Raw genomic sequence first — 72089 nt, 5'->3', positions numbered from 1 at the left:
TAGAATAAATATTATTAAAATAAAAATAAATAAAGGAATTTATATAATCTCAAATATTATAAAAGAATATGAAGATATTGTTCTATAGAATATAGAGATTATTAGTAATATTGAATCAAATAAGATCATTTTAGATATCTTTTTAAATAAAATTAAAAAGAATTTAGAAATTTATTTATTATAATATAAACAATTCAATTATTTTAATTTAGAGAAATTATAAAATTTTTATAAAATTATAATATTAGAAAAACTAATTAAAGTTCTATCTAAAATCTTTGTATATAAAGTATATATATTTATTAAAATAAAAAATCTAATTCCGAAATAATTCAGTTTTTATAAAATAAGAAGATTAGAGTTTATTTATTTTGATATTATTAATCTATTCTCAAAATCCTTATAAGAAAATCATTATTTTTTATCAATTATAAATAGTTAAATAAAAGTGAATTAGATTTTGATTTTAAAAATAAAAATAAAGTTATATTAAAATTAAAGAAATAAAAAACTAAATTAGAATTTGATATTAATAATAAAATAATAGCTATTTGAATTTATAATATATTAAAATTAATTCAAATTATTAAAGAATAGAACTCTAGAATCCAATTAGAATTAATTATTGTAATATTATTTTATTAAAATGAAATTGCTAAAAGAAATATTAATATTATTAAAGCTAATATGAGAGCTATATTAAAAAAGATTGAATTATTATTGGAATTCTAAAATAAAGTTATTAAATATAATATATATTGTAGAAATAGAATAAATATTGGACTAATTATTAATAATAGTATTATCAATTTAATCAAAATATTTATAAAATTAATTCTGGATATTAGTTATTATAGAATATAGGAAAACGGGTGTTATATATATATTAATTTAAAGATAATTCTAAAGAATTAATAATATAATAAATTATAAAATATAATTTAAATAAATACTTTTATAGAATATTTATATATAATTAATAAATATATTAGAATATATTTATTAAAGTTAGATTATATTATATAAACAAATTAAGTGATTATAGATAAATCCAAAAAAAAGGGAGATTTAGATTTGAAAATAAGAAATTCTGTATTAGAATTTTAAGATATAAAGAATATTATTTCTAATAAAAAACTTAGAAATAGATTTTATAAGATATAAAAAGTATAAGAATTTTTATCTGAATCTCTATAAAATATTGCTATCTTTGAATCCCTAAAGTTATAATCCTTAGTATATTCAAAATCAATAATATTCAAAAATTCAATAAAAACAATAAAAGGAATATTATAGAGATTAATTCACCTATAAAACCAATCCTATTTTTAAAAATAAAAGAAATAAAAATACTAAATATAATATCTGAAATCAATAAATCTTCAATAGAAATTTTAATTATATTTATAAATATAAATCCCTTTGAAAAATATTTTTTTTGAAAATACAAATAAGATAATTATAAATCAAATAAGTATATTCAAAAACTAATAAAAGTAATAATAATAATATTCTTAATAAATCTAAATAGAAATATTATTAAATATATTATAATCTTTATATTCTTTATATTAAAAATCAATCCAAATATTAAAATAAAAGTATTCAAAAGTCTTTAAATAATTTTAAAAAGCTTTATAAATAAAAATATAGCTTTTCTTATAAAATAAATCCTAGGAATCCCTATTTCTATTATATATAATTAAATAATCTCGAATTCTAAATATAATGAAAAATAAAAGCAAATTGTTTAAAAAGAAATTAGTTTATTAATCAAAAATAATATTTAAAAAAAATATATTTTATTAAAAGAAAGAAATTTTATTTTAATAAAATAAATATTTATAATAAAAATAAAAAATAACAAAATTAAAAGATTTAAAGTATAATTAATAATAAAAGATTTTAATTAAATTTTTAAAAAAGATTATAATGAAATCTTTATTTTTATAATATAATTTAATATACTTTGTTTATTCTTAATAATTATTATAAAAAAAAACTTGAAATACTAATATTTCAATATAAAAAATATTTTTATAGAATTTTATCTCAAAAAGAAAATATACTTTATATTATTTTAGAAAGTTGATATATTAGATAAATATGTTTTATATATATTATAAAATTTATATAATTTTAAATAAATTGGATAAAATTGGAATTAATTTTTAAAATCCGAATTAATTAATTAAAGTTTTATTTAAAATCTTGTTAATTTATATTTATATATTTATATTATTTAATAATTTAATTTATTAGTTTATATTAATAATATAATTGTTTTTTTAATTTTAAAAGATTAATTTAATTAATTTTTTATAATATTATTCTTATATTTCAATATTAAAAATCTAAAGGAAATTAATAAGATTCTAGATATTAGAATTATAAAAGATTGAATAAATAAATTATTTATATTAAATCAAAAAGAATATTTAGAAATTATATTTATAAAATTCGAAATTTTATATACTTAATATTATATTAAAAAGATATTTGCTATTAATTACTTATATCTATAATTAATTATAAAAAACAATAAATTAATTAATATTACTAAATATTAATAAATTATAAATAGTTTTATTTATTTAATAATATATATAAAACCAAATATTTCCTTTATGCTAAACTAATTATTATAATATATAACAAAATTAATAAAATATTATAAAATAGGAATAAAGAATTTAATATAATATCTAAGGGTTATAATTATTTAAAAACTTAAATACAAATTTGAAAAAATATAATATCAAATTATAAAAGAATATAATCTATTAATAAATATTATAAAAGTTTTTATTAATATAAACTAAACAAATAATTAATATAATTAAAAAGTATTTCTAGGAGAATTATTATATTCTATAAAGAATTAATATTATAAACTAATAAAAAACAGAATTCAATAATAATATTAAATATTAAATTTGAATATATAAATAATAATATTTATTAAATAAAGGAAATAATTAATTTAAATATTCAAAGATTTTAGAAAAATAGAATATATATTTATATACAAAAATATTATTCAATTATTAAATAATAATTAAGAAGTAATAATTCTAATTAAGAACTTATATTTATATAAGCAATTAAAGTATATTAATATATATTATTATTTTATTAAAGATTTTATTGAAAAGGAAAAAATAATAACCAATTATATTAATATATTAAATATAATAGCAAATAGAATAATTAAATTTCTAATAAAAGTAGTATTCAAAAGATTCAAGAATATATTAGGATTGAAATTATAGAAATATAAAAGATCAAGGAAATTAAAAATAGTAACTTTTATAAGGAAATATTAAAAGAAATAGAAGTTATTAATACTAAGTATATATAGTAATTAATAATACAATTATCTAAATGAGCTAGATTAAACGAATTATAGATAAGTATATTAATCCTCTTATATAATACTATAAGAGGATCAATATACTTACCCGCATAGCTAAATAGTTAATACAAAGGCCTCTTCCACCCAATCTTTTAATAAATTATTTATCAAATATAAAAGAGTTATAAGAATATATTAATATTAAAACTCTATAATATAGTTTTAGACTTTGATATTAATATAATAATTAAAGATATTATTAACAAATTTTCGTAAATTATAAAATTCTATTAATTATATATATTAACTTTAAGTTATTTTATAAAACTTAGAACTATTAATAGAAAGAAACTAATAATTAATATAATAATAATCCAGAAGATATATAAAAAACAAAAGATTATAAAGATTAAATAAATTAATAGAAAATCTAATTTAATTAATATAATAATTAAATCAAAATTATATTAAGCTCTTAGAGATTTAATTAATAATAATATTATAAAAATTGAGATTATAAAATAAATTAAAAAAGATTAGAAAAATAGATAATTATATAAATAAAAAGATATTAATTAAAAGAATATAATTTAATGATTTCAAAGAATCACTAATATTAGAATAAAAATTATATAATTATATTAGTATTTTTATTAATATTTTACTACTTAAGTATAGATATATTATAGCCCTAGCTTCTAGAATCTCAAGTAATATTATAATAGTATAAACCATAGTACTATATTGTCTTCATCATCCCTATGATGATATTAACAATTACTAATATCTCTTTTAATATATATTTAATATTTAGTAACTCGGCTTTAATTATAAAAATAATAATTATATTTTATTTTAAGGTTTTTTATATTACTAATTATTTAAATAAAGAGATTACGAATCCTTAAATGATTTTTCTGATTTCTTGTTATTAGTAAATAAAGTGTTTAAGAAAAACAAAAGCTATGAGATTTGTTTTTTATAGTATTTAATTATATAATATTTTAAATTCTAAAGACATTTTATATAATAATTAATTACTTTTATATAATTCAAAAATAGATTAGTTAGAAAATAACTAAATTATAATATTATCAAAACTATATCTATTCTAATTATAATAATTATACATAATACTAATTCCATTTTTTTTTAATATATTCATATAAATATAATAATTACTTATTCATTAAATTTTATAAATTTATGATTAATAATAGAATATATATATTCCTATTATTAAGATTGAATTTTTAATAATCTTTTTAAAATATATATTATATAATAATCATAATTTTCCTAAAGTCTAATTATAAATAATTCAAATATTCAAAAATTATTTTATATTATTTAGAATTCTTAATTCATAAATAGTTTTAATTTTAGAAATATATTATTAGTTATAAATATATTTTTGTAATAATATATAATTTATATATTATTAATAAAGAATAATATTAGAATAATCTAATTTGGGTTATTAAAAAGATAGAGTTTTTTCTTATATTAGTTTAGATTTAGATTCTTAAATTATATAATCAAGTATTATATATTTATTTAATTTTTTGAATTCATTTGATAAATAATAGATTATAGGTATGTTTAATAAATCTTCATAAATATTAATAAATATATTTATAATATCAAATTGTTTTATCTTCAAATTATATTTTGTTATCAAATCTATTAGAATTTTTAATAATCATTTTAAATATAATTGGATATATTAATTTAATCAGATCTGTAATTTATAAATTATTATAACACTATCCATTTAATTCTATATTTTATAAAAAAGACGTTGATTTATTTCTATTTATGTATAAGTATTTATTATATAAAATAAAAATAATTAATTTATTTTTAGATTATTTATATAAATCTTGTAATTTTTAGATTATTTCTTAATCTTATATTTAAATTTAAATTATGTTTTTTAGAAAATAATGCTTAAAATAATAATAATATCATAATAATTTAAATAATTCTAAAAAATACAATCTTAATAGTTTTTCTAAATAATTCTTTTTTAAATTATTAAAAAGATTGATTTTGCTTTATATAATAAAATTGATTATATTATATATCATAATAAATAATATTATTTCTCCTATTTATTTATATTTAAATGATTAAATTAAAAGATAATATAAAAGTTTTTAATATAAGAATTCCCTTTTTGTAATAAATATATAATAAATATATTAATAAATATTTGATTATATAATAATAAATTATTCTTTAATCTCTTCTATTATTAAATATAATTTAAATAATATATATATATTAATATTATAAATTATTTAATTAAAATTAAAAAACTAATATTCTAATGAATTGAGAATTAAATAAAGGATTTCGATTTTTATTATTCTTTATTTTTTATATATTTGATTAAAAAGAAATAAAATTTAATTATTTTTAAATTAATTAATTATATATATTAAAAAAGATAATCTTTTTAATAATATTATTTTCTTAGTTATATATAAATTTGTAATATTAATAAAATAAATATTTAGATTATTTTTATATTTTTTATATATAATTTAAATAATATTATTAATATATTTATATTCTATACTATCTAATTAATTATTATAATTACTTTATATTATTAGAATAAAATATATATACTCTTTTATTTAATTAATATATTCTTGAATGAAAATTTAGTCTTTTATTTTAAAACTTTTTTATAATATAGAATCTTATATATATTATTATTTTTAAGATCTATTAATATTCTTTTATTTTTTAAATATCCCCTCCAATACTACTCTTTTTAAAGTATATTTATAATATATATAATAATACTATTAATCTTAATAATAATATATTATAAAATCATTGTATTATTCTTTCAATTAATAATAATCCTATTAATATTAATAATTTACTAAATATTAAAAACTAATATAAATTATTATAGTTTTTGATTTATATAAATATTAATAATTTTATTGAAAATATTTATTTTGTAAATTCTTTTTTTAAAGAAAATAATGTTTTGAATAATAATAATTTATTTAAATTTAGGAATCTAAATAGAATAAATATATTATATATTTATAATAATAAATTTTATTTAGCCTTAAATATAAATTAATAATTAAATAATTTATAATTAAAGAAATAAATAATCGAAAATATTTATAAAATCAAATATTTAATATTTTATTTAATAATTGAAATAATAATTTAAATAATTAGATTTTAAAAGAATTAATATTATTTAAATAAATTATAGTTTATTTTACTTTTATTTATAATAAATCCAATATTCCTAAGAATATCCATATTTTGATTTATTTAGTAATTATTTCTTATCTCATTTATTCTGATTTATTATTTTGATTTAAATATATTAAATAATTATAATTTTGATTCTATACCTTCAGCTTTAATTTATTTCTTAAATATAATATTTCCTATAATTCTAATAATTAAAATATTATTATTTTATTTAATATAGATTATTAAAAAACTCTATTTTCGAAAAATCTTTATAAAATTTTCTTAATTATTTGAATATTTTATTTAATAATTTGAAATCTTATAATTCCAGTTTTAATATAATCAGAAAATAATAAAAATAATTATTCTTTTCTATTGAAAAAATCAATGTTATTAATTAGATATATAGTATTATTATTATTAAATATAATATTATTAAAGAATAAATAAAAATAATTTTATAAAAATACTATATATTTTATATTAGATTAATGTTAAATAATATAAAATTACCATTTTTAATTCTAGATTTCTAAAATTAAAGAATTAAGAAATTCTATTTTTTAAATTAATCTATTCTTTTATTTCTAGATTTTTTGAAGATTTAATTATTGATTATTTTCAATTCTTTCTTATATATTATTATATTCCTTTTTGATCAATAAAAATAAATTTGTAGAATTATTTGTTTTAATAAATATAAATTTATTAATCAATAAATTTTAAAATAATATCTAGAATTAGCTTTCGGTTTTCTAATTAATTTTAATTTATAAAAACAATAATATTGATTATTATTTTTCTAAAGAATCTTTCTCAGATTTTCTTTTTGATGTTTCCATTAAATTATTTAGAATTAATTTAGATTAAGAATTTATTATTAAGAAATTTTTCTTAATATTAAAAAGTGTTGATAAGTAAATTATCAAATATATTTCTAAATTGTTTTCAGGAATAATTAGGAATTCTAAATAAATTATTAATTTCAATTTAAATAAGTATAATATTAGTTTATAAAGAGAGTATTTATATACTCATAATTTATAGAAAATTAATAATTATTACATTATTTTTGATTTTGATATAATCTAATATTATATTTATATAAATTTTAATTTATTTATTATATTATTTAATATGATTAATTTGATTTAGAATTACTTATTAAAAAACATTTCAATATTTTAATATAATAATTAATTTTGCTATAATAATTATTAATATAAATTTATTCTAAAGTTTTTAAATAATCATTTTGAATAATAATACTTTAGAATCTTTATATTTAATAATAATTTCTATACAATAAAATAAATTTATTATTTTATTAATTTAGTTATAAATATTCTAATATAATTTATATATAATATTATATTTCTTTCTTTGATTATAATATTCTTTTTATAAAACTAAACACTTTATTAATATACTTTGAAAAATATATAATATAGATTTAATTAATTTTATAATTAATATTTTTAAAGATATGAAAGATATTAGAATATTTCCTTATAAGTTTTTCTATAAAAATTCTAATAAATAATAAAATCATTAATATATTTTATATTATTATTCAAATTATATTTTCTTATAAAATCTATAATTTCAATAAATTTAAATAAATCTTTAATAAACTAATTTTTCTTATAGATTAAAATTATTTAATAAAATTTTTTATTATCTTTTAAGATTCTTTAAAATCAATTAAAATAATCAAAATAATTTTATTATCAAATAATTTAATATTCTTTTCAATATTTTTTAATATATAAAAATATTATATATATGAAAACTAGTTTAATCAATATCTATAAATAATAAAACAAATAGTTTTTAAAGAATTGAATTTAAATATAACAAGTTTTGTAAATTAAATATAAAAAAATATAAATAATTTAAAATAATTAAAAAACTTATATAAATATATATATATATATAGCTTAAATACTAATCGAGTTTATAACTATTATAAAGAAATAGTTATATTAATTAATTAGTTTGATTATATAATAGATACATATAATAATAATAAACTAGAATTATTTGAAATATAATTATAAGAATTATATTTACTTTATATATTCTAATCAAATAATAGAATTACTTATATCAATATTATAAGGTTTATGTATTGATTAAATAAAAGACTATTTAATAATTATAGAAATAGACGTTTTAGAAAAACGCTATACTCAATCACGTGTTATTGATATCACCATGGGAATGATGAAGATAATATAGTACTATGATTCATACTATTATAATATTACTTAAAATTCTAAAAGCTAGGGCTACAATATATTTATATTTAAATGCCAAGATAATAACGCAAGTATTAATGTAATTACATAATTCCTGTTTCAATATTAACAATTTTCTAAAATTATTAAATTATATTCTTTTAGTTAATACCTTTTTGTTTATATAATTATTCATCTTTTTAATCTTTTTCAACCCATTCTATAATCTTAATCTTTATAATATTATTATTAATCAGATTTCTAAGTATTTAATGTAATTATGATTTAATTATTATATTAATTAGGTTAGATTCTCTATTAATTTATTTAATCTTTATAATCTCTTGTTTTTCATATATCTTCCGAATTATTATTATATTAATTATTAGGCTCTTTTCATTAATAATTTCGAATTTTATAAAATAATTATAAAATAATTTAGAATTGATATATATAATTAATAAAATTTTATAGTTTAGGAAAATCTTATTAATAATATCTTTGATTATTATACTAATATAAAAGTCTAAAATTATAATATAAAATTCTAATACTAATATATTTCTTATAATTCTTTTATATTTAATAAATAATTAATAAATAATATTAGCTTTATTATATTTATTTATTAGAATAATAATATATTTAATCTAAAAGAATAAATTTTTACTATTAATAAAGAATATATTAAGTGAAACAAATTGTAATCCTTTTTTTGAATTATTGATCTGCTATTGAATATATTTATTAAAAAAATTAGTATTTTTTTTTTTTAGATTGATAATTTATATAATATAAGATAAATCGAAAGCTATCTTTAATTAATATATGATTATAATATATACTCTTCGAATATATTATATAATATATTGGTTTTTTATTATTATTAACTTTTTTAGTTTTTTATATATATTATACATATTGAATAATTCTGATTTCATTAAATATAAGTCTTTATATTACTTCTTTTAATTGAGATAAATCCTATTATTATTTTATTAAATAATTAAACCGCTATTAAACTTAAATAATATATTGAATATAAATATTTTGTGCTTTTTCATTATTAATTTAGTATTATAAAATTTATTATTAATAATTATAAGTATATTATCTATTTATAATACAATAATACTAAATATTATATTATTCTTAATTATATAAAAAAGATATAAGTTATAAATTAATTATTTTATTTTAAGAATATTAATATAATACTTATAATAAATACTAAACCAATGATTATTTGCTTTTAGGATATTATATAATAATTATATTATTTATAGAATAAAACCTTCTGAAATATTCATTTCTATTAAAATCATATATAGAACTTTTGAATTAAATTCGATATTGATTGTATATATACTTATATAATATTACAAATACTTATAGTTATCTTGTTTTTAAAGAGTATAATTATTATTAATAATATAATATATTAACTAATATATTATATTATAAATGATTATATTAAGATAATACTCTTTCCTTAACTTTTCTAGACTTATATTACTAATCGAGATTTCAGAAATATCTTATTAATTTCTTTGTTTTTAATTTTATTAATAAAATATGAATTGAATATTTTGATATCTATAAATATGTCTTTAAGTTTTATAAATTAAAAGATATTATTTTCTATTAGTTTATTAACTTTTTTTCATTTTGATTTAATAAAGATTATTAATACTTATATATTAATAGATATTATATAATATTTAATATATAAAGTATTATTATATTCATTTTTATCTAAAAGATATATTATTAAATTGAGTAATATTACAAATATTAAGAGATATATATTTATTTTTTTATTCAAAAATAAATCTGGGATATAAAAATTATAATTTAGGAGAATAAGTATTATTAATATTATAAATTCTTAAATATATTTAAAAGTATTTTTTCAAGATTTTTACTATAAATAATAATTATAAAAAGCATAGATTCAATTTATTAGTTTTTAATAAAATTATTTTATTTATATTTTATAATATATTTTGTATTATTAATTTACTATTTATATAAGTATAATGATTTTTTATTATATTAATTCTATTATTTATATAGATTATACAAATAATATTAATTATACTAACTTAATAGATTATTGATTTGAAATTAATTCTGAAAATTGATTTTGATTTTTTTCTATATAATTTGACTTAGATAATACGAAATTTCATTAGATTATTTATTAAATATATAATATAAGTTTTATCTTTTATACCCAATAGATAATATGGATTTATTCAATCTTTATATTTTCTTTATATTTAAATCTTCAAATTAATAAGTAAGTTATATAAAATCATCATGGATAATTCATTATATTAATTTAAAATATTAGAAACTTATTTTATTATTTATAATTTATGGATCTTAGTTATTATTTTTTTGATTACCATTTATTATTATAGAATTATAAATATAGATAGATTAAATTCAGATACTCATAGGTATACTTTAAAAACTAAAAGTATTAGAATTAATTTATTTAATTTTATAATATTATTTATTACTTTTATAATTATTTATAATATTATATTCTTTATTATTAAGTTTTCTAATTTATTTATAATAATAATATATATTTTCTCAATAATTACATAATAATATTCAACTATAATAATTGATTAATAAGCTTTAACTAAAATATTCTTTGTTTTTATTAATATAATTATTATATATTATATAAATTTCTTATTAATAAAATTCTTTCTAATATTATATATAATATAATTTAAAGGGTTAATATAAATATTCATTTAACGTGATTTATCGTCGAATGGACTATATCATCGAGTGAACCACTTTCACCTCAATAAACACAACCAATTTCAATATGTGATTTATTAACCATTTATTATACAATTTAATAATAAAGAAGCACACTTGCTTTTAGCTATCAAAGCTATCGAAAACAATAAAAAACTAAGTTTTCGAAAAACTTTCTAATTATATAATATTCCTTATATAATCCTTATTCATAGAATAAATAATTTAACTCTATATATCAAAACTCAAGTAAATTGATATAAACTTATAGAATTAGAAAAAGAGATTATTATTTAATATATTTTTAATATAAATTCAAAAGATTTCCTATTTAAATATAAAAGGGTAGAAGATATAGCGAATTATATTGTTAAATCAAGAAGTGCAAAGTATATTAGAAAACTTTAAACATATCAATTTATAAAACATTAAATCAAATTAAAAATATATTTTAATTATATTTATAACTTTCCAAGAATTTTTTTTATAAAAATCCTAAGCTTATTAAAAAGTGATTTTAATTAATTATAAATATACAAACAAAATATAGCATTTCGAATAAAGATTTTTTTAATTTTAATAAAATAGGTTTTATAATAAGAATTATATATATAATAATAATTATTACTAATATTAAGGAATATAATAAAAGTAAATCAATATAGCCAAACAATTAAGAATAAACTATAGCAATAATATATAGAAATAAAAAAAAAATTATTTCTTTATTTCTAATAATTCAGGATTAGATTTATTTCTTTAATTAATATATCAAAATCAATCTTTCTATAAAATAAACTATTAAATCTATATTGAATAAATAAATAAATAATAAAACGGGTTTAGAATAATTAAAATATTTCAATAAGTATATTAAAAATCAAAAAGAAAGCAAATATTAAATATTAATATTAAATAAATATAAAAGCTATAAATCAATAATTTCTCAAATATATTATAAAGAGAATAATATTATATATTTATATTTATTATTGTATTTAAATTATTTAATTCAATTATTTAATATTAATTATTTTAATATTTTGAAATGTTTATATAATAATTAAATCAATAGATTTATTAAAATATATATTAATTATATTTCAAAGATTAAATTCTTTATAGTTGTCAAAATTATATGTAAAAAATCAATTACTTTTCAGAATATAAAATCAGAATTTCAAGGAATGAATTTAATATTATTTAATTCTAAAACTATATTCTTAAAATTAGATATTCGAATTTGTATATCTACCCCCTCCTCTTTTAATCTAAAATAATAAATCTTTTAAATATTTTACAATCTAATTAAAGCTCTTTTTTAATCAATATTAATTAAATCTTGAATAACTTATTATCAAATATGCTTTTTTATACTTATATTCAAAATTATATTAGCTTTAGTTAAAAGTATAAAAAGATTAGTTTATAAAAATATACTCTTAAGTATAGAAAATTATATATTTCGAAAAACAAATAAAATATTAAATAAATATTGATATATAAAAAAAACTCAATTATAATATAGAGAAGTATTTATTAAATAAGAAACGTTTAATATATTATTTTAATAAAAAATTGATATTCAAATTCAATATAACAAATATCAAAAAGAAAGGAATTCTAATATTATAGTATTTTCTAGTAAATATTATAATAAATATGAAAAGATAGAATATAATGTAAGAACTTATTTAAACAATATAATAAATCCTAGATTATTAGATTCTTGATAGTTTTAATTAATTGATTTAATTGTTATCGAATAATATGGGTTTGAAAGTGGTTCACTCGATGATAAATCACGTTAGTATTTTCAAAATATATTAAAAATATATTTTATAATAATATTATCTAATTATTGTATTACTTGAAATTATATGTTTTTATTAATAATATATAGAATAGGATTAATATTGATATATATTATATTCACTATAATTATATAATTGAAATCAATATTATTTCATAGATTAAATTTAAATCAATTTAATGATTTTCTATACTTTTGATAATATTAATAAAACTTAATAAATTTATTAGTTTCAATTTACAAAATATTATTATAACCAAATTGTTATAGTATTTATAAAAGTCTATAAGCGAAAAAATAATCAAAATAATGATATAGATATTATAGTTTTATAGTGGTAAGATAGCACTTGTTATTATTAATAATTTGCTATATAAATTATTATATATTTATATATTAGAAAAATACTATATACTTATTTTAATAAATACATAAATGATTTACTCCTATATATTATATAATAATTAAATTGATAATATTATTATAATATATATTGAGTTTATCCATATTATTTAATAGTAATAGAAATAATATTTTTATATTTATAATATAAAATTCAATAATTTCTAATAATAATTTGAACTTGATTGATTTAATTAATTCAGCTTTTCCAATTCCGAATATTATATTTGTAATTCCTATTTAATTTATATTTAGTAATAAATCTTTGATAATTATTTTATATTTTATATATTATTTATAACCTATTATAAATTATTATACTATAATTATATTAATAATAATTCCTTAGAATTCTCTTATATTATATCTATTAATATATATTATATTATAGATTTTGTATATTAAAGTATATATAAAAGATTTATTAATTAATTAGAATATAATCTCTTTGCTATTAATAGATTTATTTTGAGTAAAGAAGTTTAAATATAGTTTTTATATAAATAAATCCTAAAGTTTGAATTATATAAAGTAAACTATAGCTTTACTATTTATATTAGAATTAGAATCTTTAATGGATTTTTTATATTCAATAAGAAATTGCTTCGAAGAAGTTATATATAGTATTTGTAATTGTTTCTGTAGATTAAAACCTGAAACCCTAGCTATTATAATATTCAATATTAATTATATTTGATATAAAATAAATAGGCTTTTCATTTAGAATATTTTAGAATTTCTTTTTAATATAATTAATCTTCTATTTACAATTCTATTTTATATATTCTTTAATTGAAATATAAAACTTTTTTTTTTAAGAATATTTATAATCTTTTGATTTAATTATTTTTTAAATAATAAGCGAATTACATTAACTAATATATTATAAATTGATTATATTATATAATTGGAATATTTTGCTATGAATAATCCGTACATATAGAGTTCATATTTTAACTTATATAGTAAACACATACTCATAGCTTAAAAGTGTTTTAATATAAATTCTTAAAAGGCTTAGAAATAGTTTACTCATAATTTTATATTATAGAAAATACTATATTAATATTTATATAATTTAAACTTACAGAATTCTTTAATATCTCTTATTATTACTTTTTGAATATTGAAAGGATCATTTTTTATCTATTAATTATTTATTAAAAATATCAATTCTGGTTTTTAATAGAATTTCTGATTTAATAATAGATTTATTATTATTATGTTTTTTTGGAATAATAGAGAATCTATATAGAATCTTGTTATATCGATGGATAATAAGTAGATAATAGAGTGAGTAAGATATTAAAATATAATTTTATTAAAATTTGATAAAATTATATTTATTTAAAGAAAGTAATATCAAGCTCAAACTAAGTATTATTGATTTTTATTTTTCAAAATATATTATTTTGAAGAATAGAATATAGACTAAAGTTAATATAAAAACTATTATTATATTATTAATAATTTTTATTTACATAAAGGCCGGTATCAATTTATATTGAATTAATATAAGAATTTATATTTTTTTGAAGAAGTATTAATCTTAGTTCAAGATATATATTTTTTTTGAATAAGATACTAGGCTTTTAATCTATAATATTACTAATTAATATTAATATTATTATGGGAATAGTGAAAACAATATAGTATTATAATTCATATTATTATAATATTGCTTGAGGTTTTAAAAGCTAGGGTTATAATACATCTATACTTAAGTGCCGAGGCACTAGCGCTTGCGCTAGTGCGGTCACATGATCCCTGTCCCGACACGTATTGTTGTACAAGACGGTGAATTCCGTAACAAAAAATTATTTCCAATCAAAAATATATAATTTTTAATAAGAAAATAATAAGAAGATACTTTATAAACTAATTAGAATATCAATTGAAGCAATCTAATTTAAGTCAAACTTCTATTAATTATATATAAATTAGAATTATATTATATAAATTCAAATTAATAGTAAAAAATACTGTATATAATTATTATTAAATATTAATTTTAACATTAAGAAATATATAATAAATAATAATTTTGTCTTTTATATCATTATAACTTATGATTTTAATAATAATATTAAATAACAAGATATAAGATTTAAATATAGAAAATAATATTATAAGGAATATTTTATTGATAAAAATTTAATTATTTACTTTAGAGTTTATAAGAGATTGAATTTTATGTATATTTATTTTTTGAAAGTATATAGAATATATTTATAAAATTAACTTCTATTATCTTTATCAAATCAAGGAATCTTATATCCCAAGTTATATTTAAATAAAGACTTTAGTCTAAATATTTTAATTTAGATATCTATTTTTAATATCATAAATAATATTAATAACTTTTATTTGAACCTTTCGATTTTAATTCTTTTTGATTCTTTTTTTGATAGTACAAAAATCTTTATTTTTTATAATTTATTGAATTTTCATAATAATATTAAAATCATAATTTACTTCTAAAATAAAAAATGTATTATTATAATTGAAATTGATTTTTAAAGGATAAAAATATTTGATTTCAAGATTTCTATAAGATTAATAAAAATACAGAAAATGAATCAAAAATGAATCTAAATAAATAGATTTAAATTACTCAATATATAAAAAGTGTTTTTAAAAATAATTAATAAATTAATATTATTAAATAACTTTTTAAAAAATATTTCTTTAGTCATTTAATGATAATTATACTCCTAAGATGAAATCTTAAATTCATTAATTTTCATGAATTTTTCAATTAGATTTTCAACGATATGATATTTTTAATATAAAAACTAATAATTTATTAAAGAAATTCAAATATTTTTCTTTTTAGATTATCAAAGAAAATCTTCAATTAATATTTTCTATTCAAATAATTAATAATCTAAATCTATAATACTATAACGTAGTTTATTAGTAAATCAGCTATATCAGTGGATTGGCCACTTTTACCTTGAATTGTCACTCCAAAACTATATTATTTAATAATAATTAAATCATTTAATTAAAATTATTAAGAATTTAATAATCTAGAATCTATTATATTATTTTAATAAATTCTTACATTATAATCTATCATTTTATATTTACTATAATATTGATTAGAAAATACTTTTTTATTAGAATTTTTTTTTTTTTGATATTTATTGTAACCGATTTCCCTACTACGTGCACGTCCCTGCTATATGCACGATCTCGATCATCCATTTTGAATAACTTTAAAAATTATTAAAAATTCCAATTTATAAGATAAAGAACTAGCAATTTAATTGATAAATGATAAGATATAATATTATCTAAAAATAAAATAAAATCTTTAGATTTTAAATTTCAATGGAATTTGTAATACTTGCTTTTTATTAGATTACAATATAATCTTCTTTTTCTTTTTTTTTTCGAATTATTAATTTTTATAATATTAAAAAGCTTCATAATTTTTATTAATGTTAGATTTATAATAAAAAAAGCTTTAAAGAACTTTTTATTTTTTTTGATTAAAGATTTTGTTAATTTTAAAATCTTTTTAATTTTCTTTTTTGTATTATATATAATTTAATAATCAATCTGTTTTGGTAATATTCTTTTTTTTATTTCAATCTTCTTTTATTCCTTTTTAATTTTCTTTTTAGTTTTTATTTAAAATTTAGCTTTTTTCTCTTATTTTTTTTTAAATACTTTATTTTTTTAATATATTCTAGTTTTAATAATAGTAAAAACTAACTATAAAAATGTATTATTCTTTTTTTTCTAATAAAATTTAAATACTTTGAATAAGTTTTTTTCCTTTTTTCAAACTTTAAAGCTTTTTTTAAATCTTTAGATTTATATTTCTATATAAAAGTTTTAGTTTTTAATATAATTATAATCTTAAAAAACTTTAAATTGATTTTATGGATGGGAGTATAACAAAGTTCTAATTTTATTTTATATATCATTTTTGATATATACAATATAGTAAAAGTATTTTTATAAATTTTAAATAATATAAATAATATAAAAAGAACTTTTGGAGTAATATAATTAATTATAAGACTTCTATCTATAGAATATATACTTAATTTCTTTAAAAATTATAAGATATTATACTTTATATAAGTGAGCTTTTAAATCTTTTTAAATATACTTTAAAATATATGTTTTATTATATCAATAATCCCTTTGTTATTATATATCAAATTATTTAATAATATATTATAATTTATTAAAAAGATATTAAAGATTTTAATATCGAAAAGTTATAGTTAATATATAAAATGAGGGGGGAGAATTAAGGTAATAATCTTTAATTTATTATATTTTGAAAAAAATTCTATATTAATATAATTAAAATAATTATTAATAATAAGTAAACAATATCTTCCACCTACTTTTTGACATATAATAAAATTGAATATATTTATAAGTTAATATAGACCAAAAGTATTTAATAATTATTTATTACTTAAAACTCCAAAATAAACTTTATCTTTTTTCTTTATATTCTAAACTCATATATTTTATAGATCCTTTGAGTTTTTTTATAAATAAGAGTGGGAGGGAAAACTATCCTATTAGTGTATATAACTACTAATAAAATAATAAACTCTCTTAATTCATTTTATTTAACTTTTATTACTTTGTTTTATTATAAATACTAATATTTATTATCCTCTTTATAATCCTTCCTATATTAATTATAAAGTTTTTCTTATTTTAATTATATATATCTCTTGGTTATATATTATATTTTATAATTACTTTTATTGATTAAATTAAAAAAAGAGGAACATTAATAAAAGCGTTTTATATAATAAAAATTAATAATAATAAAAAATAACTTAAACCAAATTATAAAAATAATCAAATATAATAATATTATTAGCTTTCATATATAAATTATTAATATAACAAAAATATCAATTTTTAAGATATATTAAATGCTTTTTAACAAAATTATTAGTTTAATTTTTTCCTATCTTTTTATTTAGAATTTCTTTTATAAGGTTTTTAATTATATAATTTATAAAAAGAATAGATCTTTGTGTTAACTTATTTAATTAATTAAAATCTTTTTCTAATTATTAACAAATATTTGTTTTATATTAAAAAGAAATTGTTTCTTTGAAATAATTTTATCTTTATATTACTAAAAGAGTATAAATCAATTAATTTTGAAGAAATTAATTATTTAAATATATTTAAAAGCTTAAACCCTTTTTAAATAATTTAATATAAGCTTTATATAAGTCTTTAAAGATATGTTATTAATATTTAAAGCTATAATATTAATATTTTCAAAGTTGTATACATAGTAGGGACGTGCATATAGTGGGGAAATCGGTTATTGAATCTGAATATTAATCTTTTATTGAAATAATATATTAAAAGTCTTTTATTCAATGAGTACTTTTTTTTAATATAATTGAGTTTTTTCTGTATATCGATATTTGCTTGATATTTTATTTACTATTCGAAATATACAATTCTTTATATTTGAAAATGTATTTTTATAAGCTAATCTTTTTATATTTTAGCTAAAATTAATATAATCTTAAATATAGATATAGAAAAGCTTGATTGATAATAAGTTATTCAAAATTTAATTAATATTGATTGAAAAAAAGGTTTTATTAAATTACAAAATATTTAAAGAATTTATTAATTTAAATTGAAAAAGGAAAGAATAAATATACAAATTTGAATATTTAATTTCGAAAATATAATTTCATAATTAAATGAAATTAAATCTATTTCTTAGAATTCTGATTTGATATTCTAAAAAATGATTAATTTCTATATATAATTTAAAAGTTATAAGAATTCAATTTTTGGAAATATAATTAATATATACTTTAATAAATCTATTAATTTAATATATTATATAAATATTTTAGATTACTAAAACAGCTAATATTAAATATTAATTAAATAATAATTTAAATATAATAATAATTATAAATATATAATATCATTCTCTTTATAATATATTTTAAAAATTATTGATTTATAACTTTTATATCTATCTAATATTAATATTCGATATTTGCTTTTTTTTCATTTTTAATATATTTATTAAAAATATTTCAATTATTCTAAATCTATTTCATTATTTGTTTATTTATTAGATATAGATTAATAATTTATTTCATAGGAAGATTGATTTTAATATATCAATTAAAAAATAAATCTATCCCTAGATTATTAGAAATAAAGGAATAATTTTATTCTCTTTATTTCCATATATTATTACTATAATCTATTCTTGATTATTTAATTATATAGATTTATTTCTATTGTATTTTTTAATACTAATAATAATTATTATTATATATATAATTCCTATTATAAAACCTATTTCATTAAAATTATAGAAATCTTTATTCAAAATACTATACTTTGCTTATATATTTACAATTAATTAAAACTATTTTTAATAAATTTAGAATCCTTATAAAGAATTCTTTAAAAATTATAAATATAATTAAAATATATTTTTAATTCGATTTGATATTTTAAAAATTGATATATCTAGAACTTTTTAATATATATTGTATTCTTCAATTCAAGAATATAATTTATTATATTTTCTATATTCTTAAATTTAAATGGAAAATCCCTCAAATCTATATCAAGAATATATTGAATAAATACCTCTTCTTCTAATTTAATTAAATTATAACTTTTTGATTGATTTTTAGCTATATTAGATTTACTTCGAATTGTATTATCTAATATAATTCGAGATATATAATAAAGCTGAGCTACTTTTTGAATTGATAATTTTTTATCTAATTCAATAACTTGGATAACTAAAATTATATATACTTTTTTAAAATGAATTTTTATAATTAATTATAAAGAAAACATATATTGAATATAAAATAATAATTTGAGGTAAAAGTAACCGATCTATTGATATAGCCAATCCACTAATAAACTATGTTATTAGAAACAATTTATATTAAATATTATTAAATATAACCTATATTTATATTTAATTTATATATAATCAGCTTTAATTAGGTTTTTATGAATAATTATAAACTAATTAATTAATCACTATTCTATTAAATAGAATATTTTAATATATAATAAGAATATATATTCTTATATTTTTTCTTTTGTTTAATTCATTATATAACATTATTAATATACTTCTAAAATAAACAAATCTTTATAAAATTTAAATTAATTAATAGTTAATAACTATTATAAACTTGTTTTTACCTTTATATTATCTTTAAGTTTGAATAAAAAAGTAATAGATTTTGAAATATATAAATACTTTACTATAACGATAAATAAGAGAAAATAAAATATTCAACAAATTTATAAATTGTAAAGAATTATAACTAATAATGAGTAAAGCTTATTAACAGTATTAAAAAAAATTGTTATAAAGATTAATTTTTTAAATGTAAGATTTTCTTATTTTTCTTTTTTTCAATAATAAAAGATATTCTTGTAATAAAATTAATAAAAATATTACAAATTTAGATTTTACAATCCACAAGGAAATTTATATAATAATAATAATATTATTATTTTGAAAACTAAAATAGATAAATAATATTAAAACTATATTATAGTAATTTGTTTTTAAGTTTTATAATTTTATTTTATAACTTTTTTATTATTAGTATTTATTTTTTTGATCTAAAAAAATAAGTTTGAACTTGTTACCTTCAAAAATTTAATATTTCTATTAAGAGATTGTTTTTGTACTTTTTACCCTTTTTATATTTATTTATATCTTTTTTAAAATTGTAAAAACTATTATTATTACTTTGTTAGAATTAATTATTATTAGATATAGAAGTTTAATTGATAAATAAATAATATAAGTCTTTTGAAATGAATAGATTACAATTTAAATTAAATAATATAGTGTTACAATGGATTAGTAACAGGCTGTAGAATCACTAATCTATAGACTATAATGATATTATAGGTCTCAGTGATTCAACTGTGGTATATCGGGGGATACTAAGTATTTAAGAAAAGTCTTAGGTATATATATAATATTAGTTATAAAAAACCCTAAAAATCTAGAATATAATTCTTAAAATAATAGATTCTAAAAAAAACAAAATATAATAAACAAAAAGGTTTTATTAGAATTAATAATATTCTAAGGGATTAGCTCCAGAATAAAAAAAAAATTAAAATATCAAGAATCACAAAATTAATATTTTATAATAAATAATTTAGGAATAATAGTATTACAAAAACAATTAACTATCCTAATTATCTAAATAGAATAAAGATTTATATAAAAAAATTAATTTTATTACAATATAAAACTTTATATTTAAAAACAATTATTAATTTTATTGCTATAATTACAAGAATTACAATTAATTACAATCTTATTGAATTTCTATTTAAAATTTAATTTAAACTATTTTAAGAGATTTCTAGATACTTCTATATGATTCTAGAGGTAGCTCCCATAACATATAGAGAATATAATAATAATATTTATAATTCTATATATTCAAAGGAATATTTTTATTAAGTTTTGATTAAAATAGATTTTTTTTATTTAAATAATATCGAATTATATAATTTATTTAAATAGATATTAAATTATAAAATATTATTTGGATAATTATCAAATAGTTATATAATTATATAATAAGTTATAAATAATATAATATTTTATTTTAAAAGAATTATAAGAATAGAATATAATGTATTCTTAGAATCTATAATTATAGAATTAGAAGTAAAATGTTTATAAAGTATATCTATATATTAGCTATATTAGCTATATATATATAATTGTATATATATATAAACGCGCATGTAAGCGATTACAACTACGATTGAGTACGATCCGTGACAGAATATACAGTAAAACCTCTCTATAAGAAGCCCTCCTATAAGTGTAACCTCTATTATTCTTGTTTTTTTAGGTCTCAAATTTTTTTAGGCCTAAAAATAACCTATATTTGTAATGAACTTAATAAGTATTTAGAGATCAATATTAGAATTAAAAGCTATAGAGTTAAAGAGAGTATACTACAAAGCTATATATATAATCGGCTCGAAGCTTAATATTATACTTGGCTCGATCGGACGCGATTATATATATATTGTAATAATATCCTTAAAACCCCTCTATTAGGATATTCTTATATCCTTCGATTCTATAATCACGTATATCCTTATTGAGCTAATAGAGTTATTAGGATTAGTTATTATATAATCGATACATTGAAATTTTAGTCAATTTTTATGAAAGTGGAAAATTATCACGAAATATAATCCGATCGGGACTAATCGGAAGCGGAATACTACTATGTCGGGATTAGTCGGATACCTCTATACAAGGATACCTCTATATATCCTTAAAAAAGTTTACAAAAACCGGTATCCTTATAGATAGGTTTTGCTGTAATGAAAATATCTTTTTTCAGATTTTTGTAAAACTCTGAATTGAAGCCAGAAAGAATGATGGTCAAATAAGACCTTTTTAATGAGATCACAACCCCCCCCCCCGCCCCCCCACTGAAATGCGTCACCACTGGTAGCGACCACCATAAAAGACCTAGAAATAATTCTTAGGGACTCCGTCTTTGTAATTCAATCCGCCATCTGCTAGAAGATCCATGCTCTTCTCCTACTTTATAGTTCTTTAGCGACGCTCATAACATTCCCTCGAACACGAAGCCGCTTTCCTCGTAAAGTTCTTTCAATGCGTATATTCTTGTGGATTAGCAGCCGCTAAATCTTGCCTGTGCTATGTCAGCACAATTAGATAAACAGCCAAAGACATGTAACGTGGTTTATTATCGAGTGGCCTATATCATCGAATAGCCCACTTTCATCTCAATTTATACTTTCAAATCTATATTATTCAATAACAATTGAATCAATTGATTAAAATTATTAGTAATCTAATAACCTAGGATTTATTATATTATTTTGATAAATTCTTATATTATATTCTATCTTTCCATATTTATTATAATATTAATTAGAAAATACTTTTCTATTAAAATTCCTTCTTTTTTGATATTTATTGTATTGAATCTAAATATCATTTTCCTATTGAAATAATATATTAAAAGTTTTTCATTTAATAAATACTTTTTCTTAATATAATTAGATTTTTTTTTTATATATTAATACTTACTTAATATTTTATTTACTATTCGAAATATATAAATCTTTATATTTAAAAATATATTTTTATAAACTAATTTCTTTATATTTCTAATTAAAATTAATATAATCTCGAATATAAATATAAAAAAGTTTATTTAATAACAAATTATTCGAAATTTAATTAATATTAATTGAGAAAAGATTTTAATTGAATTATAAAGGATTTAAAAGATTTATTAATTTATATTGAAAAAGGGGGGGATAGATATATAAACTTGAATATTTAATTTCGAAAATATAGTTTCAAAATTAAATAGAATTAAATCTATTCTTTGAAATTCTGATTTTATATTCTAAAAAACAATTGATTTTTTATATATAGTTTTAAAAACTATAAAGAATTCAATTTTCGAAATATAATTAATATATATTTTAATAAATTTATTAATTTAATTATTATATAAATATTTTAGATTACTAAAACAGCTAATATTGAATAATTAAATTAAATAATTTAAATATAATAATAATTATAAATATATAATATCATTTTTTATATAATATATCTAAAAAGCTATTAATTTATAGTCTTTATATTTATTTAGTATTAATATTCAATATTTATTCTTTTTTCGATTAATATATTTATTAAAGTATTTCAATTATTCTAAATCTGTTTTATTATTTGTTTATTTATTAAATATAGATTTAATAATCTATTCTATGAAAAGATTTATTTTAGTATATTAATTGAAAAGATAAATTTATTCTTGAATTATTAAAAATAAAGAAATAGTTTTATTCTTTTTATTTCTATATATTATTACTATAATTCATTCTTGATTATCTAATTATACGATTTTATTTCTACCATTTTGTTTAGTATTAATTATTATTATTACTATATATATAATCCTTATTATAAAATCTATTTTATTAAAATTATAAAAATTTCTATCCAAAATGCTATATTTTACTTATATATTTATAATTAATTGAAAGCATTTTTTAAAAAACTTAGAATTTTTGTAAAGAATTTTTTGAAAATTATAAATATAATTAAAATATATCTTTAATTCAATTTGATATTTTATAAATCAATATATTCAAAACTTTTCAATTTATTTTATATTTTTCAATTTGAAAATATTATTTATTATATTTATTATATTTTTTAATTTAAATAGAAATCCTTTTAAATCTATATTGAATATATATTAAATAATTTTTTTTTTCTAATTTTATGATTTTATAATAATTTGCTCAAGTTCTTATATAAAAAAATAAACCTTTTATTTTATATCGAAAAATTATATGAGAAATGTTATAAAATATAATAGTTTTTCAAATACTTAATTTTTTATTTTCATAAATAATTTTGATAATAAGAAGTATATAAGCTTCTTGATTATTTGAATTTATTATAGATTATTAATAAAATACTTATTGAAAAAGATAGATATAAATTGAAATGAAAATAAGCTATTTAATAATATAGGCTACTCGATGATAAACCATGTTATAACGTTTTAATGCAAGCAGTATGAAAATTTCTATAATATGTCCACAGACGTGGTGATGAGAAGTGAAGAATTAAATGTATTGTATGTTCTAGGAAGGATGTGTATCAGCGCAAGTGTCTTTCCGCTATCTAGGCCACCCGACCCTCGAAGACTAGCAGTCCAGTATAAATAACACCGGGTGCCGAGCCAGCATAAATACAATTAATTTCGTAGTCACGTTATTGTTAGTCTTAGAAGTGTTAAAGATTGTTGAAGCGTATTTAATATCTTTAATCTCAACCCTGATTCCTGTAATACGCTGAAGGGGAGAGGAGTTGTTCATGGTTAGCATCGATAAGGTTCAGATATTTGGTAAAATAATATGTCTGTAAGGGAACGCCAGGTTCTAGCTTGTTCCAAGAATTACGACCAGCTCTATGTGTCTTTTTTCAGCCGGAGCTCGTGCCAAATAATAGATTTGAGGGGACATATTGCCCCATCAAATAAGCATTACTCGAAACGGTACGATCATAATGTCTACTTCTCACCATCATTATATCTATTTTTTAAGGTATCTTTCTAGCTTGTACTCATTTCGTGTTTATTTAGGATAACGACACCTGCCGTAAGATGAGTCCTATAAGTTCGCTTCAAACCAAATTATCTCCAAGCCCTTCTTCTGGAAAATACTCTTCCATTGAGTCGGAAGAAGACCCGACATCGCCAACAAAGTCACAGTTCTATGGACTGAGAGGGAAGATAGTTTCTCTCTCCGCAATACTGAGCCCTGTCTTCCTGCTTCTTCTTGTCTTGAACCTACGCATTTCTTCACATTTAGAGAATGATTATACGACCCGCACCATTTTTGGTGACAGTATGACCTCTTCCTTCGTCCTTATCCTCTCTCAATGTAAATTCGTCAACTTACTTTCTCTAGTTCCATGGACCAGACAGACTTTCGGTGGAAATGATAATTTTCTTCATGCTGATCCGTACGATGGCCAGGCTTGGACTCTCTACAAAAATCAAAACTTTGATCCTGAACGTCAGTCTACAGTTTGGGACGATATTTATCCAAGCAATTTCATTGCGGTCGAAAATCCACAGCAGTTTGGGTTCCAGGGTGGAGTGGAATTAAGTGCTGAAGCACAGAATTCGACCGATTTTGTGGCTGGAAGTCAGGGATTTGGGTTGGCTTTTTTGCATCAGATACACTGTGTTGTGCGCAGAAATTTACCTCAAGTATTGCTTTCGTAATGGCCTGGCTAACAATTCTTTGTAGGGTGTCCTAAAACACTATTTGTCCTACGTGAATCGTAGTGAAATGACGGCACAGCAGACCGTTCACACGGATCACTGCATAGAAGTTTTAAGACAGGCGCGTTCGATTTTTTTCAGTTCTTTAAGGAATCAAAGTGTGAAAAAGTACTGACTTTTATCTGAAGCTTATCTTGTGTAAAGCAGACTTGAGCGTGCAGCGTCCCAAGGGGCTTCCCTCTTCTACGAGGTGGCCTTCACAGCAACAGCATATTTGTCGTGATGAAAGAGTTTTGATGGATGCGATATGGAGTCGTGCGATTGTTAAAGCGGATGGTGGGTGGATACGGCGACGTAAATAGCGTGTTTTACATATGGGAAATTACAACTGTCTGCTTCTTCCCACTCTTGTATCCATCGGTTTTGTAGTTCCCATCCCACCATATTGTGCCAATTTATCTACTCTTTTTTTATTCGAATGTTACTAGATACAAAACCAGAATTACGCAACAGTACTTAAGCATTTTCTGATTTATGAACACTCGCTCCGCGCCATTGATCAATATCTCAGGAGACATGAACGCTATACAGATAGCGCAACCACTAGCATTTATTCGTTTGACATTGCCATGTGTAAGAGCGTCGTAGAACAATGTATCAGCACCGAGGTACGGTCAAGATGCCTTCAGGACGCATGCTTTCATGTATTCATTCTTTAGCAGACCAAGCAAAATTGAGCCGCAATATATCGCATAAGGGAGATACTCATTTTTCATATTTGTCGGGCTGATGCTCGATGTGCTTCGTACTTATATATGTGAGAACCCGAAACATGAACACCGTGCCGTAACAGTCGTATGACCAGCAAGGCCTTCTATCATCTATGCCTTCCAATATCCAGGTATGCATCAAAGTTCCAAAGTACTAACTGGCACCGCTTAAAATTGAAAATCAGAGCGGCCCACATAAAATTTCAATCTGTGTCGTCGAGATGAAGACAAAGAAATACGCTGGATATTTTCAAATACAAGATCCTACGCTTGGACCAAGTACCACGAGATTATTATCTGACTAGCGTGTCCAAACACTCACTGTTTAGAGAATGAACGGAAGTTTCATAGGCAGTAAAATCTGGGAAGAGCTCGTGGAAGAAATCAAGATCATGTTGTATCTCAGAGCCAGAAGTCTCTATTGTATCAAGCATTGTCTCCAAATCCCCTCCCAAAAAAGCCTGGTCAAGCTCCAGAGTCGTCGTTTCGATATTACCGAAGTCGTCGCTGCCAAGGACTGATTCTGGATCTTCCTCGGAGGTCGTTGGCATTGACATCGTCTGATTCCCCTCTTCTAGAAGCAGATCTAGGTCTGAAAGCATAGAAGGGAATTCATTCTGTCTCATTACACCATCCCAGATTTCTGATACTGGTGTTGCGAGAGACGTTATATTGGAATTCTCTTCTACTGTTTTTCCAGGACATTGGTCGTTTAAATTGGCATAGCGTTGTAATTCGTCAAACAGCGAACTTTTTGTTTCACGAATCTCCGTGCTGGTCCAACCATATGCGATAAAACCATTTAGGAGTGCTTGTACAGCAGCTTGATCGTATGACTTAATCTCGTCATACAACTCGATGGCATAGGACTTGATAAATTCTATAATAAGAATGATATCGCTGACGCTAAGCTTTCTTTCCCATCTGAATAAATTCTTTAGCATCTAAAGCATTGACCATAGAAAAATGAAACTTACATAGTCGATACATTGCTACCCATGCGAAGCACGAAACCAGGTCCGCCTTCCATCAAAAGTCGAATATATCCTCGACCGGCCTTGCGTTCAGCTCGAAGAGCGTCCATGGTGACGGAGATGTTCTTCGCCTGTAGCTGAAAGGCAGCCGTCACTTTTCCTCTACCTTGAGACAACACAAGTTTTTGAGATTGAATTATCTGCTCCAAATCATGTTCCAAATAGATATAACAGAATCGAGCTGCAGCGAGATACTCCTCCCCACCTCTTTTAATCTTTCGATGGCCCTCATAGAGACTTCGGAAGCGAGCTGTGGAGCCTGTAACTTCTGGTTTAGAAAAGATGGCTGATTTCTTGTTCCACATCTCCTTTGCGAAATCGCACGGGAGCTGAGGTGCCTCAAGAAACCCCTGGACGGCGCGAACAAGATATTTAGCGCGGTTCGCACGCTTAGTAAGCATCGTCTCAAAGAACTCCCTCGCCTTGACAAGGATGTTGGGAATAGCGGGATTGCGGGATGGGACATAAGATGCAGTTCGCAGCGATTGTACACGGTCCAGTGTCAAGGCATAATCTCCTCCATCTTTATCGATGTGAATTTGAACATGGCCATCCTCTGGGTCTTTGTCAATTTCTTGAGAGTAGGACGTAGTTGAAGGGACTATCTTATTAGAGGGGGAGTGTGCAGTGGCATTTGATGAACTAGAGGCCGCCCTTGAGGGTTGAACTCTCCGCTTGCGAGTAGAGCCATTTAGAGGACTGGATTGCTGCAACAGACCGTCCAGGCGCCGCTTCTTACAGTTTTCAGATGTGACATCAGATGTGTAGGTAGTACTGTTGTCAAATTCTAGGGACGGCGATTGAATGAGATGAAGATCATGTGACAATGAAGTTTGAGTGGAAAGCTTCTGCGCTTCCATAAGAAGTTGGCGTCGCTGTAGAATGGTTCCACGTCGCAAAAATTTCCTGAAGCTATGTAGAGCATCCTAATATTTAGGGTTAGTTAGCATTCTAACACACAAAAAGCATCATCCGCATTAGAATCATGAGACCAGAGCTGACCGGTGATTGAACTACATCCCCCAGAGACACGTTCTCTAATGCCAGTTGAAACTCCGTGACCGGTTCTAGTAGCTGCCTTCGAATCATGTTGCTTGCCAGCGCTTGAATATTCAAAATTCAGTTCGCCAAGCGGCCAAGCGGCCAAGCTATCCAAGACCCGGGTCTTTATAAACAAAATGATGTCCTACCATGAGTACCATCGTGCCATCGAGTTTATTTCCAACACTGCATCAGATTAAAGTTCATAAAGAGATTGTGACAGGCTGACGATCGCACTTGAGAACCTTGGGAGGGTTGTCAACAAGTGCTGCTGTCCAGAGAAAGCTTATCGCATAAAGAAATAAGAAGACCGAAACCTTAAGTTGAGATAGCATTTTCCCTATCATGTTTTGAATTCAGAAGGTCATCCTATAAGGGCTTTTATCAAGTACTATTACCTATTCGAACGACCTGAATGGGTGAGAAGTTCTAAAAGCTTTACTTGAACTAACCTGGAAGATTATAACGAAAGGTTCTGTCAAGCATTATTATCGAGATAAGTGTATTGTACCGGTACAGGCCCCTTTCGAAGAACGAGTTTGAAACTCTCGGATTTTTCCGAATTGCCGACCAAGCAAACGTTGTTCAAAAAGGTGTCAAGGTGTTATCGAAAAAAAGCGGGGTGTAAGTCGGATACCCCACCTTCAGGCTACCCCTCTTTTAAACCATCTCAAAAACTTATATTATATAATATTAAAATATTAATTATTCAATAATCATTTAGTATTATAATAAATACTTGGAGATATATTTTCATTATTATTATTAGAATACCCTATATCAATTTTACAATCTTTTATTCTGATTTATACCTTTTTAATATCTTTGATTTTAAATTAGTTTTTATTTTATATTTTTTCAAATATAAATTATTCTAATTAATATTCTATTTGCTTTATTCAATACTTAGATTATATGAATTTAAAATCTTTAATATCAAATCCTTTAATAATTTTTCTTAAAGCTATATTACGAGCATCGATATAGAATCAGCATCAGGCCGATATTATTCCACTACTAAAGAATTTTCATACATATATAACTTCAGAAAAAGATTTTAAAAGAATCAATGAAAAGTTTTATTCTAAACTTATATTTATATTTTATACTAATTATTATCTTACATCTATTCTAATAATTCTTTTCATTCAATCTTTTTAGAATAAATCAGCGATTAGTTTTCAGGAATAGTTTCAAAAGCTTTGAAGATAATCCTTTCGAAGATTTTATTTCAATTAGATTATAATATGTTTACAATATGTTTAAGATATACTATCAATACACAATTAGTATTATTCAAATTAATATTATTCATATTATTATAATACCCCCTATTTTTATCAAAATTGTATTAAAAAAAAGCTAAGAAAAAAAAATATTTTTATAGTTCAAACTTTTTAGAATACTTATAAAGTATTTTTATAATATACCTTTAATATTATTTCGAAAATAAAATAAAATAATTAAATAAAACAAATAAAAGAACATTATGAGAAAGAATTTATTTTTTATAAAGCGAAGTTTTATTTTAAACAATATTATAAGATATCAATGATACTCTTATTTTATAAATTTGTAAAAAAAAAAAAGCTCTTTTATAATACCTTAGAGACCTTTTGTATAAAAAGAAGTTTAATTAATTATTTTGTAAATAATTAAGATTTGCTAATTAAGGCTAATTATAAATGATTAATATCATATTAAATAGTTTATATTTAACTAAAAACAAAACAACATTCTATTAAAATTGTTTTATTCAATAAGGGAATACAAATAAATTAGATTTAGAATTCTTGGAATTTTAAATTATTTTTAGGATTTCAGATTTTTAAAATATTTTCTAAGTTTCCTGATTTTTCGAATTTTCCGGATTTACTTTAGATTTTGAAAACTTAATTAAAAGCTAATAGAGTTTTACATTTTTCAATTATTTCTAATATTTTAGATTTCTTTTTAGAATCTTCAAGTTTTTAGGATTTGAGAATATTAATCTAATTAGTTTATAAAATTTTATCATTTTTTAGAATTTTGAGTTTTAAATATTATCTATTAATAAATAACTATTGAATTCTAATTTTATAAGTTTTATAAATTTTTGAGAATAAAAGCTGAAGAGGGAAAAGCAAAATTTTATTAAATATAAATCATTATCTTATTGAAAGGTAATTAACTCTTTCTTGAATTCTTTAAATTTTTTATTTTCAAAAATTTTCAATATTTCAAGGTTTGCAAACTTCAGATTTCAGATTTTGAATTAGCTTTTAGTATTCTTATTGTATAATATAATTGTTTCAAAAAGTATAAAAAAACTAAATCTTATAAAATAAGAATATAAATATTATACAATTAGTTATTGCTATAGAATTTAATAAAACTTTAATAATATAATAGTAATTGGCTATTAAATAGCTTTAAAACTTTTAAAAATAAAAGTTTAAAAAGAAGAGTTCTATTATAAATATTGATATAAAATTAGTATTAAACTAATGTTATTTTAATACTAAAGAACTTTATATATATATAGCTTCAGAAATAGGTTTTAAAGGAATCAATGAAAAGTCTTATTCCAGATCTACATCTATACTCTATACTAGTTGTCACCTTGTATCTACTCTAACAAGCTAATTATATATAAATATCTATTTTTTTATTTCAAATTATTATATATATATATCTTCTTAAATCATTAGTTTTTTCAAATATTTTAAAAATCAAAATTACAAATTCTATATTTTATTAATATATAAGATTATTGTCAAAATCTATATTCTAATTTATAATCTCTTTATTACTATTCTGAAATAATAATTTAAATATAATAAACTTAATAGAATTTATAGATTATAAACCTAAAGCTTTTTATTCAATTAATATATTATATTTTATTAAAGTATCTATTTATATTCTCTGATAATATATAAGAGAATCGATTTTTTTAATTAATCTAGAATTCAATAAAAAAGCTAATTTATTAATATAATATTTATATATTCATTTAAAAAATAAAAAATTAAAAAAATTAAATCAAAAGATTATAAAACGTATAACATATAACGTGGTTTATCAGTAAGCGGGTTATATTAATAAAGAAATTACTTATTTTATATACAAAACTCATTTGTATATAATTATGTACTTTCTTTATTTATAAATATAATTTTCTGAAAATTTAATACAAAACATTTGAATCTAAAATAATTTTAAAAATCTAATTAATTTTAAGAAACTAGAATTTACGAAATTGTTATTATAAAAATAGTTTTTTTGTAACAAAAATCGTAATAGTTTCCTTTTTTTTTTAGAAAATGATGAAATTATTTTATAAAAATTAAATTAATAAAAAATCTATACATTAATTATTTTTTAAGATCTTTTATTCAAGAAAACAATAATTAGTTATTAAAATATTAATATTTTAAAAAGCTTAATTTAAATGATTTTCGAAATAACTCGTTTACTAATATAACCTGTTTATTGATAAACCACGTTATAATAATAGAAATAAAAAATATATATTATACTTAAAGTATTTATATATAAATTTAATTGGTTGATAATTTTTATATCTATCTAATATAAGAAATCTGGGTTTATTCAATGAGAAAAGAGTTATTTAAGAAATGAAATCCTTTTAAGTTATTCTAAACTAATATTATTTATAGTTTATATCACGAGGCAGACAGACAAGAATAGGATTCTAGTAACTTTGTTCTGATTTAACAAAGTTATATTAATTCAAATAACAGGTTCAGATTGAAGATTAAGACGTAACTCGAAAAGCTATAATATAGAGTCTTCCAAATTGAAGATATATAGAATTTTCACAAGCGAGCTAGCCCGATCGGGCCCTAGCCCACTTGCGCTCCAGCGCAAGCACCCATTTAGGTTCTATTCGATAAAATAAATGACTTTTTATATAGTTCTAAAAAATAATCTTTAAAATCCCAAAATCCAAAATAACTTTATATTAAATATTTATTTATTATTATATATAAAGTTATATTAATATTATTTTATATATATAATTTAGATATAATATAATTAATAATATATCAAATTTTTAATTCAATTAATAAAAGTTTTATAAAGTTATTAAAGAATGAATAGAAAAGATATCTTCTTATAATAAGCTTTTTTGTGATGGCTTAAAAGAGGGATGGCCCGAAAGTGGGGTATCCGACTTATACCATCTCTCCCCAGAAACCGAATACTGCTTATCAAGAGACTTCCGACGAAAGGTTGTTGTTAGTGGAGATTCTTTCTACAGATTAGTAATAAAGTGGAGTATGAAGTGATCATCTTTTGAATTACACTTTCTGACAAACACGAATCATTATCCACCCGGTCAAGTCACCTGTTTTCTACCGCTCCTCATACGTCACAAGAGGTATTAATAATTGTATGATATGAAATGATAAGAAGATATAAAAGCTTGATTTGAGATAAGTTTTTCCATTCTCGTTTCAAATCTAAAGGATGATGTTACGACGGGTTTTATTCGGCTCATTAGTCCATGCCGCTCTCCAAACTCACCGCCGTTCAGCCTCTCTGAAGAAGTAAGAAGAGCCGAAAGCTTATTATGATGTAAGTTTCCGAGTTTCCGTTTTAGAAACTCAGAATCTATTCCAGATGGCCATGCGCTGCCTCAAACATTTCTAAATTCAAATTGTACAGAAAGTATACCGTCTTCACGACTCCCCTCTGAAGAGAGTTGAGAGCCAAGATGAATGAATGCGTTCAGTGGCTCATGATATTTAAACCAAATCTATGACTTGAAAGCAACATTCAATTCATTCTGACGAAAGTCTTCGATTCGTCACGGAAAGCGGAGTAGGTCGAGTTCATACAATATCTGCCGGGGTCAAATTGTGTTAATTTGCGAAATGTGGACGATTAGTGAAATTGTTCCAGGAGGCAACTGTCCTCTTAAACAATGCGTATCTCAATTGTTCCAGGTGGCAACTGTCCTCTCAAACAATTCCCATATCAAGGCACCCCTCACTTTGCTTTGGCAAACTTGACTTACATCCAAATATAAGTGCCTGGTAAAAATGGAGGCTCGACTCAAGACGTTGAATTAATGGACGTCTATTAATTCCAACACATGGCTTCTTTACTTGTCAACTTCTGGAACGGCTTCCGCAACATACTGCCCCATGCTTACATAAATATTCCTCAATCTAATCACCATGAGAGCGACACAGAAGATATCAACACGAAAGCAGCAGAAGTGGACTCAACAACTTTCCGGAATAGGAATGGCACCTCTAGATTCCACGCCATATTCCTCTACACTTTATCACTATTGCTTGCAGTAGCGTTGGCCAGCACAATGTTGGGGAAAGCTGCAGACTGTGATGGTCCTTTAGGTAGTTATGAGAGAGGATTCGAGACTGAAATAAGTGGGTTGCTCTGATGATGAGGCATCGAAATGATGTGGGAAGCTGAAACCCGATAGGACCTGATCGTAACACATTAGCTTTGAAAAGGGTCAAGTTTTATGGAGGATTTGTATATGATGAGAACGGCACCGCGTCTCTAACTCAACCACCTGGCCCTGACTATTTTGGCATCCCTGGTCGTGAAACAGACCACTATTGGAACCTCGATTTAAAAGGCATGTTTCAAACTACAGTGAAAATCTGAGCTTTACTAACACGTTATCGTGATGTCCAGATCGATTTATTGCTGTTCCACCCAAAGACTGGCCATCGGAAGCGGTTGAGTTCTTAGAAAAAGACTTGGTGCACGGGACTATACGTTTGGAGCAAGTTCTTTCTGATCTGTGTGGAGAATAGCATTTTAACCATCGAATCTTCTCTTTATAGGACAAATGGATTACATTCACTTCATTGTTTAGTAAGTTTGACTTTAATTTAACTCTATGTCAAAAATTGACCTCAATCAGAATTATATAAGAATGTCACTGTCACCTGAGTGGTACTTTGGCCCCGTAAGAGATCCAAATCCACAAAGACCGCTTGACATGCATCTTAGTAAGTTAAAAGTATGAATCTATAGGATGCTTTTCGTAACTAAATTGGACGCAGAACATTGTTTAATGCAGATTCACCAACTCCTTATGTGTCAGCTTGATATGACTCCAATTCCAAGAACTCTGAGGCCTACTAAGCATATACATCATGCGGACACAGATATGTGGCACGTTTGCAGAGATTTTAGTGCTTTGAGGAACTGGATGTATCCATTAGAAGAACACCATACGTGATGGATTTGGTGCTGTGATTTGTATTCATATGTAGTGGAGCATTTCGCTCTACACCTTTTGAAAGGCTGCGCAGAAATTATTCCCACACCTAAGAAGTTTGGGGATAGTCCACTCCACAGGCTACTTGCTAGAGTTCTATCCTCACTACAGATTATTCGTAGACTTTGAAATTATTCACCCAGCATAGATAATCCACGAATTATTGGTGGATCATCTGTCTGTATAATTATATATTATGTTGAATTGCAACAAAGCTCTAGCTCCTTCGATCGGAAAGATATAAAAGCACGCATGATGCACTCTCTCACTTGCTCACTTTTATATTTGAAAGATTTCACCTCGAGGTATTCTTTCTGCTCGCTCATATAGAGAACGATGTTGAGAATACTTGACTCCTTAATGATGTGACAGCGGCCAAGTTCTCGAATAGTGCATGAGGCTCATCTTTCGAGGGGCACTTTATACTTGAAAGACACTCATGCGTAATGTGGCCATTTTTCCCGGTAATGTTGGCGCCGCTTAAATTAGTCACAGAATTTCAAGAGATTAAGACACCTTCTTCATTCTTTTTCATAGTCTGCTCATTTTACTTTCGTCACACTGCGTCAAGATCTTTGCAGGTTAGGAAGATACTAAAATTAGCTAGAAGAACTCGATTTTTCCTCCATGTGTCGACTTTAAGTTGTTTCTGATATCCTACACTCTAAGAATGAGTTTTCACAGCACGAGTAAGGTAAGACGATGCTGTGATATTGCTGGGAAATTTTGCTAAAACTATCATATCAGATGGAGCAGAGACTGGCACTTCTAGGAGAGGCAGAGACCGAGCAAGCCTACCCGGAAGATTGCAGCAGCGATCGCACATTGTCGCCGCCTCTGTGCGACGATAAGAAACTCGACGATGATGCGCATCTACATTCTATCAGGAAGTGGCAGTACACAGGTATTTATGTCGGATTAGCCTTTTTATTCGTTGTATTTGGTATTGGCTCGATTCTTGGTGAAAGGATTTCTTTCGGCCCATCGTCAGCCAAATTCATAAACATGGGAGAATGCGGCCGTACACCGCAAGAAGCCCGAGACAGTGGGTGCGTCTTTGATCTCATGATGTCCGGCTGGGTACATCCTCCTTGTTACGACCAAGAACTGTCCGATGAGTTTTTACTGGTCAACAATTTCACCTTTTATAGGGAAAAAGAGGGTATCAATATCATGACAGAAGCAGAGGCTCGTCTGGGCAACTACGAGGTCATATACAGTCATGGGACCTTTCACTATCAACATTGTGCCTACATTTGGGCGAAACAGATACGTGCGAATAAGAAGTCCCCTCTTATCTTAGACAGTGTTTCACGTTCTAAAGAGCACGTTGAGCACTGTTACAACCGGGTCGGGAGCCCGAACGTAACTCAGCTCCAGCTTGCAACTGGGACGAAGATCAAGAGATCGGCGTTCAGGCTTAGATGTATGATCGGCGAGATGGAAGTCTTTTGAAGCCAATATCGTGGTGGGGAGGTGTGGTTGATGATAGCAGAGCGGGAAATCAATTTTAGAAGGGTTGAATAGAAATGTTGTGTCATACGGGTGCATTCAATTCATGAAAAGACTCTTTCGAAAACCTTGCTAACTTGCGGACAACGATCTTGTCACCAACTTACTTTTCTTAGTCCATCCCGCTCGACCAAAGTTAGTCAGAATCCTGACTTCGTCCATCATCCATCATCCCACATCCACAAACCCAAGATGCGTTTGAGACCAAAATGCATTTACATCAGCTTTGGGTCCTTTGAATACAACCAAATTAATCACAAAAAATCATCCTTCATGTAAAAGCCATTCACGAGACATTATTGGCTTTAAAGATCTCATTATTCTCTGCCAGATTATTTTACCTAAGAGCTATCCACAGATAATCTGCAAAGTAGATTTATTGAAGGCCCTCAGACAGTACATTTGCTTTGGTCGCATTTGAAGCTTATGGGGGCAAAGCAAAACCCGATATGCTGGGATCTGACATATTACTGACGACATTCATTATTGGAACATAAAATACTCTCAATGATATACAATTGACTAATACTCTCGAAATATCCTCACAAATATTGACACTCGTTATAAAGTGGGACTTAATTGAAATACATGAAATACAGAAAATACTCATCACAGCACCGGTAGAAATTTACCAATTTGCATGCTCGAAATTGTGCCTGTGGACAATGAATACAACCATTACGTGCGTCTCCATCCCTCCTCTTTTCTTTGGTTGCCTGCAGCCCGTTCAGATACATAGTTTCCTTAAAACACCGTCTCGACAATCCTCGAGTCCTTGAATACCTGAAGCATATCCCAATTCCGGCAAGTATGTACAACATCCGACTGCACAAAACTTCTCCCATGCCCTTCATACCATATGACTGGTATTGGTGTAAGATCAGCATGGCACATTAGCTGCTGTCTAAGGTGATCTAGGCAATGATCGCGGTGTGCTCTGTCTGGATAGGCATGTTTCGTCTTTTTGTTGTAATAGAAGTCCTTGTCCAAAGCTTTTCTGATCTCGTCGACGCAATGAAGAGCATGGTAGACATCCAGTCCCACGAGGTAGCCAAGACCAGGGTGATTGTAAAGTCCGTGAGGCGTTCCGAATGCGATCTCGGCCTCCTCTTCGGTGACGTTAAAATATCGACCTTTGACCAACTCCTTCCACGCCGCGTCCACTTCGTCTGTAGGCGGTCCGACGTATCTTGGCTCGGATGGATTGTGGACTATGTACCCAGTACCATTATCGTACCAGCGAGGTCCTCCATAGAACATTTTCGATTCTTGTCGAACATAAGGCTTTGATGGGTCAAACTCAGTACTAAATCCAGTACCGAATGAACCAGAACCAAGATCGCGGCTCTTGTGTTGCTTGGAGTGCAAAAGAATCTGGACTCCATTGATGAATGCAAAAAGAACAGTGAACACCCACCCCATGTACAAGAATGATGTTGAGAGAGACTGAACAGCTGGACTTGATTTTTCAGATCCATCTTCACTTTGGCGCACTACTTCGTAGCTTCGGGAGCGGGTCAATTTCATCGTGGTCTTGTGATATTGTTTGATGGAAGAGATGGAAGATGCGCCCTGACTGATGAATTCATGTCTTCTCTTAGACCACCTGAATATACCCTAATCTTCATGTGGGGAGTCTATCCGGTCTTTAAGGGGGCAATACCAGCAGCGCTACTTGATGGGGGAAGTGATTCGAGGGCTATCTTTAAAGGGGCAACATTCAAGAGGTTTTCTTATAGCGCCTGACCTTAGTGAGCATTATTAGTTCAATTCAATTTCCTCTTGAATTTCTTGACCTTCACCTGCTTTACCTTCACATCTAATGCAGGATCACTCTGTCCCAGCACACCAAGAGTTTCCAATCTTTGTTCTCATTCTTGCACTTATTATTATATCCATTATTCTGTTGGTAAATATCTATAGATGGAATCCCCGGAATATCTCAAATCGCCCCTCTTGGGTACAGGGTCGGAGAGCGGCGATTCCACGCTGTTTTCATCCCAGGAGTACGAGCGCCAGAAAAAGCCGCGAGCAAAAGTGAGCTGGTACACTTACATTGTGTTGTCGGCAACAATTATATTGGCATGGACATCCGGACTCCTTTTGTACAATCATTACACAACTACCTCCCCTTATGCTCTGACTCACCGAGGAGAATGCGGGTGGTCGGTCGCAGAAGCAAAAGCAAACGGTTGCGTTTTCGATATTATGATGTCCTCGTGGCTACCCAAGCCATGTTATGATAAAGAGCTCTCGGATCGATACCTCGTCGTTAACAACTTCACATTTTGGGAGCACAGCAAGGGTACGGGTCAGCTTTCACAGGAAGAAGTGCAGAAAGGAGAATTCGATATTATCTTCACTCACGCCACATATCACACCCAGCACTGCCTGTGAGTAAGCCTCTCTTTTCATGCTAATTCATGGCTGCAAGAAATCAGCAGCAGATCTCGCAAGCTCTTCAATAGTGGTACTATACATTTACTGACTTTGGGCCATGAAATAACAGTTTCCTCTGGGAAAAGCAAATAAAAGCCGCAAACTCAAGACGTCCAGTCTTGGACTCAATCACAAGAAGCCAGCATCATATAGAGCATTGTATAAGAATCCTCACCGCTCACACCGCCGAGAACTATACTTCGACTGAGAAGGCATTGTTTAAGACTGGAACGCCGATTCACGTGAAGCCGCAGAACCAGATATGCTGGGAGGGTTGAAACTGCTTGTGGAGCAACTATGAGAAGCTCCCCCAAAAGGGAAGTGCTGATGTTGATGCCTTTTTTTTGTAGTAGCTATACAATGGGAGTGAGTTGAAAGTTCTTGGCTAGATTTATTTTTGAGGCGATATTTCCCGCTTAACATACATTTACGATTCATTGGAAATTTACCACATTAGAATCGTTGTGTTTACTCACGTACGTTCGACCAGAGCGGAATTACTAGTCAAGTCTGCAACATTCTCATTTTTAATCTGCCTTCAGTGAATACTTCAAAATAGAAAGCAGGAGTTTATAGTATGGGAAAAGTGCAGAAAAGCTTCAAGGTATCACTGGAGTTCGGGCATGAACGATCAATGTGAGAATTAAATACAAGGTTTAGCTCCGACGCTTTATTTGTTCACTCAAATCCAGGTAAAGAGCGGGACTGATGTATGTGGGTGCAGAGGTAACTTCGGTCCGCGTGGGACAGCAATACTCCCATTGTATCTCGCTTTGGAAAACTCGTGAAGCTTTTCAAAAACTCTGCAGGTATGAACTTGCTTAGGATTAATATACTGGCCACGTTTATCATGCCATTCGCTAGGGGATATAACGCTGCTACCCTGGCACATTATCACTTGTCTTAAATGATCGATACAATGCACTGCAAAATTAATGAGATTGGCTGTGATTTTCCAAATAAGACGAGGGGTCTTGTTCCACTTACATTGGTGTATCATCCCTCGATGTTCTTCCTCGGGATAGACGTCGCGCCGCAGTGCTTTTCTTAATTGATTCTGTTGCCAAGTTATCAGCGGCGTTTATATCGAACATGATTCAGTGCAAAGCATACCAGGCAATGTAGACAGTGAAACATGTCGAGCCTAACTCTGTTAGATATGCAAGCCACCTGGAAGAGTCGGTATAAACTCACGTGCCAGTCCACCCACCCCTGATTCTGTCTCTATACCTGTCGGACTCTGTACCCCAAAGACTTCTAGCTTCATCCTCAGAGACCGAAAAGTAATGAGATTCTCCACCGATGATAGCATTCCATGCTTCGTCGATTTCAGGACTAGGCTCGCCGACGTAGAGTGAGGGAGCGAGGACTTCTACGCCTTCAGGGGTGAAGTCCACCCCGCCAGAAAATCTTGTCTGCATAAGCTCGAATGTTTGAGAGGGTGCTATTAGTCAAGGAAAGTTAGCAACGATCTTGAGGCGAAAGCAGGAAACATGGATTTCATTTGACTTACTAATAATTCTCTCTTCAACAAATCCATTTTCAGCCGAACCGAAAGAACTATCCCGTTGCATTTTACTGGTCATAATACCCGCAATAAAAGCCGCTGCACCCCATAAGAGTAATATGGTAACTATGATGACCACTTGAGTCGTATTACTTACAGGTCTCAATGGTCTCGGCGCGTCTGTGTCGCCCTCATCCTTCGGTAGCAAATTTTCTTCACTTTCCGTTGATGCTTTGTCGACTGTATGTTGATCTCTCCATCTGTCGGCCTGAGGATTGAACAATGACGAAATTAAAGCCATGTTGGATGAAAGAGTGAATGAAGAAGAACTCAAATAATCGGATGGTTGTGATGGGTATTTTGATGTAGAGGAAGCCGTTCGATGTGGTTTTCATTTGATGTGGCAAGTGCCCCGCGAAATAAATCCGGTCTGATCGTCGCCTCGCTTATCGGGGCAGGGTGCTTTGCAATTTAAACAAGAGTCGCATAATTCTCACGAACCCCGAGAGAAAACCTTATCGTGAAAAAAGCCCGGGTAACACATTACTTGATTGAAGGAGTTGCAATTTTGAGTGTTAGCCGGCAATCGAGGGTGAATTGGCGAGGGTGGAGTCCGTGCTGAAGCCTGAGCCCGTCGCATACAATTGCTTAATGATATGATTGAAGTCGTATTATGAGTCTGTATCTTCTTTCAGCTCCTTCCAAATATACATACGCTCTTCCGGTGTTGTATGTCTTTAGCCGCCAAGTCATCAACTTTATTATTTTAGTCTTTTCAGGATGATCAGCAACGGACCATTACTAGTACTTGCTTCTCAATTTGTTGCTGTAATGATTCATGGCTTGGCCAAGTTCCTAGAGACAACCGCCTCGGTAGACCCCCAACAGATTCTCCAAGTCCGTATGTTCATCACTTTGAGTATCAACAGTCTCTTCCTCACGATACGCTATCCGAAGGAGCTGCCTCTTGGTAAGAAAAGTGTTAGAGGTCTGCTCATACTGAGAAGTCTGGGTGGCATTTGTGGTTCAGCTGGATTTTATTGTGGGTATCCTGTCAATCGTTTGACATCAGGTTAAGAGCATCTTCACCTCCGAACCCTCGACTGACTCTCAATTTCGTCTCAGATTCTCTGCAGTATCTTCCTCTAGCAGACGCAACAACTTTGAACCTCCTCGCACCCTTGGGAGCTAGCCTCGTCACAACAAAAAGATTAACCTTGATACAGATTGGTTCCATAGCAATCTGTTTCCTTGGTGTGGTACTTATCACTAAACCAAGTTTCATCACCGATCTGCTTTACTACAATAATGGATATGATCCCCAGAAGACTTGGAACCCTCAGTCGCGGCAGGGACTGGCCTGTGCAATGATCGGGGTGCTGGGCGGAGTAGTAAGCTGAAAATATCAATTTCTTCCCTAGAATTCTACTGACGTCAGCTTTTCAGTGCGCTTACTCTTCAATTTTCAAGATCGGGACACGATCACACCCACTTGTGACAACTAACTGTTTTGCCACTGGCATCCTGATAGTGAGCAGTGTTTGTTTTGCTGCCGCCCCAGGAGTCAACTTCAACTTTAATCTAGGCTTGTTACAGTGGTCTATAATGGGGTGTATTGGGCTCTCTGGAACCTTCATGGTAATACAATATTCCTCAAACATTAATCAACACTGACCGAGTCAATTAGGAGTACCTTCTCACAGCAGGGCTTTCTGATGAAGGTCATGGTTATGCCGTTCATATGATCTACTGCCAGGTGGTTCTTGCCCTCGTTGCGGATTGGCTGATCTGGCATACTATACCTGATGTCACTTCTGGCATGGGTGCGGTACTGATTATTCAGGCTGTGTATGTGATACAAAGATATCGACATAGAGAAGACGATATAGTTGACATTGAAATGGCACCTTACACGCGAATTTTAGATCATTGACTTGAAATTTGTTATAATCAATTCATTTAGATTAGATTATTCTTCTTAGGGTTAGGAAAGTTGAAATATTACTCACAGGGAGAGAATTATCGGAGATTTGGCCTGGCGAAAGAAGAAAAATTTCGATTTAGTATTTGCCCTTGTGAAAGTTGAGTTTGCCTCGATTTGATGCTAAAACTTATTACAGCACTTATTTCGATCCGTCAATATCATCCTGATATAAGTTTTATTTGACTTCGAAAGGAGGCTGATTCAATGATGAGCTCGAAATTAACGACAGGAGAATATTCAACTTGTGCTGACAAATCTTCTTGTTCTGAGTTGCAAGTTTGAGATTTTCACAGCAGATATTCTGGTAAATGAAGTATCGAGCGACAAAGAACACAATAATGGAGGTCCAAAAAGTTTTTATTTGCTAACTGGGTGTGGAAACCTGCCAGTAGAGAGTATTTGAGTTTCGAATTGGGCCCAGAACCAGATCCATTCTTCTTCAGACAAAGTTACACCAGTTCCATTTAATCCCACTACCACGCTCTGCAGTTCAAGTACTAAGACTTTATGACCAAAGAAAGATGCTTGGAGCTCCTCTCCCGTGCTATAGGCTTTGATCAATGCGCAGATTCTTTAAGCAATCTCGACGAAGATAGAGCGCTCAGTGATCTATAAGTAATTGAGTCAGCGTCTTTGTTCCATACATCGTTTCAGGAATTGACCATACCTCTGGGGAGCACTCAGAATCAGAGCCCTCAGAGCAGTTATAACAACAGTCACCGTTGTAACAACAAGTGTCGGAGCTAACACCTTCGCAAACCTGGCCATTGGAGCACTGAGGCTCGCGAGTATCTAACAAGTTAGGGTAGGAAGGACCAGCGACGGCAAGGGTAGCGAAAAAAGCGGCGGCGGCCACAATGATTTGAGAGAACTGCATGATGGCGAATTCTGTCTGGAGTTGGAGTTGTTGGATCTAGTGAAAAGGTTGAATATTGATAAGGATGTCTGGATGTGATGTGTTGTGACTAGGTGATTACGCAGCAACGACTGCCTATATATAGTCAGAAGTTTGTAGGGTCTTGGTGTGTGTTCAGAGACTTACTCTTTCCGAGGGCAGCTGCTCTTTGAAAGAACTGCGTCAAATACACTTTGACCTCAGAGTATCGGGCATAGATTCATTCCAATTTTTCTAGACAGGAATGTGCGCAGTCGCTTACAGCAGTGAGCCACTCCACATGCCCCTTTAAACATCAGTGCCTGGATAATGAGATTGCGCCGTCACACTTGTTGTGTAGTACTGCCAAACTGAAACTGTAAATAAAGCTTAACAGCCAATATTTCCTTTGGGCTAATTTCGTTTGTTTTAACTCATATTCTTTTTATATTGCATCCATTAAACATCCGAATTTTTTACGTTAGTGACACGCATACCTCTATGAGCTTTCATAACCAAATCATTTATATGGACTGTTTCAGTTCTTTAATTCACTAAGTGAGCAAGATGGAAGCTTTTATGAAGGACCACAGCGGCACCATCAAACAGTAGGTTTTTTAATTACGTAGCTGAGGCATTTATTTACTGACATTTTCTGAGGTATATACCACTCGTGGGCAGATTCCTGATAGTTGTGACATTCTTGGAGGATGCTTTTACGATTGTTACTGAGTGGAAGAATCAGCTCATATTTCTGAATCAATACCGGAAAAGTCAGTACTGTATGGTTAACCTTAACCATGGATTTTTTGCTAACTTACTTCAAGTTTACTACGGATTAGCTAATCTCATACTTCTTACTAATGTTCTTTTGATGTTATCCTGCTCTTCCCTTGTTCTTGCCAGAAAACACACTGGATTTGCAGCTGGAGGCCTCATTTTCGTGGTTATAACGCAAGCATTATGTTATGGCATGATTTCGGACTTTGGCTACTTCTTGCGTAACCTTTCGGTTCTTGGGGGGTTGCTGATAATGTTCTGCGAGTCATGGGCGCGCAGGAGATCAGCGATACCTGGCTTACCTGAGATTGAAGAAAAAGACCACAAGATGTATGTTCAGCTCGCCGGTCGAGTCCTCATTGTTTTAACCTTCCTTGCATTCTTTTGCAGCCTGGAATTGAATATATTAAGCGTCTTCATATCCATCATTGGATTTGGTGTCTGCGTTATGGTCGCTGTCGGATACAAAGCAAAGATGAGCGCCGTTATTCTCGTCTCCATGTTAAGTGTCCTCAACTTTCTTATCAATGATTTTTGGAATGTGAGTTTAAGATGATATTTGCAAACGAGAAAATTCGCTGACCAGGAATATAGCTTCATCAGACTCATCCTCGCAAATCTTTTGCTAAATATGATTTTCTGCAAACCTTATCTATCGCAGGAGGTCTCATTCTTCTAGTAAACAATGGCCCAGGTGCATATAGTATCGATGAGAAAGCAAAGAAACTGTGAGATACCCAGTATCTCGAGGCGATGGCGTGGCCGCCTTATATTACTTGCAGCGGGGTTAAGCTGATGTAAATCTGTTAATTGGATCTACTGTCTCATATGTGTTATGGCTAGCATTACCTAGTTATCAGGCTACAAATTTGCCCTTGATTCTGATTCTCTAGCAATCCTCTATCACTTAGTTGCAAGATCTTTATCAAAAACATGATGCAGTGACAAAATGTGTTGAGAGGCTCGTAATCAATTAAGAATGGACTTCTCCCAAATGTCATTGTTGGTGTGTGGCAACATGTCTACTTCAACCTAGCATTGCTGAAATAGCAAATTCATGAAAGAAAACACTGATAAGTATAAGAGATACCTCGTCTGGTCCGCAATTGTCATCTCACAGCGCGAGCACAGAGTCTCTCATTCAATTCTCTCCAAAGATTCCGCGAGATACATAATATCTGTGACTCCCGAGGTAAGCGTAAGAGGCTTCTTCTCTAAAGCTCCAATGAAGATATACTGAGACAAAAAATGGCAATTCATGACCACAAGTCTGCACTATATATTCTGGCATCGGATCGCACAGAAAGCTCCTTTTTGAGAGACTGTTTTTGCCACTTATCTTGCTCTCGGAGGAAGGGTGAGTTAGGTAGATATTCCACGCATGTTGAGAGCGGGAATAGCTTAGCTTATCTGTTCTCTTAGAGGTTACGTTTTATAATGATAAGAATAATTATTATTATTATTATAATAATGGAAGATCTAGTTAGTTTAGGCTTTAGAAACAAATCAAATATTTATATAAGTTGAATTGAAATCAATTTATAAAAGCTAGGCTTATTTTAATATAAAATTGCTTATTTTTTCTTTAGATTTTCTTTAAAGAATATCCTAGGTTTATATAGTTTATAATGAAATTCTAGTATATTCTATATTTATAAGTAAAATTAATTTAAATCAAATCTTAAGGAATTATTTTATATAATAAAAAGAAAGTATAACGTAGTTTAACATCAAGTAGCCTATATCACTAAGTAGTCTACTTTCATCTCAATTTATATCTTTTTCTTTCAATATATATTTTATTAATAATCTATAATGAATTCGAATAATCAAAAAGCTTATATACTCCTTGTTATCAAAACTATTCAAAAAAATAAAAAACTAAGTATTTGAAAAGCTATTATACTTTATAATATTCTTCATATAATTTTTTGATATAAAATAAAAGATTTATCTTTTTATATAGAAATTTGAATTAATAGTTATAAGATTATAGAATTAGAAAAAGAAATAATTATTTAATATATATTCAATATAGATTCAAGAGAATTCCTATTTAAATTAAAGAATATAGAAAATATAATAAATTATATTCTTAAATTGAGGGGTATGAAATATATTAAAAAACTCTAAATGTATTGATTTATAAAATATTGAATTTGCTGGAAAACACGTGATATAGCACTTGATATAACATGTGTATATCTTATAAAACTCCTTTATTCAGGCTTTTCGAATAGATAGATTTAATTAATATCTTTAATATATTATTCTTTATATATAATTTACTATTTATTTCTAATAAATTATAAGCTTTGTATTATAATTAATATTATTTTATTCTATTTTAGAATATATATATCTATTCTTTTATTATTCTTACTATATTTATTAAGTATATAATAGATTTAATCTAAATAAAATAAAGGACATTTATTATATTCAAAAATAACAATTAAATTGAATTTTATAAATCTCTTAAATCTATAATAATAGTATTCATTTATATTGATATATATATAAATAACAAAATAACATCAATTAGAAATCATTTCGATATTATTGATTGAAGAAAATGAAATAGGATTATAGTTTTTATTATAGATTTTTGTTTAATTCTTATTTATTATTTTTAAATTATATATTTTATTAAAAACAAAGATCTTATAGGTATATAAATGAAAGTTTTAATTTTCAATAATTTATTGAATTCTTAATATATTGAGGATATTAAAAAGTATTTTCTATATAAATAGTTTAATTTTGAAACAAAATCTATTTAGATTTTTTTTGATTATTTTCTTTAGTATTAATATAAGATATTTACTTTAAATAATCTGATTTTCAATAAAGATATATATTATTAGCTTTTAAATTTCTTTTTCGAAATTGATATTTAATAAATATAATAAAACTTTATTATTATAATAAATTTGAGATTATAAAATATATTATTCATTTTATAAAAAGTTAAATATATTTCTCAAATTAATATAAATATTATATTAATTAATATTATATATGATTTTATATATAAATAAGAATTTCAAAATATTTAAGAAAAGAGAGAAAAAAATTGAAAAAGATATTATGAATATATAAGAAATTCTATAACTTTATTAGAATCTAGTAAAGTTAATAAAATCGATATTCGATTTTATTAATTTTATAAAAAAAAAGAATATTGGTAAAAGAATTACTTTGTGTATATTAAAATTAAGAGAATATTGAAATCAAATAATAAAATTATTGAAAATAGTTTCATATATATAACTATTATTTATTTAATAATAATAAAATCAGAATATATTACTTTTCTTTATTTTGTTAATATAATATATATTCAAATTTTTAATAATTATATTTGAATATTTGATTCTAAAGTCTTTTATTATTTTATCATTTCTTTTATAGATCTTATAAATATTATATATTAAAGTTTATTTTATTAAGTAAGAATTATTAATAATTTATATATTCTAGGTATCATTTTTGGAATAGTTATTATTGAAAATCTTATTTTGAGAGATATTTAATATATTAAAGATTTTTAATTTATTTAATTTATTTTAATTGGTATTTTTATAGAATTTGAATAAAAAGTTATTCTTGAAGAGAATTTAATATTTTATTGAAAAAATGGTCAATTTGAGATATTAATAAAATCTATTAATAGTAATTATTTGATTTAATAATCTATTTCTTAATAAATTTATATAATTAATTTAAACTCTGAAATAAAAGAGATTAAAGTGAATAATAATAAAGCTGAGATTATATAACGTGATTTATCAGTGTGCAGGTCATATCAATATGCGGATCACTTTCACCTCAATTCACTCTTTCAAACTCATATTATTCAACAATCATTAAATCAATTAATTAAAATTATAAAAACTATAATAATCTAGGACTTATTACATTATTCTAATAAATTCTTATATTATAATCTATCTCTTTATATTTATTATAATATTAATTAAAAAATACTTTTTTATTAGAATTTCCTTTTTTTTAATATTTATTATATTAAATCTAAATATCAATTTTTTATTAAAATAATATATTGAAAGTTTTTCATTCAATAAATATTTCTCTTTAATATAATTAATTTTTTTTTGTATATTAATATTGATTTAATGTTTCATTTATTATTTAAAGTATATAATTCTTTATATTTAAAAGTATATTTTTATAAACTAATTTTTTTGTATTTTTAATTTCGAGAATAAAATTTCGAATATAGATATAAAAGAATTTAATTAATAATAAGTTATTTGAGATTTAATTAATATTAATTAAAAAAGAGTTTTTATTGGATTATAAAGAATTTAAAAAATTTATTGATTTAAATTGAAAAAGGGAAAGGTAGATATATAAATTTGAATATTTAATTTCGAGAATATAATTTTAGAATTAAATAGGATTAAATCTGTTTTTGGAATTCTGATTTTATATTCTAAAAAATAATTAATTCCTTATATACAATTTTAAAAACTATAAAGAATTTAATTTTCAAAATATAATTAATATATATTTTAATAAATTTATTAATTTAATTATTATATAAACATTTCAGATTATTAAAACAGTTAATATCAAGTGATTAAGTTAAATAATTTGAATATAATAATAAATATAAATATATAATATCATTCTTTTTATAGTATATTTGAAAAGCTTTTGATTTATAGCTTTCATGTTTATCTAATACTAATATTTGATATTTGTCCTTTCTTCGATTCTTAATATATTTATTAAAATGTTTCAATTATTTTAAACCGATTTCATTATTTATTTATTTATTAGATATAGATTTAATGATTTAATTCACAGGAAAATCGGTTTTGATGTATCAATTGAAAAGATGAATTTGTTTTTGAATCACTAAAAATAGGGGTATAAATTTACCCTCTCTATTATTATATATTTTTATTATTATATATAATCGCTATAGTTCATTCTTCATTACCTAATTATATTATCTTGCTTCTACTATTTCGTTTAGTATTAATTATTACCATTTCGGGGCATATCATATTTATTATAAAGCCTGTTTCATCGAAATTATAGAAATTGTAATTGAAAATATTATATTTAATTTGTATATTCGAAACTGGTTGAAATCACTTTTTAATAAGCTTAAAATCTTTATAAAAAATCCTTTAAAAATTATAAATATAACTAAAATATATTTTTAATTCAATTTAATATTTTACAAATTAATATATCCAAAGCTTTCTAATACATTTTGCACCTCTCAATTTAAGAATATAATTTATTATATCTTCTATATTTCTTAATTTAAATGAAAATTCTTTTATATCTATATCAATTATATATTTAGAAATAATATTTTCTTTTAATTCTAAAAGATTATAAAATTTAGATTGATATTCGAAATAGAAAGAAATATTATTAATTCTATACTATAATATTATATTTGAGATATTATATATCTTTATAATTTTTCAAATACTTGTTTTTTTGTCTTTTTGAATAATTTTAATAATAAGGAATTATCACGGAGGGATAGCTATATCGATTGGTCATTCTAATTATATAATAGGTATATATAGTAATAATAAACTAAATTGACTTGTAATATAATTATAAGGATTATGCCTACCTTATATATCCTGATCAAACAATAAAGTCATTTAATTAGATATTAGGGTTTATATATAAAATAAATAGAAAACTATATAATAATTATAGAAATAAGTATTTTATAGGAATACTATATTCAATTATATATTATTATATAAAATAATGAATTTTATAATATATTCTCTAAGTTAATTAATACTATAATAATTACACTAAATAATCTGCATGATAAATAAATAAATATTAGTAGATAATATATATTACAAATATTAATAAATACTTTCTTCAAATAATTACTATACTTTTTATTTATTTAAAAGATATATTATTTAATAAAAAAATGTAAAATATATAAAATATATAAGTTTTTATAAAAAGAAAAAAGAAAATTATTATATAAATACAAATAATTATTAAATAAATATTAATTCTTAAATAAATAATTTAATTTATTAATTTTTTATATATAGGATTATATATACTATAATATTAATTGAGTATTTATAATCTTAATTCGAATAATAAATATACATAGTGTTTTATAATAATAATAGAATTATATAGAATTTGATAGATATAAGAGACTTTTAATTATAAAAATAGATTGATTTTGAATATAAGAAAGGAATAGTTTCCCATTTCTTAAATTTATAGTAATTTATCTTTATATAATCTTTTATTATATCTTATTCTATTTCAGAAAGTTTTTTAAAAAGAATAATTCTTTTTTTAATATATAAGTTTTTATTATATTATTAAATACTTTTATATTCTTTAATTAATATATATAAATAATATTATTAGATTTTTTTATAACTTTAAATTTTTTAGAATTATAATTAATAAATTGCCCTGAATATTATTTAAAGGTGATATATATTATAATATATCTAGTTTTTGATATAATCTGGATAAACTATATTTTTCTATTCGAATTTAATTATTTTATTCTAAAAAATAGGGTTTTAAATAGAGATTATCTTTTGGTATATATAAGGATAATAATAGTTTATTAAAGAAAATTGAATGTACTAAATATATTGAGCCTTATTGGTTTAATAATAAAAAAGATTATATAATAATTACTTCTACGAATTATAATAACTAATTTATTAATAATAATCTTTTCGATTTTTTATATAATAATTAGAATAGTCTTTATTAGTTTCACCTTCTTTTTCTTTTGATTACTCTATATTTATTTCTAAATCAATTATTAGATAAATATTTAATTATAATATATAATATAAATATACATATAGAACTATTAAATATAATTTAAGAAATAAAAATGCTTAGAATATAATACTATATATAAATTATATTCGTTTTTTTTTATTCGATTATTATAAGAATTCTAGTAAATATTTCAAATGAAAACAAGTTTTTTCTTTATAATATTAAAAATATATTATATATTCATATATATTTCTTCTAATCTTTTTCAAATCTTTAATTATTTAATTAATAAAACTTTAAAATCCTGATTTTATTATATAATTTGAATAAATGAATATCTTATATTAATAAGCTTTTTGTTTTATTATAATCTATTAATATTATATTTAAAAGTTTATTTCAAATAAAAAGTTTATTTATATTATAATATTAGTTATATTAATAATAGAGAAAGAGAATAATAAATTTTTTGATTTTAATTCTCTTTTATTATTAATATAAAGTATTTCTTCTCTTTTTTCTAATATTCGATTATTATAATTATCTATATATTCTTTTTTAATAAAAAAGTTATTATCTTTCTTTTTAATTAAAAAATGAAAATCTCTTTTTATTCCTTAATTTTCTATAATTAAATATATAAAGATTGATATAAGGGTTTCTATTATAAGTTTTAAAACTAGATCTCAATTTATTTATATTATTTTAAAGAATAAGAAGAAAAGAGTTATATTCAATATAAATAACAATAATAATTTTAATAACAAATATAATGTTATTAATAAAAAAGATGTAATTGATTTTAATAATAAGCTTAATAAAAAAAACGGGAATTTGAATTACTTTAATTTGAAATTGAGATTATTATAAAAAGAAAGAATCTTAAAAAGAAATATATTAAGTAATCTTATTAATTCTAATATTTATATTTTATAGATTAAATAGGGATATAAAGTAATTGAATTTTTAATATATTAAGTTTTTTATTAATATATTTATTATTATTTCTATTGTAGATTAAATATATAAAATGGAAATTAACTCTTGAATATTTTTAATATAATTATATATTTTATATATTAATATATTTTAGCTTAATATTAATTCTTTTATTTTCATTTATTACTAATCTAATTATTTATTAGCTATTATAAAAGATTATAATTAGTTATTTAATTATAAAATTAATTTTTTAAGAAATTGAAATATTATTAATATCTTTTTTGATATATATTTAATATCTAAGAATTCAGTTTTAATTATAGATATAATAATTATATTTTATTTTAAAGTCTTTTATATTATAAATCCTTTAAATAAAAAGATTATAAATCATTAAGATAATTTTCTTGATTTTTTATTATTAATAAATAAAATATTTGAAAATAACAAAAGTTATAGAATCTATTCTTTATAATATTTAATTATATAATATCTTATATTCTAAAGATATTAAATATAATAATTAATTATTTTTATATAATTCGAAAATAGGTTAATTAAACAATAATTAAGCTATAATACTATGAATATTATATTTATTTTTATTATAATAATTATATATAATATTAAACCTATCTTTTCTTAATATATTCATATAGATATATTAATTATTTATTTATTAAATTTTATAAATTCTATAATTAATAATAGGATATATATTACTATTATTAAGATTGAATTTTTTAGTAATTTTCTTAATATATATATTATATACTAATTATAATTTTCCTAATTTCTGATTACGAATAATTCGAATATTTAAAAACTATTTTATATTATTTAGAGTTTTTAATTTATAAATAATTTTAATATTAGAAATAATATTAATTAGTTATAAATATATTTTTTATAATAATATATAATTTGTATATCATTAATAAAAAATAATATTAAAATAATTTAATTGAATAATAAAAAGATAGAATTTCTTTTTATATTAATTTTAAATTTAATCTTGAATATTTTATTTAAAATTTGTTAAATTATATATAGAAAGAAATCTTAAAGATTATATAATATAATTAAATATTATATATTTATTTGATTTCTTAAATTTATTGAATAAATAGTATATATAAATATATCTAATAAATTCTAATAAATATTAATAAATATATTTATAATATCAAATTGTTTTATTTCTAAATTATATTTATTATAAATATTATTATAATTCTAAAATAATCTTTTATAAACATTAATTGTATATATTAATTCAATTATATTTTCATTTGAATATTATTATAAACAATTAATTAGTTCTATATTTATAAGAAATCCTTATTTATTATATTTATATATAAATATTTATTATAATAAAATAAAAATAATTAATATATTTTCTATATTTATTTTATATCAAGTTTTATATTTCTTTAAATTATTTATTTCAATCTTATATTTCTATTTAAATTATTTTTCTAGAAAATAATTCTTAAGATAATAATAATATTATAATAATTTGGGTATTCCTGAAAAATATAGTTTTAATAATTCTTTCAAATATTCTTTTTCAGATTATTAAATAGACTGATTTTTATTTATATAATAAAAATGATTATACTATATATAATAATAAATAAATATTATTTCTTTTATTTATTTATATTTGAATAATTAGATCAAAATATAATATAAAAATCTTTAATACAAAATCATTTTTTTATAATAAATTTATAATAAATATATCAATAAATATTTGATTATATTATAATAAATTATTCTTTAATCTTTTCTATTATTAAATATAATATTAATAGTTTATATATATATTGATATTAGGAGTTGTTTGATTAAAGTCAAAGAATTAATATTTAAATAGATTAAGAATTAAATAAGAAATTTTTTTTATTTTTATTTTTTGTTTTTTATATATTTAATTAAAAAAATGAAATTTAATCTTTCTTAAATTAATTAATTATATATATTAAAAGAAATAATCTTTTTAATAATATTATTTTCTTAATTATATATAAATCTATAATATTAATAGAATAAATATCTAAATCACTTTTATACTTCTTATATATCATTTTAATAATATTATTAATATATTTATATTTTATATTATTTGATTAATTATTATAATTATTTTATATTATTAAAATAGAATATATAAATTCCTTTATCTAATTAATACACTCTTGAATTAAAATTCAATTTTTGTTTTTAAAACTTTTTCAAAATATAAAGCTTTATATATACTATTACTTTTGAGATTTATTAATATATTTTCATTTTCTAAATATATTCTCAAATTTTATTCTTTTTAAGATATATTTGTAGTATATATAATAATATTATAGTTTTAATAATAATATATTATGAAATTATTATATTATTCTCTTAATTAATAATAATCCTATTAATATTAATAGTTTATTAAATATTGAGAGTTAATGTAAATTATTATAATTTTTGATTTATATAAATATTAATAGTTTTATTCAAAAGATTCATTTTGTAAGTTTTTTTTTTAAAAAGTAATATTTCGAATAATAATAATCTATTTGAATTTAAAAATCCATATATAATAGATTACTAAATTTAGTATATATTTTATAAGATATTTAATATTTATTTTAAAATTAGTTTTATATATCTTTTTATTTATATCTAATTTTTATTTTTTATTTAATAAATATGCTCTATATTTATATTAATAAATTCTATTTTAATTTGAGTGTAAATCAATAATTAAATAATCTATAATTAAAAAAATAAATAATTAAAGATATTTATAAAATTAAGTATTTAATATTTTATTTGATAATTTAAATAATCAAGCTTTAAAAAAATTAATATTATATAAATAAATTATAGTTTATATTACTTTTATTTATAATAAATTCAATATCCCTAAGGATATCTATATTTTAATTTATTTAATAATTACTTTTTATTCTATTTATTTTAATTTGTTATTTGATTTATATATATTAAATAATAATAATTTTAATTCTATACCTTTTATATTTATTTAATTTTAGAATATAATATTTCTTATAATATTAATAATTGAGATATTATTATCTTATTTGATATAAATTATTGAAAAACTATATTTTTAGAGTATTTAAATAAGAAAGTATTATATAATCTGAAAAACCTTAAAATATGTTTTTTGATATAATAGAAAACTAAAGATTTTTCTATTATATATATTTTTAATTATTAAAAGCCAGAATATTTCAATATATATATATATAGAAAATTAAATAAATCTTATTATATTTTATAAAAAAAAAAAATAATTGATATTTATTAAAAGCTTATAATATTATTTGCTTTATATAAATATAAATATAATCTATATATTCAATTTTAATAATTTTTTTATTTTTATATTTTTTATTATTCAAATAAAATATTTGAAAATCTTTTTCTCTAAATATTCTAATTTTTTATATTATAGTTTTATAAAGTTTTCTTATAATTTAAATAAATCTTTTGATTTATAAAATAAATATTTAATTTTTATATTAATTATAAAATATATAAGGATATTTGAATTTATTAATATAAAGCTTAAAAAAGAGAATAGAAAAAAAAAATTTATATTTTAAGAATAAAAATTATTTTTATAAATATATTAAATAATAATATAATTATTTTCAAAATTGTCTTTTTATAAAATAGAATTCATTTCTAAAAATTATATTTTTATTATTAAAAATCTTATTTCCAAAATAATATTAATATAAAAATCGGGAATATAAATAATATTAAATAAAATAAAATTATTTTTTGAATTTTAAGATTTTTATAAAATATTTTTAATTATTTAAATATCTTATTTAACAATTTAATATTTTGTTATTCCAATTTTAATATAATCAGAAAATAATAAAGATAAATACTTTTTTTTATTGAAAAGATTAATATTATTAATTAAATATATAATATCTTTATTATCAAATATAATATTATTAGAAAATAAATAAAATAATTCTATAAATATATTATATATTCTATAATAAAATTGATTTTAAATAATATAAACTATTATTCTTAATCCTAAATCTCTAAAATTAAATAATTAAAAAATTCTATTTCTTGAATTAATCTATTTCTTTTATTTCTAGATTTTTTAAAGATTTAATTATTAATTATTTTTAATTCTTTTTTATATATTATTATATTTCTTTTTTATTAATAAAAATAAATCCTTAAAATTATATTTTTTAATAAATATAAACTTTATTAATCAATATATTTTAAAATAATATTTAAAATCAATTTTTTTATTTTTTCAATTAGATTCTAATTTATAAAAACAATAATATTAATTATTATTTCTTTTAAAATAATTTTTTCTTAAATTATTCCTTTATTTTCCTTATAAATTATATAAAATTGATTTTGATTAAAGATTTATTATAAAAAAGATACTTTTTTCTTTTGATATTAATGAATTTTGATAAACTAAATTATTAAATATATTCTTAAATTATTTTAAAAAAAATTAGAAATTCTAAGTTGATTATTAGTTTCAATCTTAATAAGTATAATATTAGTTTATATAAGGAGTATTTATATACCCACAATCTATAAAAAATTAATAATTATTAAATTATTTTAATTTTAATATAATATAATTTTGTATTTATAGAAACTTTAATCTATTTATTATATTATTTAATAGAATTAATTCAATTTAAAATTATTTATTAAAGAATATTTCAATATTTTTAAATAATAATAGATTTTGTTATAATAATTATTAATATAAGCTTATTTTAAAACTTTTGAATAATTATTTTGAGTAATAATACTTTGAAGTTTTTATATTTAATAATAATTTTTATAAAATAAAATATATTTATTATTTTATTAATTTACTTATAAATATTTTAATATAATTTATATATAATATTATATTTTTTTTATTATAATATTCTTCTTATAGAATTAAGTATTCTATTAATATATTTTAAAAAATATATAATATAAATTTAATTAGTTTTGTAATTAATGTTTTTAAAGATATAAAAAATATTAAAGTATTTTCTTATAAATTCTTTTTATAATAGTTCTAATAAATAATGAGATTATTAATATATTTTATATTATCATTTAAATTATATTTTCTTATAAGATTTATAATCTTAATGAATTTGAGTGAATTCTTAATAAATTAGTTTTTTTTTATAGATTAAAATTATTTAATAAAAATCTTTATTATTTTTTAAGAATTCTTTAGAATTAATTGAGATAATTAAAATAATTTTGTTATTAAATAATTTAATATTTTTTTAAATATTTTTTGATATATAGAGATATTATAAATATAGAAATCATCTTGATTAATATTTTTAAGTGATTAAATAAATAATTTTTAAGAAATTGAATTTAAATATAATAAGTTTTATAAAATTAAATATAAAAGTATATAAATAATTCAAAATAAGTCAAAAAATATATATAAATATATATATATATATATAGCTTAAATACTAATAGGGTTTATAATTATTATAAAGAAATAGCTATATCAATTGATTATTTTGATTATATAATAAGTATATATAATAATAATAAACTAAATTAACTTATAATATAATTATAAGGATTATATCTACTTTATATATTTTGATTAAGTAATAAAATCATTTAATTAGATATTAGAGTTTATATATAAAATAAATAGAAGATTATATAGTGATTATAGAAATAAGCACTTTGTAGAAGTGCTATACTCAATCATATGTTGTTGTATAAGACGGTGAATTCCGTGACATAATCTAATTTAATAATAAAGAAATTTGAATTTAGAATATTGAAAAAAGAATATATTTTTACTAAAATAAATAGAAATAATATCTATTTTCTTTTTAATTCTTATAATAATATTAGATATAAAACAATAAATATTCTTTTAAAAATTTAAAAAAAAAAAGTATGTTTAGAATAATTTGGAATAGTAAAAAAAAGAATGTAAAAAAAATTAAAAAAATATATAAATATATATCAATAAATAATAGATTACTTAAATCTAAAATGAGTAATAGATTTAGATCTATTCTTTATATATATTATAATAATAATAGTTATAAATAAATAAATCTATATAAGAAATATAAGTATTTTAATCTTTAAAATAGAGAATATAAATAATTTTAAAGATTCTAAGAATTAAATTTATTTTAATAATTACTTTAATTTGAAATATTTTAAATAATAATTACAAAAAATGATTAAGAAAGATCTTTAGTAATTAGATTGTTTAGTATAATTATATTATAAACTATTTCTATATATTCTAAAGATTTTTCAATTGATAATTTTGATTCAATATTTAAAGAATCAATAAAATTTGAAAACATTATTTAAAGGGATATTTAAATATAAATAGAAAGAATCAAAAATAAATTATAAAATTTAAAGAATAATAATATTTTTGAGATTATAAATAAAATTATATTTATAAATAAAAAATTATTAAATAATAAATATATTCTAAAAGACAAATTTAATCAATTTAATAAATTAATTAAAAGAAAAACAAGATTAGTTATTAAATAATATCTTCAAAAGTATAAAATAAATTTCTAAAAGATTTTTATTAATATAATAAGATATCCAATAATATATATCTTATTAATTAAAATTATAATAAAAAATCTAGAGATTAATAGTATAAATATTGAAATTATTTTTTTAAATAATAAACTAATGAATATAAAAATTCTTATAAAAATATTAAAATTTTTCAAAGAAACTTTTTCTGAAATTAAATTCAAATATAAATTATATTTCAAATTGAAAAAATCTATTTATAAATTAAAATAAGTTTTAAGAATTTGATAAACAATTATATAAAAATTCTTCAAAAAGATTAAATTTAAAGAATTTATAATAAATCTAAATCTTTTTATAAAAAAAAAGTATATATTTTATTATATATAAATAATCTATTAATAATAGAAAATCATATTAATATAAATTCAATAAAAAAGATAATTAAAAGATATTAAAGATATAAAGAGTTAAATGAAATTAATATACTTCTAAATATTTAAATAAAATAAAATCAATAAGATCAATTATTCAAAATATATTAATTAAATTATATAAAACAGATTTTATACGAATTCGATATTAATCTTATTAATATTAAAGATTTATTTCTATTTTTTAATATAATTATACAAAATACAAACAAAAATGAGTTTCTTTATAAAAACAATATAACTCTATATCTTTAAATTGCTAATAATACTGTTTATCTTTCAAATTATATTTAATTTGATATAGTATATATTATTAGTTAGTTTGCTTATATTATATATGCATTAAAAGAAAATTATTTAATACTCTAAAATATTTATTTCAATATTTTGTTAATATATATTTAATTAATATAATCTTCTAAATCAATTAAATATACTTATAAATAAATATCGAGTTTATATAGATTTGATATAGGGATTTATAGCTAATAAGAAATTTATTTAAAAAATAGTTTTTATTAGGTATAAAAAAGCTATAATATAATTATTATTAAAATAAAAATCAATATTTCTTTATACAATAAAAACTGAGATTATAATAGTTAATAAAGAAGCAAAAAAGATTATCTAAATAAAAAAGCTAATAAAAGATTTAGAAGAATATTTTAAAAATAAATTATTTATTTCAATTTTATATTGTAATAATATTAATAGAATTGATTAAATATAAAAAGAAAGTTCTATAATAAAGTAAAGTATGTTAATATTCAATAATATTATATTTGAAAAGATATGGTTAATATTAAAAAACTATATATTATATAAATTCTAGAAATTGAATAAATAGCTAATATTCTTATAAAACAGCTTATATACCCTAACTTTATAATCTATAGAAAAGATTTAAAATTAAATCTAGAATATTAAATACAAATATATCAAAGAGAGTCAACAATTATATTTGATTAAATTAGTTATTTTAATTGATTTAATTAATTTAATTCTAATTGATTAAATAAATTAAATCAATCAAAGTAATAAAAATCTTTATATATAATTACATTTGAATAGCTTATTATAATAAAATGGTAATTTTATAATCAAAAAGAAACAAATTCGAAACAATTAGGAAAATTGAATTTGGAAAATTAATCTATTAACTTTATTAAAATCTAATAAAATTATATATATAATAATTTATATAATAATTTACTAGACAAAAATATAGAAATCTAGAAATAATCAATAAGGTTATATTTATGTTTTATCTATTATAGATAGAAGAAGAATATTTTTATATTATAATATCATTAAAATCATAAAATGTTCGAATTTCACAAAAGATATAAATGCCATAGGTAATTCAAAGAAATTAATATTATTATAGGAATTAATAAGATTCTTTTCATTATTTTTATTGTCACGGAATTCACCATCTTGTGCAACAACACGTGATTGAGTATAGTATTTCTACAAAATGCTTATTCCTATGATTACTATATAGTCTTCTATTTATTTTATATATAAATCCTAATATCTAATTAAACAATTTTATTATTTAATCAGAATATATAAAATAAATATAATTCTTATAATTTTATTATAAGTCAATCTAGTTTATTATTACTATATATATCTATTATATAATTAGAGTGATTAATCGACATAGCTATCCCTCCGTGATATTTATATATATAAGTTCTATATATTTTATATAATCAATTTAATCATAAAAAGGATATTAGAAAATATATGATATAGTATTTAATATAATATATGTGTATTCTATAAAACTTCTCCATCTAGGTTTTCTAAATAGATAGACTTAATTAATATCTTTAATACATTACTCTTTATGCGTAACTTGCTATCTATTTCTAATAGAATTAAATTAAAAATATATCTTAATTATATTTATAACTTTCAAAAAGCTTTTTATAAAAATCCTAAGTTTATTAAAAAATGATTTCAATTAATTATAAATATATAACGAAATATAATATTTTGAATAAAGATTTTTACAATTTTAATAAAATAGGCTTTATAATAGGGATTATATATAATAATAATTATTATTAGTATCAAGAAATACAATAAAAGTAAATCAATATAGCTAAATAATTAGGACTAAATTATAATAATAATATATGAAAATAGAAAGAATAAAACTATTTTCTTATTTCTGATAATTTAAAAATAAATTTATTTCTCTAATTAATATATTAAAACAAATCTTTTCATGAAATAAACTATTAAATTTATATCTAATAAATAAATAAATAATGAAATAAATTTAGAATGATTAAAATATTTCGATAAGTATATTAAGAATCGAAAAAAAAGCAAATATTAAATACTAGTATTAAATGAGCATAAAAATTATAAATCAATAGTTTTTCAAGTATATTATAAAGAGAATAATATTATATATTTATATTTATTATTATATTTAAATTATTTAATTCAATCATTTAATATCAATTATTTTAATAATCTAAAATATTTATATAATAATCAAATTAATAAATTTATCAAAACATATATTAATTATATTTCAAAGATTGAATTTCTTATAGTTTTTAAAGTTATATATAAAGAATCAATTATCTCTCAGAATATAAAATCAGAATTTCGAGAAATAGATTTAATTCTATTTAATTTTAAAACTATATTTTCAAAATTAGATATTCGAATTCATATATTTATTCTTTTCTTTTTCAATCTAAATTAATAAATCTTTTAAATCTCTTACAATCCAATTAAAGCTTTTTCTTGATTAATATTAATTAAATCTCAAATAATTTATTATTAATCAAGCTCTCTTATTGTTGGTTCGAGTAGGATACGGAAGACGTAGCACCCATGTGTTCGTAGATCCTGTATATCTAATTATATTCTATCTAAAGAACTAGTTATATAGGAAAATAATAGGTCTTATATAGGTATTATTGAAAGAGCTAATTTCTTTTGTATTTGCTTATTTTTCTTTGATATAATAGTCATTGTATTAAAGTTATTCCTTTAAAATAAATATTTTTATTCATATATTCGAAACTCTTTTTTATGGTTTCGAATATAATAATTTAAAAAAAATTTATTAAATTATCAAAATCCTTTATCTATTAATTTAAAGTCCCTAATCTTTTGTTAATAAAATCAATTTTTTTCTTTAATCCCTTTTTATTTATTTTATTACTTTAATATCAATCTTGTTTATATTAATTAAATCAATAAAAGCTTAATATAACTTTCTCTTTATCATTATATTAGTCAAATTAATTAATTTATTAATCCAGATTATCTTAACAATCTCTTTTTATTCATAAAATTAACATAATATTATAATATTGATTATTAATCTCTTCTCATTAGTCATTCCTAGTTTTATAAATAAATCATATAGTAATTTAAAATTAGTGTATAAGATTAATGGAATCTTTTTATTAAGAATAGTATTAATTATAAAAATAATTATCATGTCAATATCAAATTCTTAAACTAATCCATATAACTCTAAAGCTAAAATACTATATATAACTCTCTTATATTTAATAAATAACTAATAAATAATATTAATATTATTATATTTATTCATTATAACGATTACATAATCTATTTGGGAGGAGTAATCTTTATTATTCATAAAGGAAGCATTAGTGAAAATAATAATTTTAAATAAATCTAAATTAAATAATATGTAATTAAATCTTCTAACAAAATTTTGTTTTTGTTATTTAATACACTTATTTAGTATTGCAATATCATTCTTATCAAATTGAATCATTTATATTATTATAAATAGATTAAAAAATACCTCAGATTAATATATAATTATAATATATACTCCATAGGCTTGTTATATAATATATTACTTGTATATAGAAATATATTTCTAAATATTACTGCATATATTATATATATTCATAAATCCTATTAAGACAAATTATAGATTATTGTATTATTTTTATTAATTAAAATAAATATTATTTTCTTTAAGTATAAAAATAATATTATTAAATTTTAATAAATAATCAAGAATTAATTCCTTTTAATTCTTAGCCATAAAGCCAGTCTACTTGAATTACTCATTCTTAATCTATATAAATGTATTATTTTCAATAATAAGTATATCATCTATTTAAAACTTTATAATATCGAGTCCAATTTTCTTATTTTTAGTATATAAAAGATAAGGGTTATATATGGATTATTATATTTTAAGCTTTTTGTAGTGATGAGTATAATATATTTTGAATTAATAATTTCCTATTTTTAGAATATTATATAATAATTTAATAATAAATAGTATTATATTAACTAATAGATTTATCTTTTTTGGAATATGAATATAAAAAGTGCAATATAGATTTAAAATGAATTAAATATATACTTAAATAATATCTCAAATATATATATTTATATTATTCTTCCAAATACTTATAATTAATAAAATTAAAATATATTAATATAATTATTGAATTATTAGTAATTATATTAAAACAATTGTTTTATTAATATTATTGTATACTTAAATAATTAATTTCAATTTACAAAATTCAATATTTATATCTTTGTTTTTAATTTTATTAATAAATTATGATTTAAAAATATATATTTCTAAAAAAATATTTGGTAATAATATGATCTCAAATATATTCTTAATTATTAATTTATTAATCTCTTTTTTTCTAGATTTTTTATATATAATTAAATTCTTAAAATTAATAATAAAGCAATTAGAATATTAATCTTATATATAAACTTGAATCTAAAATATAACTATTTATAAAAAAAATATTGATATGAACATTTGATTATTCTTAAATAAATCTAAAAGGGGCTTTTTAGGATTTATAATATATATAATAGATATATTAAAAACAAATAATCTAATTCTATTAGATTTTGATAAAATTATCTTGTATCCATTAAAATATCCTGAAATTTAATTAATTTAATTAATTTAATCAATTTGGTCAATTTGGTTAATTTGATCAATTTAATTAATTTAATTAATTTGATAATAGGGCTTTACCAATATAAATCTGAATTTTATAGATTTATAAAATAAATCAAATATATATATCTTATTATTCAAACTAAATAATGAAAATAATTCTTTTTATTTATTAAAAATTATTTTATTATTCTTTTTTCAAATCAAAATAATACTATTTAATAATAAATTATAAAATATAATTATAAAGGGATTATTATATATATTTAAAGCTTTTTATATTTATATAGAACTATAGAGCTTACAAACTTTTATTATAGCTTTAGAGATTGTAATAGCTCATTATTGAATAATAGATATTAAAGAGCTATTCTTAATAATACAAAGGAATATACCAAAAATAAGTAAAGTAAATATTAAACTATTAGGTTCAATAATGTTATTAATAGTTTTTATAATTATTTGAAGTATAGCTACTCTGTTAATACTTAGTTTATAAATCTTATTATAGATAATTTTATAAGATCTATGTTAAAAGGAATAGAAATTACCGGTGTTAAGCATGTATAGTAATTAATAATACGATTACCTAAACAAACTAGATTAAACAAACTATAGATAAATATATTAGTTCCCTTATATAATACTATGAGAGGATTAATATACTTATTTGTATAGCTATATAGTTAATATAAAGATTTCTTTCATTTAATCTTTTAATAGATTATAAGATTTGGTTAACACAGTTTCTGAATATAATTGATATAATTATTATTATAATTTAATTTATAGAGTTAAAGAATATATGGTAATATCTTACAATTAGTATATAGTATTGTAATTACTATTATTATCAATTTATAGAATCAAAAGAATATATAATATTATTTATAAATAAATATATATATAATATAATAGAAAATATATAATATTAATTATATTTATATTTATAATTTATATAAATCTATTTATATAGAAAAAGAGGAAAAAAATCTTATAAATTCTTTATATAAATATCAAAATGAATAAAATCAAAAAACAAATAAAAAGTATTCTAAATTTTATTCAAAAAACTTATAATTAATAATTTCAATAAATAAAAATATAATTGAAAGGGAAGAATTGATTTTATATAATTGAGTTTATATTACAAAAATATATTAAAATTAAAGGAATTGGGATAAAAGTTAATAATACTAAAGTTTTTTTAATTCTTAAAGAAAACAAAATCATAAATATTGAACTCAATTTAAATAAAAAGGCTAGATATTTGAAAAATAAAGCTAATATATTATTGTATATACATAGATTATTTAATAATAATAATAAAACACTTATTAATGAGTATAATATAATATAAATATTATAGAACTATTTGAAATCAAAGTACTTAAGAATTAATAATATTACAATCAATTTATATTTAATAATAATTCAAATATTTATTTTCAAATCTATTAACTATTCAAAAATAATTATTATTAAAGTCTAAAATAAATTCAAAGAATATCAATATAAGTTTAATATTATTAATTTTATATTTAGGGATTTATATAAAAATAAAGCTTTATTTTTAATTTTAATTAAAAATCTTTCAAATAAATACTAAATAATAATTAATATTATAAGTATTCAAAATATATTAATAATAGCAAATAAAATCAAATATTTTATTATTAAAAAGCTTAATATCCAAAAAATAGAATAAGCCTATATTATTAATAGAAAGTATATAATCTCAAATTAATAAAAAGATAGTAAAGGATTAAGTTTATTAATATAATAAAACCAAAAGGAAATAGATAATACTTATATTTATTATTTTTACAATAAAAGGATTATTTTCTATATAATTACAAAAATCTTACATTTATATAAACTTTGATTTATAATATTATAAAATTTAATAATAAAAAGCAATATTTAAAAAAATAATTAAGCTTATCTTACAAATAATAAGAATCTTCTAATTAATTTTGATTTATTAAAAAATAAAAAAGAGTTTAATAATAAAAAGTATTATATCTCTAAAGAATTTATTTATAAAACTATTTCTTTTTATTAATATATAAATACTAATACTTTCTTATATATATTTTATTAACTTTTTTTTAAAAAATATTAAAAAGATAAAGAGAAAGATAATAAAAGTTGGTAAAAAAGTTATATATTATAATTAAATAGATATTATTATAATAGAATTAGAAAAAAATAATATAATTTTATTTTCAAAAATATTATATATACTGAGATTAAAAATTAATCTTTTTTTTAATAAAAAGATTTATAAAACTAGATTTAAGAATAGATTTAATTTAAATTATATATACTTTTAAAAAAATAAAATAAATATTATTAAAATAAAAATAAATAAAGGAGTTTATATAATCTCAAATATTATAAAAGAATATAAAAATATTGTTTTATAGAATATAGAGATTATTAATAATATTAAATTAAATAAGATTATTTTAAATATTTTTTCGAATAAGATTAAAAAGGATCTAGAAATTTATTTATTACAATATAAATAATTTAATTATTTTAATTTAAAGAGAATATAGAATTTCTATAAAATTATAATATTAGAAAAACTAATTAAAATTTTATTTAAGATTTTTATATACAAAATATATATATTTATTAAAATAAAGAATCTAATTCCAAAATAATTCAGTTTTTATAAAATAAGAAAATTAGAGTTTATTTATTTCGATATTATTAATCTATTTCTAAAATCCTTATAAGAAAATTATTACTTTTTATTGATTATAAACAATTAAATAAAAATAAATTAGATTTTAATCTTCAAAATAAAAACGAAGCTATATTAAAATTAAAGAAATAGAAAATTAAATTAGAATTTAATATTGATAATAAGATAATAGCTATCCAAATTAATAATATATTAAAGTTAATTTAAGTTATTAAGAATAAAACTCTAAAATCCAATTAGAATTAATTATTGTAATATTATTTTATTAAAATAGAATTGCTAAGAAAAATATTAATATTATTAAAGTTGATATAAAAACTATATTAAAAAAGATTAAATTGTTATTAGAATTCTAAAATAAAATTATTAAATATAATATATATTGTAGAAATAAAACAAATATTAAATCAATTATTGATAATAGTATTATCAGTTTAATCAAAATATTTATAAAATCAATTTTAAATATTAGTTATTGTAAAATATAGGAAAGCAAAATATTATATATATATTAATTTAAAGATAATTCTAAAGAATCAATAGTATAATAAATTACAAAATATAGTTTAAATAGATATCTTTATAAAATATTTATATATAATTGATAAATATATTAGAGTATATTTATTAAAGCTAAATTATATTATATAAACAAATTGAATAATTATAAATAAATCTAAAAAAAAAAGAGATTTAAAGTTGAAAATAAGAAACTTTATATTAAGATTTTAAAATATAAAGAATATTATTTTTAATAAAAGATTTAGAAATAGATTTTATAAAATATAAAAAGTATAAGAATTTTTATCTAAATTCTTATAAAATATTATTATTCTTAAATCCCCCAAAATTATAATTTCTAATATATTTAAAATCAATAATATTCAAAATTTAATAAAAATAATAAAAGAATATTATAAAAATTAATTTATCTACAAAATTGATTTTATTTTTAAAAATAAAAAAAAAAAAGATATTAAATATAATATTTAAAATCAATAAATCTTTAATAAAAATTCTAATTATATCTATAAATATAAATTCTTTTGAAAAATACTTTTTTAAAATATAAACAAAAATAATAATAAATTAAATAAATATATCTAAAATTAATAAAAATAATAATAATAATATTTTTAATAAATCCAAATAAAAATATTATTAAATATATTATAATCTTTATATCTTTTATATTAAAAATTAATCCAAATATTAAAATAAAAATATTCGAAAATCTTTAAATAATTTTGGAAAACTTTATAAATAAGAATATAATCTTCCTTATAAAATAAATTCTAGAAATCTCTATTCCTATTATATATAATTAAATAATCTTAAATCCTAAATATAATAAAAAATAAAAACAAATTATTTAAAAAAAAAAATTAATTTATTAATTGAAAATAATATTTAAAAAGAATATATTTTATTAAAAAAAGAAAATTTTATTTTAATAAAATAAATATTTATAATAAAAATAAAAAATAATAAAATTAAAAGATTCAAAGTATAATTAATAATAAAAGATTTTGATTAAGTTTTTAGAAAAGATTATAATAAAATCTTTATTTTTATAATATAATTTAATATATTTTATTTATTTTAATAATTATTATAAAGGAAAACTTGAAATACTAATATTTCGATATAAAGAATATTTTTTTAAAATTTTATTTCAAAAAGAAAATATATCTTATATTATTTTAAAAAATAATATATTAAATAAATACATTTTATATATATCACAAAATTTATATAATCTTAAATAAACTAAATAAAATTAAAATCAACTTTTAAAATCTGAATTAATTAATTAAAATTTTATTTAAAATCTTATTAGTTTATATTTATATATTTATATTATTTGATAATTTAATTTATTAATTTATATTAATAATATAATTATTTTTTTTAATCTTAAAAGATTAATTTGATTAATTCTTTATAATATTATTTTGTATTTTAATATTAAAAATTTAAAGGAGATTAATAAGATTTTAGATATTAGAATTATAAGAATTAAATAAACAAATTATTTATATTAAATTAAAAAGAATATCTAAAAGTTATATTTACAAAATTCGAAATTTCATATGCTTAATATTATATTAAAAAGATATTTATTATTAATTATTTATATTTATAATTAATTATAAAAGATAATAAATTAATTAATATTATTAAATATTAATAAATTATAAATAGTTTTATTTATTTAATAATATATATAAGATCAAATATCTTCTTTATATTAAATCAATTATTATAATATATAATAAAATGAATAAAATATTATAAAATAGAAATAAAGAATTTAATATAATATCTAAAAATTATAATTATTTAGAAACTCAAATACAAATTTAAAGAAATATAATATTAAATTGTAAAAAAGTATAATCTATTAATAAATATTATAAAAATCTTTATTAATATAAATTAAACAAATAATTAATATAATTAAAAAAGTATTTTTAAGGGAATTATTATATTTTATAAAGAATTAATATTATAAATTAATAAAAATAGAATTCAATAATAATATTAAATATTAAATTCAAATATATATTAATAATAATATTTATTAAATAAAAAAATAATTAGTTTAAATATTTAAAGATTTTGGAAAGTAGAATATATATTTATATATAAAGATATTATTCAATTATTAGATAATAATTAAGGAGTAATAGTTTTAATTAAAAATTTATATTTATATAAATAATTAAAGTATATTAATATATATTATTATTTTATTAAAGATTTTATTAAAAAGAAAAAGATAATAATTAATTATATTAATATATTAAATATAATAATAGATAAAATAACTAAATCTTTAATAAAAATAATATTCAAAAGATTTAAGAATATACTAGAATTAAGATTATAGAAATATAGAAGATCAGAGAGATTAAAGATAGTAATTCTTATAGAAAAATATTAAAAGAAATAAAAATTATTGATACTAAATATGTATAATAATTAATAATATGATTATCTAAATGGGCTAAATTAAATAAATTATAGATAAGTATATTGATTTTTTTATATAATATTATAAAAGAATTAATATGCTTATCCGCATAGCTATATAGTTAATATAGAGGCCTCTTTTACTCAATCTTTTAATAATCTATATAATAATACATGAAATCTCTTAACAATACCTATAAAATAATGTACTTCTATAAGAACTATCTTTATTTGAATAAATATTAATATAATATATTATTAGAATTCTTTTTCAATAAAATTAATATTAGTATTATAGGTGATATACTTTAATGAATTAATATATATATTAATTTAGTATTTCTAGAATTTATCCCATATATATTTTATAAATATATTACTTAGCCATCAAGTAATCTAAAAATATATAACTTTATTAATAATATATAAAATAGAATTATTATTAATATAAAGTATATCAATAAATATTATATAATTAAATTCAAAGTTTTTATTAGGTAAAAAGAATTTGAATTTATTCGGTGATTTACTATATACTTAATAATAATAATAAAATTTAATAAGCTATTTAATTATCTTAAAATCCTTATTATATTCAAAGTGCTTAAATATCTTATAGAATTTATAAGCAAATAAATAATTAAATCAGTAGTGAATTTATTATAATTTGATTTTGATAAAATAGTATTTTTTATTATTAATAAAATAATTAATTAATTTTTAAATATTAATATTTTATAATAAAAATATATAGCTGAATTATCAATATACAAAATAAATATCTTTGAATATAATAATAATATTTTTAAGATTATTATACTTGAATTTAAGTTTATCTATATTTATTAAACAAAATATAAATAGAATATCAGCTTTTATTATATTCCACTCCACATCTCTAAATAAAAGCTTTATATAAAATGAGTCAATTAAGGAAATTATTCTAATATCAAACTAAACTATCACTTAATTAGTGGTGATCTTATCATACTCAATATTCTTAATCTTTTTTTATACTAAATATTAATTATATTCAATAATCAATCTTTAAGCTATATTTGTATTAATTATAATACTAAGGAATTTATTATTATTATATTATTTATTAATTAAAGCATATATTTCAGCTATTAATATATAAGTATTTATAATATTATTAAGATTAATTACTATTAATAAACTATTATAAATATTTATTAATATAAAAAATATCCTAAAAATCTTTTTAGAACTATCTATATTAATAAAATACTAATCAATTAAATAATCATCATTATTATTGTTATCTTTTTGATCATTTTCTTATCTAATATTAATTAGGAATTGATTATATTGTTTTATAAAATTCTTATTATCAAGATTATTATATTTAATATAATAATTTGTTTTAAATAAATCTTTTTTCTTTTAAATATATTTATAATATTTATAGCTCTTTTTTTTACAACCAAAGAAATAATAATTATTCTTACCCTTATTGAATAATATAGAAAAAGATTATTTATTAATATATTTATTATAAAGTTTCTGAAAAAATAAATTCGAAAATCCATTATTATAAAAACATTAATCTATAAGAAATGTTTTAACAAATATATTTTATCTTGAAAATATCTTTTAATAAAAATTAATAATTTGCTTAATTTAATTAATAAAATTTGAAATAGTTATATAAAAATTATATATTATAAAATAATATTCTGGAATATTATTATATATAAATAAAATTTTAATATAATATAATTGAGGGTTATATATAATTGAGGGAATAATATACTAAAGAAAATATAAATCCTTAATTA

At 20.5% G+C, this 72089-nt stretch overlaps 10 protein-coding genes across 10 annotated transcripts; 6 read left to right on the top strand and 4 right to left on the bottom strand.

Annotated features, from left to right (window-relative positions):
- Nucleotides 1-26058: 26058 nt before the first annotated feature.
- On the top strand, nucleotides 26059-27047 carry EAE97_012078 (uncharacterized protein; the record flags this gene model as incomplete). The annotated part of the gene is made up of 3 exons (XM_038882592.1): nucleotides 26059-26649; nucleotides 26711-26806; nucleotides 26874-27047. The coding sequence occupies 3 exons, from the start codon at nucleotides 26059-26061 to the stop codon at nucleotides 27045-27047; spliced, it is 861 nt and encodes a 286-aa protein (XP_038726579.1).
- Nucleotides 27048-27748: 701 nt separating this feature from the next.
- Nucleotides 27749-29691, bottom strand: EAE97_012077 (uncharacterized protein; the record flags this gene model as incomplete). The annotated part of the gene is made up of 3 exons (XM_038882591.1): nucleotides 27749-28379; nucleotides 28433-29415; nucleotides 29680-29691. The coding sequence occupies 3 exons, from the start codon at nucleotides 29689-29691 to the stop codon at nucleotides 27749-27751; spliced, it is 1626 nt and encodes a 541-aa protein (XP_038726578.1).
- Nucleotides 29692-34634: 4943 nt separating this feature from the next.
- Nucleotides 34635-35759, top strand: EAE97_012076 (uncharacterized protein; the record flags this gene model as incomplete). The annotated part of the gene is made up of 6 exons (XM_038882590.1): nucleotides 34635-34932; nucleotides 34989-35147; nucleotides 35207-35297; nucleotides 35359-35389; nucleotides 35439-35526; nucleotides 35581-35759. The coding sequence occupies 6 exons, from the start codon at nucleotides 34635-34637 to the stop codon at nucleotides 35757-35759; spliced, it is 846 nt and encodes a 281-aa protein (XP_038726577.1).
- A 528-nt stretch (nucleotides 35760-36287) lies between these two features.
- On the top strand, nucleotides 36288-37222 carry EAE97_012075 (uncharacterized protein; the record flags this gene model as incomplete). The annotated part of the gene is made up of 3 exons (XM_038882589.1): nucleotides 36288-36492; nucleotides 36546-37071; nucleotides 37134-37222. The coding sequence occupies exons 1-3, from the start codon at nucleotides 36469-36471 to the stop codon at nucleotides 37220-37222; spliced, it is 639 nt and encodes a 212-aa protein (XP_038726576.1). The 5' UTR covers nucleotides 36288-36468.
- Nucleotides 37223-38054: 832 nt separating this feature from the next.
- On the bottom strand, nucleotides 38055-38837 carry EAE97_012074 (uncharacterized protein; the record flags this gene model as incomplete). Its single annotated transcript, XM_038882588.1, has 1 exon — nucleotides 38055-38837. The coding sequence occupies one exon, from the start codon at nucleotides 38835-38837 to the stop codon at nucleotides 38055-38057; it is 783 nt and encodes a 260-aa protein (XP_038726575.1).
- Nucleotides 38838-39233: 396 nt separating this feature from the next.
- EAE97_012073 (uncharacterized protein) lies at nucleotides 39234-40263 on the top strand (the record flags this gene model as incomplete). The annotated part of the gene is made up of 2 exons (XM_038882587.1): nucleotides 39234-39703; nucleotides 39820-40263. The coding sequence occupies 2 exons, from the start codon at nucleotides 39234-39236 to the stop codon at nucleotides 40025-40027; spliced, it is 678 nt and encodes a 225-aa protein (XP_038726574.1). The 3' UTR covers nucleotides 40028-40263.
- A 168-nt stretch (nucleotides 40264-40431) lies between these two features.
- On the bottom strand, nucleotides 40432-41557 carry EAE97_012072 (uncharacterized protein; the record flags this gene model as incomplete). The annotated part of the gene is made up of 5 exons (XM_038882586.1): nucleotides 40432-40673; nucleotides 40737-40806; nucleotides 40863-40893; nucleotides 40944-41193; nucleotides 41263-41557. The coding sequence occupies 5 exons, from the start codon at nucleotides 41555-41557 to the stop codon at nucleotides 40432-40434; spliced, it is 888 nt and encodes a 295-aa protein (XP_038726573.1).
- A 479-nt stretch (nucleotides 41558-42036) lies between these two features.
- On the top strand, nucleotides 42037-43189 carry EAE97_012071 (uncharacterized protein; the record flags this gene model as incomplete). The annotated part of the gene is made up of 4 exons (XM_038882585.1): nucleotides 42037-42298; nucleotides 42382-42647; nucleotides 42703-42894; nucleotides 42944-43189. 4 exons carry the CDS (start codon nucleotides 42037-42039, stop codon nucleotides 43187-43189), a joined length of 966 nt encoding a protein of 321 aa, XP_038726572.1.
- A 624-nt stretch (nucleotides 43190-43813) lies between these two features.
- EAE97_012070 (uncharacterized protein) lies at nucleotides 43814-44117 on the bottom strand (the record flags this gene model as incomplete). Its single annotated transcript, XM_038882584.1, has 2 exons — nucleotides 43814-43849; nucleotides 43908-44117. 2 exons carry the CDS (start codon nucleotides 44115-44117, stop codon nucleotides 43814-43816), a joined length of 246 nt encoding a protein of 81 aa, XP_038726571.1.
- Nucleotides 44118-44681: 564 nt separating this feature from the next.
- EAE97_012069 (uncharacterized protein) lies at nucleotides 44682-45626 on the top strand (the record flags this gene model as incomplete). The annotated part of the gene is made up of 4 exons (XM_038882583.1): nucleotides 44682-44722; nucleotides 44775-44887; nucleotides 44942-45435; nucleotides 45489-45626. 4 exons carry the CDS (start codon nucleotides 44682-44684, stop codon nucleotides 45624-45626), a joined length of 786 nt encoding a protein of 261 aa, XP_038726570.1.
- Between the last annotated feature and the right edge of the window lie 26463 nt (nucleotides 45627-72089).

The sequence above is a fragment of the Botrytis byssoidea genome, assembly GCF_014898295.1.
Source record: "Botrytis byssoidea strain MUCL 94 chromosome Unknown BBYS_048, whole genome shotgun sequence".
Lineage (NCBI taxonomy): Eukaryota > Fungi > Ascomycota > Leotiomycetes > Helotiales > Sclerotiniaceae > Botrytis > Botrytis byssoidea.
The sequence above is the reverse complement of the archived record's forward strand: the minus strand, read 5'-3'. Positions and strand labels throughout refer to the sequence as shown.